This window comes from Cherax quadricarinatus, chromosome 4 (genome assembly GCF_038502225.1).
Source record: "Cherax quadricarinatus isolate ZL_2023a chromosome 4, ASM3850222v1, whole genome shotgun sequence".
Lineage (NCBI taxonomy): Eukaryota > Metazoa > Arthropoda > Malacostraca > Decapoda > Parastacidae > Cherax > Cherax quadricarinatus.
Window position 1 is genome coordinate 19,275,202 of NC_091295.1, and position 72,089 is coordinate 19,347,290.

At 41.0% G+C, this 72,089-nt stretch overlaps 1 protein-coding gene across 1 annotated transcript; it reads right to left on the bottom strand.

Annotated features, from left to right (window-relative positions):
- Positions 1 to 13,495: 13,495 nt before the first annotated feature.
- LOC128684167 (protein TRC8 homolog) lies at positions 13,496 to 35,463 on the bottom strand. Its single transcript, XM_053770298.2, has 3 exons — positions 35,061 to 35,463; positions 27,204 to 27,382; positions 13,496 to 21,088 (listed from the first exon to the last, which is right to left on the bottom strand). Exons 1-3 carry the CDS (start codon positions 35,177 to 35,179, stop codon positions 19,179 to 19,181), a joined length of 2,208 nt encoding a protein of 735 aa, XP_053626273.1. The 5' UTR covers positions 35,180 to 35,463; the 3' UTR covers positions 13,496 to 19,178.
- Positions 35,464 to 72,089: the final 36,626 nt, after the last annotated feature.

The following is a 72,089-nucleotide window of genomic DNA, read 5'->3' on the forward strand; positions in this document are numbered from 1 at the left end:
TATTTTCCATTAGGAAGTTGATAGGGTCTGCATGTTGCCACTGAGGTCTGTACATTGCACATGCTAGTACAGAGGTACTAGTGTTTATACAGAGCTTGAAGAACATCATTTCAAGATGTGTAGGGGTGGCAACATCGATGTGCTGGGCATGAACACTTTTAGAGAAGCACACAGCAACACCACCTCCTTGCCCTTGCCTGTCTCTTCTCATCCATGAGGTGTAGCCAGCAATTCTTGCAAAATTTTCTGGAGTCCTGTCATCCAAAAATGTTTCAACAACAGCTATCATGTCGGGACGTCGAGTGTTCACAAAACTATGTGTGAGCTCTCCAACATTAGTAATGAAACCTCTAATGTTGGCTGACAGGATGCTGATAGACTGGCTCCTCATGATGAAGTGGTCAGCTTGAGGTGGTGGGTGTGTAGGGAATGTAAGGTGCCTGCCCTTGAGAGAGGTAGGGTACTGAGGCAGCTGCAGGGATGTAGGTCTGTGGTCTTGTATAAGGCACAATCCCACCTGCTGGGCTGGGATAGGAGTAGCTAAGTGGGTGACGTGTGAGAGTGTTCACCAATTCAGAGATCCTGCTGGTTTGTTCTGAGAACAGGTCTCTAAACAGGTGGCCCTGTCTGTCAAGTTCCTTTTTCTTCTGACACTGGTCCTCCTTATGTCCTTTCTTGTAGCAGTAATTACACCTGGTATCTCGCAGGCAGTTGTTGGCAGTGTGCCCCTTCCGGTGACAGCGAGAGCACAGCCTAGGTGCCTGGGAGGGTGGACTAGGATTTGTTGCACCTCCTGTGTTTTGCAGATTTGTCCTCAGATTCTGCCGCTGGAACTGTGTTAGTGGAGGGCGAGATGGCTGTAGATGTCTTCCTCCTCCACGTCCTCCTCCACGTCCTCTGCCCCGTCCTCTACCAGTTCTGACAGATGTGTCCCTGCTGTTCGTACTTCGGCGCAGTAGGTGATCAGGTGCAGTGATAGTTCCCTGATCATTAACTGCACCGTTCTCTGGTGGAGAAACTCCTGGCTCAGAACTTGCTGACGAAGCACTGCTACCAGATTCTAGAATAGTGTCGGCAGGTGTGCTGACAGGTGTAGGATCAGAGATGGTATGTGCACTGTCAAGTAAACTGGCAGTGGCTGAAGCAGAGATGTCAGGTGTCGGAGAATTAACAGATCCAAGGCTTCCCTCATTGCTGGGAAGAGGATTTGTTCCCTCTGTGGTGGTCAGAGGAATTGTGTTAGAATTCCCAAAGGTAGTGTTTTGAACTCGGTCAGTCTATGGGACCTTAGCGATGACAGAATTCCACCAGTTGTTTACCCCTGAGTTAAGCTCAGTGTGGGACTTCCAGTCTTTATCAATAGTGTCACTATCAGCTGAGCAGCTTACGTCACTTGATGCAGGCTTGCACTGGCCTTCTACAATAGCTTGTAGGTTATCTAATGATTTGAGGAGCTCATGAAGTGCTTCCCTGTGATGGATTATCTTAGCTGCAACTTTACAACACAGCCCAAGAGGGCAGTCTTGATCTTTGGACAGGAGTCCCTGAGGTAGGACTTCTGAACCTTCCTCCTGTAGCTCCAGGCTTGTATCCACATATACCACAGGATTATGGATATCCTTAAATTTTCAACCTGGCTGCAACAAAATTCTTCTTCTGGAATGCAATCTGTGTGGCAGTAGTTGGAACAAGTAGGCTCCTTACATCTAAGAAGAATTTTGTCCCTTGTGGTATACCCACAAACACTGCAGTAACTACTGGGACAATAGCCAGATAGCGTAGATATTCTTGCTATTTTGCGGTGTGAAGTCATCCCAGAGGAGGCTTGTAGGTTTGAAGTTCACAGGAGAGAGGGTGGGTGGAGTATTGTGGGTGGGGGTGTTTATAGCCGGGTGGGTAGTGAGGGCGGGCGGCAGTGGCTGACTAGCTGGAAGTGTTGCCTTCTCACTATCACTTAATAAACACTGTTTATGCTATCCACTTTTCCACTAAAGGAAGATGTTACACAAATCACTATGTTGCATTGTACCAGCCACGTTGTTATAAAGCACCAGATGCTAGTACATAGCACAAAACACATATAATATTAGATAATATTAGATGCTCACTCTGAAGGCAATAGTGAAGTCACTCCTAAGGCCTGCCGCTGTCCCCTCACTCACACCATGTCTTCACCATACCGCACTTAAATATCACTGATATTGCTTATATTCACTTCAGTGGAGGAGTTGGCTTACTTGTACTAATGTGTTGTAAGTAGTACTACGTCACTGAACAGTTTTTATCCTCACCAACCCTCGTATTTAAGTAATATTAAGAAAGTTTGTGGAGCACACTGTGACACGTCTTCACCCACTCTCTCTCTCTCTCTCTCTCCTTCATGTAATGTTTATATGACTGAATTAATTTATTGTGCAGCCTACTTAATTATTATTAATGCTGATCAATAATGTTTTTAAATGATTCATTACTGATGCACTTTGTTTAGCTAAAAAAATGTTGGAAATTCATCCCAAGACCTATTGTGTTCATCTTTTTGACTACCATCCACAGGCTCAGTGAATGGTGCATAATAAAGCTAACAATGTCATCAACTTTTCACAAGAAATAATATAATTATGATCAAGAAACTCCCTAGGCCCAATGCTAAAGACCCCCACTCAAAACGAAGCATGTAATGAATACAAGGAAAGGATGTATCTTTGAAAAACCAAACTTTTACCTGCTTTATACAATTAATTTTTTATGGAGGGAAATGATGGGTAAACCCTGTTAACCCTTTCAGGGTTGGTGCCGTACTAGTACAGCTTGCACGCCAGGGTTGGTGCCGTACTAGTACGCATAAATTCTAGTGTCTTCAAATCTAGCGAGAGAAAGTTGGTAGGCCTACATATGAAAGAATGGGTCTGTGTGGTCAGTGTGCACAGTATAAAAAGAATCCTGCAGCACACAGTGCATAATGAGAAAAAAAAAACTACAACCGTGTTTTTTCTTTAAAACAGTGACTTTTTCAGTGTATTTTCGCTTGCTATTTATGGTTGTATTCTAGTTTTCCTGGTCTCATTTTACAGAATGGAAGACATATTACAGAAATTGAGATGATTTTGATTGGTTTCACAATGAAAAGTATCTTGAAATTGAGCTCAAATTAGCAGAAATGTTCGATTTTTGCCAAAGCTCAAAAGTAAATAAATCATGCCCTGCGTCCAATACACGTCAACTGGTGAGTCTAATATTCTTTTGCAAGTGTGCTGATATTATTTATACCATTTCTACACTAATGCAGTAGTCTGCATAACAGTGAATCTTCTATTTTTTTGTGAGAATAAAAATTCAAAGTGGAAAGCAAAAGAAATGTAAGAGAGGCCTGGGGACGTTACTAATGAACAGAAAAATGTTATTTTAGTGCCAGGAATGTCTATCTTATTTATTCTGGACCCTATTTGGAAACTGGCATCTTTTGAAATTTGTGTGAGATTGGCAAAATTGCAAATTTCTGACCACTTTATTGGACAGTTGAAATTGGTAAATGGGTGGTTTCTTGTACTCATTCAATAGAAAAAATGGAGTCCTAGCGAAATAGTTGTGATTTTTGTCGACTGGTACATTGGAATTGGCTAAAATTAGGGCTCAAAGTGGGCGAAATTGCCGATGCGTAAACATCGTTGGGACTGCTAACTTCGCGAGAGCATAATTCCGTAAGTTTTCCATCAAATTTCATACTTTTGGTGTCATTATGATCAGGAAAAAATTATGTATCATAAGAAAAGATTTTTTTTTTTTTTTTTTTTTTTTTTTTTTTTTTTTTTTTTTTTTTTTTTTTTTTTTTTTTTTTTTTTTTTTTCAAAAAATTTCCAACCCTGAGAACAAGTTTAGCCCTTTCAGGGTCCGTCCCGTAGATCTACGGCTTTACGTTCAGGGTCCAAACCGTAGATCTACGCCATGAGCTCAGCTCACTCTGATAAACTGTGAGTGGTACATTTGGGCCTAGATATGAGAGAATACATCTATGTGGTATGTGTGCACCACATAAAACAGATCCTGCAGCACACTGTGTATAATGAGAGAAAAAAAATTAAATCATGATTTTTCGATTAAAACAGCAACTTTGCAGTGTTTTTTCGTATGTTTTTTATAGTTGTATTTGCGATTTCTTGGTCTCATTTGATAGAATGGAAGACATATTACAGAAATAGAGATGATTTTGATTGGTTTTAGCACTGGAAATGGCTTGAAACTGAGCTCAAAGTAGCAGAAATGTTAAATTTTTGCCGATATTCAAGAGTAAACAAACGACCTCACACGTCTAATACACATCAGCTGGTGGGTCTAATATACATTCACAAATATGGTGATGATATTTATACAATTATTACAGTATTGCATAACAGTAAATCTTCTATTTTTTGGTGTGAATAAAAATTCATTATGTGAATAAAAAATCAAAATGGAATTTATTTGTAAAGCCTCAAAACATAACTAATGAACAGAGGAAATGTTAGTTTAGTGCCAGGAATGCCTACATTGTTCATTCTGGACCCTATTTTGAAATTGGAATATTTTGAACTTTGTGTTAAATTGGCCAAATTAACAATTTCCGATCACTTTATTTTGTAGTTGAAACAGTTGACTTGGCGATTTCTTGTGCTCAATCGATAGAATAGAAGTAATACTAGTGAAATAGCTAAGAATTTGGTTGACTGGAATAATGTAATTGGCCTAAAATGGGAGTCAAAGTCGGCAAAATCGCCGATTCGTAAATATCGCTGACACATCAAAATTCGCGAGAGCATAATTTCGTCAATTTTCCACCAAATTTCGTACTTTTTGTTTTATTACCTTCACAAAAAGATTCTCTACGATTTCATAAGAAAAAATAACAAATTTTTTTTTTGAAAATTCTTGGACACTGGTGCGTGACTCCAGATTTGGGCCTTGGACCCTGAAAGGGTTAGGAGAGGGCCTGCCGACCCTGAAAGGGTTAAAGAGGTTGTTTGAAGTATATATTGTTCATAAAATGGCCTCTGCCAATGCCTGATGCTTGTGATCAGGAGCACATTTTTATTAATGCTTTAGGAGGATTACACAAGTCACAAGTACAGTACTTCATGTAAATTTACCATAAAAGTGCACATAAGGCATCCATCATCACAAAAGTCCTAAATGAATTTCAAAAGTACTGTATATGAAAGAAAAAATGTTTGTACAACATAAGGCAAAGTTCAGGCTTTCTTTACAATGCAAACATGCACTTAGGAACTTCTTTTTTTTCAGTAAATAAAAAATTTGTGCCATGGTTTTTGCTTGGAATGATTCAACACTAGCTATAAAGTGTTATTATCAAAAAGGAGGGATAGAATACAGCCAAAAACTGATACAGGAAGCAAGTCACCTGCATCAGGGTAATGCTGCCTTTTAACACATCTGTGTGAAAACAGATTTTGGGAGCATCTGATGTAGCAGTTAGGAGTAGAACCTCTGTGAGTAGTGGTCAAAATTCAGTTAAGATTTCTTTGCTTCTAGTAGTCCTATTATATGCTTAGTGTGGTCTAATGAAGATGTAAGTCCACCCATCCCATCAGAAGATATCAGAAGCACTGATGGAGCAAGTGTAGAAGTCAACAAGTACCTCTGCCAAGTGCCAGATCAACCAGGCTGTGATGGACATGTGGGTCAACAGACTGCCAGTAGCAACAGCCTGGTTGACAAGACGAGCCTTTTCCAAGGCTGGGCTGCAAGAGTTAAAAAAAAAAAAAACTTGAAACCCATCAAAAGTATGGCAAACAGTTTTGGTTACCAAAGATGATGACAGGTACTTAGATTTGGACATCATGTCAAGAGCATAATAAGGCCATAATTCCGAAGTAAAAAAAGGAGTTATCTAAAGGGCACCGCAAGCTTTTCTTCATAAACAATGGTACACCAGTGGAATGATGTACCACTATTTCTTCAAGAATAGAGTTGTGCACCTTTCCACTTGTGTACCACTCTGTTTACAAAGAGAAAGGTATACCAATGGAATGGTCTACAAAAAATAGTGAGTGCCACAACTACTGGAAGCTTTAAAATACATAGCAATAAGAGGAGGAGGAAGGACTGCCAAAGAACGAGACCAAAGCATTCCAGTATATTACTCTGGAATTCTTCCCTTTAACCCGTTAACTGTCCAAATGTAGATCTACATTCTTACCACTAGCACTCCAAAAGTAGATCTATGTTTTTATATTTCCTGCCTCCAAATTTGGCATGATTGGTCTAAGATGCCTGGTCAGCATAGAATGGGTCTTAACCCTAGGCGTGCGCATTATTAAAAAAATCTGGGACCACTTAGTACCTTGTGGGAGTACCAGTTCAACGGAGTGCCAGCTAGAGCAAACAGCGCGGCAAACACCAAGGATTCACTTATGTCATGTCGTATTAACACTTCCCTTTCAAGAGGAAAGTGTCATCCTGCCAGAATGCCCTATATGCCCTAAGTAAAAAGAAAATTCTGGAACTATAATTTCAGCAAGCTGGCTGGCCACCTGGCTGACTGGCCAGCTGACTGGCTGTCTCTATTTCCATCTGTCTGTCTGTATCTCTGTCTCTGTGTCTCTATCTGACTCTGTCTCACAGGAACACATATGTAAATACAATTATACATAGTGTAAATTACCTAGAATAACCCAAAAAATCCAGACAAAGTGCTATACTGTGCTTGTAGATAGTGATAGTGTGTACTACCAGTTGGTTCATGAGCAACTCTCTGAGAAAACACAGAAACACACAGGCAGACAGACACAGACAGAGAGCTAGATAGAGAACTATACAGACAGAGCTAGACAGAGCTGGACAGATAGACAGAGAGCTAGACAAACAGACATGTTTATGTGTAACAGAGAAAACAAAGCAAAGGCTCATCAAATGTCACCACTGCCATTAGTAAAGTGAAAAGATAAGATAAGACAACTTCATCAAATGTCACCACTGTCATTAGTGGGGTGATAAGACAGCACTCATCAAATGTCACCATTATCAGCAGTGGAGTGATAAGACAAGAGACACACACATGATGCTTCAAGGGAACTTATTATTTTTTTTTTTTCAACAAGTCGGCCATCTCCCACCGAGGCAGGGTGACCCAAAAAGAAAGAAAATCCCTAAAAAGAAAATACTTTCACCATCATTCAACACTTTCACCTCACTCACAAAATAACTGTTTTTGCAGAGGTGCCCAGAATACAACAGTTTAGAAGTAGTACAGTGGACCCCCAGCATTCGATGGCATCGGTATACGTTAAATCCGGTATTCGATGCATTTTAACGCAAAAATTTTGCCTCGCCATTCATTAAAAAACCCGCCACATACGATCTGTCCGGGACGCGTCCACGTAAGGGCTGAACTGCCCCATGTGTGCCAGTGTTTACAAGCCAGCCAGTGTGCTCGCATCTAAGCATACATTCGGTACATTCCATATTATCACAGTGTTTTTGATGCTTGTTTCTGCAAAATAAGTCACCATGGGCCCCAAGAAAGCTTCTAGTGCTAACCCTGTGGTAAAAAGGGTGAGAATTAGTATGGAAATTAAAAAAAAATTTTGAAGGGTTTGGGGCTAACCCTGAGAAGCCTATGCCAGTTGTGGACTCCATTGTGCCTACTTCAAAAATTAAGGAAATGTGTGCAAAGTGGGTTGAACTGCAAACCTTTATGGATGAAAATCACCCTAACACAGCTATTGCAAGCCATGCTGGTGACTATTACAGTGACAATGTTGTGGCCCATTTTAGACAAATCTTAAAGGAATGGGAGGTACAGAGCTCTATGGACAGATTTGTTGTGTGACAGAGGTCCAGTGACTCTCAAGCTGGTCCTAGTGGCATTAAAAGAAGGGAAGTAACCCCAGAAAAGGACTTGCTACCTCAAGTCCTAATGGAAGAGGATTCCCCTTCTAAACACTAATAACTTCGACACTCTCCCCTCCTCCCATCCCATCAATCATCACCAGATCTTCATTGAAGGTAAGTGTCATGTATTCTATTGTTAGTAGAGTACTACTACTGTGCATGTCTTCTTCAGTTTGTGTGCATTAAACTTAATATTTCATGTGGTAAAACTTTTTTTTTCGTAGTACTTTTGGGTGTCTTACACAGATTAATTTGATTTCCATTATTTCTTATGGGGAAAATTAATTCGCCTTCCGATAATTTTGGCATACGATGAGCTCTCAGGAACGGATTAATTTTGTATACCGGGGGTCCACTGTATATACTTATAAAAGTACACAATATATCCCTCCAAACTGCCAATATCTCAAACCCCTCCTTTAGAGTGCAGGCATTGTACTTCCCATTTCCAGAACTCAAGTCCGGTTATACTATAAAATAACCGGTTTCCCTGAATCCCTTCACTAAATATTACCCTGCTCACACTCCAACAGCTCGTCAGGTCCCAAATACCATTTGTCTCCATTCACTCCTAACACACTCATGCATGCTTGCTGGAAGTCCAAACCCCTTGCCCACAACACCTCCTTTACCCCCTCCCTCCAACCTTTTTGAGGACGACCCCTACCCCGCCTTCCTTCCCCTACAGATTTATACGCTCTCCATGTCATTCTACTTTGATCCATGCTCTCTAAATGACCAAACCACCTCAACAAACCCTCTTCAGCCCTCTGACTAATACTTTTATTAACTCCACACCTCCTAATTTCCACACTCCGAATTTTCTGCATAATATTTACACCACACACTGCCCTTAGACAGGACATCTCCACTGCCTCCAACCGCCTCCTCGCTGCAACATTTACAACCCAAGCTTCACACCCATATAAGAGTGTTGGTACTACTATACTTTCATACATTCCCTTCTTTGCCTCCATAGATAACATTTTTTGCCTCCACATATACCTCAATGCACCACTCACCTTTCTTCCTTCATCAATTCTATGATTAACCTCATCCTTCATAAATCCATCCGCTGACACGTCAACTCACAAATATCTGAAAACATTCACTTCTTCCATACTCCTCCTCCCCAATTTGATATCCAATTCTTCTTTATCTAAATCATTTGATACTCTCATCACCTTACTCTTTTCTATGTTCACTTTCAACTTTGTACCTTTACACACACTCCCAAATTCATCCACTAACCTTTGCAATCTCCCATAAGCATAGTATCATCAGCAAAAAGTAACTGTGTCACTTCCCATATTGTATTTAATTCCCCATAATTTAATCCCACCCCTCTCCCAAACACCCTAGCATTTACTTCTTTTACAACCCCATCTATAAATATATTAAACAACCATGGTGACATTATACATCCCTGTCTAAGACCTACTTTTACCGGGAAATAGTCTCCCTCTCTTCTACACACCCTAACCTGAGCCTCACTATCCTCATAAAAACTCTTTACAGCATTTAGTAACTTACCACCTATTCCATATACTTGCAACTTCTGCCACATTGCTTCCCTATCCACTCTATCATATGCCTTTTCTAAATCCATAAATGCAATAAAAACTTCCCTACCTTTATTTAAATACTGCTCACATATATGCTTCAATGTAAACACTTGATCTACACATTCCCTACCCACTCTAAAACCTCCTTGCTCATCCACAATTCTACATTCTGTCTTACCTCCAATTTTTTTCAATAATAACCTTACCATACACTTTTCCTGGTATACTCAGTAAACTTATTCCTCTATAATTTTTACAATCTCTTTTGTCCCCCTTCCCTTTATATAAAGGGACTATCCACGCTCTCTGCCAATCCCTAGGTACCTTCCCCTCTTTCATACATTTATTAAACAAAAATACCAACCATTCCAACACTACGTCCCCCCCCCCCTCCTTTTAACCCTTTGAGGGTTTTCGTCGTACTAGTACGTCTTACGCGTAGGGGTTTTTGACGTACTAGTACTCATAAATTCTAGCGACCTCAAATCTAGTGGGAGAAAGCTGGTAGGCCTTCATATGAAAGAATGGGTCTATGTGGTCAGTGTGCACAGTCTAAAAAAAATCCTGCAGCACACGGTGCATAATGAGAAAAAAAAAACTTTTTCCATTTTTTTTTAATAAATCAGCGACTTTGCAGTGTATTTTCGTATAGTATTTATTGTTGTATTCTAGTTTTCTTGGTCTCATTTTATAGAATGGAAGACATATTACTGAAATTGAGATGATTTTGACTGGTTTTACAAAGAAAGGTGCCTTGAAATTGAGCTCAAAGTAGCAGAAATGTTCGATTTTTACCAAACTTCAAAAGTAAACAAATCGTGCCAAGCGTGCAATACACGTCAACTGGTGAGTCTAATATTCTTTCACAAGTGCACCAATAATATTTATACCATTTTTTACAGTAATGCAGTAGTCTGCATAACAGTAAATCTTATATTTTTTGTGAGAATAAAAATTCAAAGTGGAAAGCAAAAGAATATAAGAGGGGCCTTGAGACGTGACTAATGACTAGAGGAAATGTCATTTTAGTGCCAGGAATGTCTTTCTTGTTTATTCTGGACCCTATTCCGAAATTGGCATCTTTTGAAATTTGTGTGAAATTGGCAAAATTGCTAAATTCTGACCACTGTACTGGATAGTTGAATTTATAAATGGGTGGTTTCTTGCACCCATTCGATAGAAAAAATGGAGTTCTAGCGAAATATTCATGTTTTTTGTCGACTAGTACAGTGAAATTGGCCGAAAATGGGGCTCAAAGTGGGCAAAATCGCCGATCCGTAAACATCACCGAGACCGCTAACTTTGCGAGAGCATAATTCCGTAAGTTTTCTATCAAATTTCAAACTTTTGGTGTCGTTATGATCGGGAAAAGATTCTCTATCTTTTCATAAGAGAAAATAATTTTTTTTTTTTTTTAAATTTGGCCGACCCTGAGAACGAGTTTCGGAGAGGGCCTGTCGACCCTCAAAGGGTTAACATTTCTGTCATGATCCCGTCAGTTTCAGCTGCTTTACCCCCTTTCATTCTAAGTAATGCCTCATGCACCTCCTCCACACTCACATCTTACTCTTCACTCCTAAAATATGGTATACCTCCCTGGCCAGTGCATGAAATTGCCGCCTCCCTTTCTTCATCGACATTTAAAAGTTCCTCAAAATATTCTTGCCATCTACCCAAAACCTCCATCTCCCCATCTACTAACTCCCCTACTCTGTTTTTAACTGACAAATCCATTTGTTCCCTAGGCTTTCTTAACTTGTTTAACTCACTCCAAATTTTTTTCTTATTTTCATTAAAATTTCTTGACAGTACCTCTCCAATCTATCATCCACTCTCTTTTTGCACTCACACTACTCTCTTCACCTTTCTTTTACTCTCCATATACTCTGCTCTTCTTATAACACTTCTGCTTTGTAAATACCTCTCATAAGCTACCTTTTTCTCTTTTATCACACCCTTTACTTCATCATTCCACCAATCACTCCTCTTTCCTCCTGCAGCCACCCTCCTATATCCACAAACTTCTGCCCCACATTCTAATACTGCATTTTTAAAACTATTCCAACCCTCTTCAACCCCCCCACTACTCATACCTGAACCAGCCCACCTTTCTGCCAATAGTTGCTTATATTTCACCCGAAGTTCCTCCTCCCTTAGTTTATACACTTTCACCTCCTTCTTACTTGTTGTTGCCATTTTCCTCTTATCCCATCTACCTCTTACTCTAACTGTAGCTACAACTAGATAATGATCTGATATATCAGTTGCCCCTCTATAAACGTGTACATCCTGGAGCCTACCCATTAACCTTTTATCCACCAATACATAATCTAACAAACTACTTTCATTACATGCTACATCAATCCTTGTATATTTATTTATCCAATTTTTTTCATAAAATCTGTACTACTTATTACCAAACCTGTTTCTACACATAGCTCAATTAAAGGCTCCCCATTTTCATTTACCCCTGGCACCCCAAATTTACCTACTACTCCCTCCACAACATTTTTACCCACTTTAGCATTAAAATCCCCAACTACAAGTACTCTCACACTTGGTTCAAAACTCCCCACACATTCACTCAACATTTCCCAAAATCTCTCTCTCTCCTCTATACTTCTCTCTTTCCCAGGTGCATGTATGCTTACTATAACCCACTTCTCACATCCAACCTTTATTTTACTCCACATAATCCTTGAATTAATACATTTATAGTCCCTCTTTTCCTGCCATAGCTTATCCCTCAGCATTATTGCTACTCCTTCTTTAGCTCTAACTCTATTAGAAACCCCTGTCCTAATCCCATTTATTCCTCTCCACTGAAACTCACCCACCCCCTTCAGCTTTGTTTCACTTAAAGCCAGGACATTCAGCTTCTTCTCATTCATAACATCCACAATCATCTCTTTCTTATCATTCGCACAACATCCACGCACATTCAGACTTCCCACTTTCACAATTTTCTTCTTATTCTTTTTAGTAATTATTACAGGAAAAGAGGTTACTAGCCCATTGTTCCCGGCATTTTAGTTGACTTTTACAACACGCATGGCTTACAGAAGAAAGATTCTTATTCCACTTCCTCATGGATATAAAAGGAAAAGTAATGAGAACAAGAACTAAGATAAAATCAAAGAAAACTCAGATGAATGTGTATAAATAAAAGTGTAGTGTGACCTAAGCGTAAGTAGAAGTAGCAAGACGTACCTGTAATCTTGCATATTTACGAGACAGACAAAAGACACCAGCAATCCTACCATCATGTAAAACAATTACAGGCTTTCGTTTTACACTCGCTTGGCAGAACAGTAGTACCTCCCTGGGTGGTTGCTGTCTAACTTATTATTATTATATACTCTTATGTATCCAAAACATTGCTGGGACCTATAAATACACCTACCATCCGACTTACGACCGAGTTCGGTTCTGAGAAACCGGTCGTAAGTCGAAATGGTCGTAAGTCGAACTTTACCACTGAATATCAATAAAACATTTTTGTAAAGACTTTATTTTATTGTTTTATTTTGGTATTTCATGTTTTACTTTACTTTTTATGTTGTTAGTATTGTATTTTATACTGTAAGGTTTAGGATAAACACTGTGTACAACACAAATAGTTGTTTATTTCCCAGAAATTTGGCATAAAAAACACGGTCGTAAGTCGAGCAGGTCGTAAGTCGGATGGTAGGTGTACTATGTGTATATCTCTAGACAATAGTATGTGACTAAGGTAGGTGAAAATGTTCACCTGTCACTGTTTGTGATTATTTGAGTACTATTTCAGTACCTAATACACGTATTAGTGTCAGAACAAAGATTGGCTATCAAATCACAAGAAATACTATAAATAGTAATTATCAGAGCATAAAAATTATATAAAAACGAGAAAAAAAGTACATCGGCAACACTTCTGCAAGCGGCAGGACTCCATGTTGCCGTCAGATGAGCATCAAGGGCCAACTTTGTAGGCTCATATCTGGTAAGTACTACCCTAATTTTTTTTTATCTTATGTCACAGAGAAAAATGTGCTCTTTATTTCTATAAAAAAAACGAATTTTTTTTTTTTTTTTCAAAATATTCTGAGCACTGGGCGAGAGAATGTAGATCTACGTTTGGACAGTTAACGGGTTAATATGCAAGTATGTAACAAGCATTGCAATGTTGAATAATAAGGGAATGTTACATCAATAGTGATGAAAGTGGAAGCAGAATCCAGTGGTCAGTCCTGCATGAGCACAAGTTTCACAGCCACCATGGTCACAAAACCTCCTATCTTATGGGATATACATAGATGTTTATTTAGGCATAAATTACTGATATGAATTAATAACATTGCTGGATCTTTTACATAATCAGTATAAGAATAAAATATTAAGAAATGATGATGAAAATAGAATTAGCAGAAACATGGCTGGTTTTTCCTGTATAAGCAGTTAAGCACATAAGTGCCATGTCCACCATGTTGAGAACACACTAGCTTATGGAACATACCTGTGATTTGTGATATACCTGTGACCGGTTTCAAGAATTTTCCTACTCTAGCAGCCTGGCTATTAATCAGAGTAGTTCATGGGTCTGCTAGCCTATGTCCATTACAGCCTGGTTGATTTGGCACTTGGCAGAGATACTGATCAAGTTTCCCCTTGAAGAGACATCTACACTTATCTCAGCAGTATTTCTGAAAGAATTTTGAATAATCTGGGCTCACGGATGTTAATACAGTGTTCCCTTACTGTGTCCATGGCACCCCTGCCCTTCACTAGATTTACTCCACATTTCCTCCCAGTAAACCATCAATATAATGGACTTCAAAAATAATGAGCAAATTCCACTGGTTAAATTGTGCTTTTAACTTTATTTTCAATGTTTATTGCCGTATAACTGTGGAGTCAAAAAACGTTATCTATGGAGGCAAAGAAGGGAATGTATGAAAGTATAGTAGTACCAACACTCTTATATGGGTGTGAAGCTTGGGTGGTAAATGCAGCAGCGAGGAGACGGTTGGAGGCAGTGGAGATGTCCTGTTTAAGGGCAATGTGTGGTGTAAATATTATGCAGAAAATTCGGAGTGTGGAAATTAGGAGAAGGTGTGGAGTTAATAAAAGTATTAGTCAGAGGGCAGAAGAGGGGTTGTTGAGGTGGTTTGGTCATTTAGAGAGAATGGATCAAAGTAGAATGACATGGAAAGCATATAAATCTATAGGGGAAGGAAGGCGGGGTAGGGGTCGTCCTCGAAAGGGTTGGAGAGAGGGGGTAAAGGAGGTTTTGTGGGCAAGGGGCTTGGACTTCCAGCAAGCATGCGTGAGCGTGTTAGATAGGAGTGAATGGAGACGAATGGTACTTGGGACCTGACGATCTGTTGGAGTGTGAGCAGGGTAATATTTAGTGAAGGGATTCAGGGAAACCGGTTATTTTCATATAATCGGACTTGAGTCCTGGAAATGGGAAGTACAATGCCTGCACTTTAAAGGAGGGGTTTGGGATATTGGCAGTTTGGAGGGATATGTTGTGTATCTTTATATGTGTATGCTTCTAGACTGTTGTATTCTGAGCACCTCTGCAAAAACAGTGATAATGTGCGAGTGTGGTGAAAGTGTTGAATGATGATGAAAGTATTTTCTTTTTGGGGATTTTCTTTCTTTTTTTTGGGTCACCCTGCCTCGGTGGGAGATGGCCGACTTGTTGAAGAAAAAAAAAAAAAAAAAAAAACTGTAAAGTGCATGTACAGTACTATATCAGGTGTACAATAGTCTCTGATGCACCTACATTTGCTATTTTTTAACATTATTCTGGTGAAACAGACACTTGAAAAATTCCCCAATTAATTCATAACATTGAGGGTTTACTGAATCTCTCGTTCCAGTACATTATTATGGCAGTGTGTAGGTTTAGGAGCTGGCTCTTATTTATCTTCTATTTTTATACTGTCTTGTATCTTTTCTCTTCTGCTTCAGAGAGTACATATTCAGAACTTTTAGGTAGATGTTTATGCTAAAATCATTGATACAGTACAAATGTTTAACATTAATGCATCTTAAAAGTAATAAGTGCATTACAGTATATACCCCCTGGAATGTAGGCAAGAAAGATGTATCATAATTAACACCTGGAAAATTTCTGGAGAAAGTGGCCCCAAATCTGCATACCAAATCACTCCCTACAAGAGCAAGAGGCTCAGCATCCCTCAAGGGAGGTTCCTTGATGTTTATGAAGGGCTCTTGATCCAAGGAATTGGACTTGATTGCTTCCTATTTCTTGGATGCTATGTGACCCCTACAAGTTTAGCATTTCCCCCTAAACACAGGTTGCACAGAAATTTAAGATGCTGGTGAAAAGAAAAAATTATGGTTGGTTATAAAAACTAAGCAATATAACACTTGCCACTAAAGTTAATACTTGGCTGCATTCTCCTGGAACTTCAATCAGTCCATAAGCCATTGAGGAACATTGTAAGATAAATTTTGAAAGACAGATGAGAATGAAGCCCAGATGACATGTGATGGCCCCTTAGTTAACACTTCATAAGTATAGGTCTGGGCTATAACCTGGCTAGTCACTAAAATAGGGCACTTCATAATCACTCAAGCACTTTTTGACACTTTTGGCAGTGTGGCATGGAGCACTGTATTGCATAAACAGTGTTGCATTGGGTTTTCCAGAGGAATCAGGTAAATAATTCATTGAAAGTTCCAAATAATTGTTATGATTCATTATGACAGTTTTGGGAAGTATTACTAATTCCCCAACACCATAATAAGTGAAACATCCCTACACCATGAGGAATGCAAGGTGTTTCACAGTGTACTGTGGGGGTCAGAACGAAGTGCACAATACACCCTCCTTCCACCACTAAGTCACTGTAAAGGTTGATTCATCTATTCTCTTTCTCTCTCTCCCCCCCTCCCTCCTTCTGCTGCCCTGTGAGAAGAGGTTTACTGCAGGCACGAAAGTTTCTAAATCCTAAGTCATCATGGAGTGACTGTTGGAGACAGCTGAGGGATACATGCTCCAATAACCAAGGATTTTTTCTCCTTCGCTTCCTGTGTTTTACTGGAAGGATTTGCCTTTATTTGATGAACAAACACTTTCAGTGTCCCTTGGGAAGAGGAACTGGAACATGGGTCTTTCCCTGGCTGCAAAAACATTGAACGAGATGCTTTACTGACTGTAATTCCAGTCATGTCTAAACAAAAATAGTGTTTAACATGGCTGCTCTTATGCAAGGTAATCACAGATGATGCATCTTCCTTATTTACACTTCTCTTGGACATTAATACTGGTCACAAGAGAGGGGGTAGTGAACCCACACACATGAAACTATGGCCCTCTGATGTGCACACCAAAAAATACTTCTTCCCTTCACAATAGCCACAAGGTTACTGGGCAAATCTCATGACATATGCTATATTGTCAAGTATTTATACAATGCGGCCAGACAGACATCATAATATTTTTCATCACACAAGACCAACATAAGTATGTGAAATAAATTACACAAAAAGTCGTGACACTGGCATCATAACTTTCCATGCAGATTGTAATAATAAAGAGGCCCAGCAGAGTGCAAAATGCCTCCAATGAAAAGCAGGGGTGACTGAGTACACTCGAGATAACTCATTAAGAGACTTTTCAACATCCTCCTTCATACATAAGGGAAATTACCAAGAGACCCCTGGCTGTCTTCAACAGGAACCTTGATAAGTTTAACAAGTCAGTTCCTGATCAGCCGGGCTGTGATGCTTACATTTGACTGTGTGTAACTAACACCAACAGCATGAATGATCAGGCCATCAACTGGGAGCCCTGATATGAGACCAAGCCCATGAGGGCAATGACCCACTGTTATATACCTGTCTACAAGTAAACACGCATATAAAATTAGCAAGTGATGGTGGTTGTGACAGATAATATGCTAGGGGAACAGAAACTGATAATTACTGAAACAAATACTTCAGTTCTGATCAGGCAAATTCCTGTATATCAAATCCATTAAACTATTAAGAAATTATTCAAGAAATAAATGGATGGGCAGCTTGCATTTATTTAGACTAAAAGAAAGGTTTCAATGCAGTTCCTCATGACAGAATACTCTGGAAACTACAGAATTTAGGAGTACAAGAAAAATTATTACAGCTGATGGGAAATTTTCTGTTTGAAATGAAAATGTAAAGTTATAGGAGGTGATATGTCCTCATGACATGATACCACGAGCAGGGTGCTACTATGATCACACCTTGCCCTGATTATGTTTCTAATTTAAATACATAAATTGGCAGAATGAATATAAAATTATACATATTTATGGATGATTTAAAAATAAAGCAACATAACTTATTGTAAATCCCTGCATATAGACTTGGATAAGTTGAGCAAATAGAGTGACAGCTGAATAATGTAATTTATTGTTGATAAATGCCATGTAATAGAAATAGGAGAAAGCAGGTCTCGTGAACAATATAGTCTGATAAAATATTAAAAGCAAAAAAAAATTAGTCATCACTGGCAAAAGATTGTCACCGAAGGGTCATAGTAATGAATAAAATTATGAGACTCATTTGCTACAATAAGAAACTTTTAAAATAAGACTTCAGATTAATAAATGGGAAAATGCTAAAAAAAGTTGTTCACAATATAGATTATATTAAAATTGGAATATGAGGGATATGAGTTTTGAAATAATACTAAAAAGTTCTTCCTGAACAGTGACAGAACAATTATTAAGAATTTTAAAAGTTATGATTGATAAAATATTAAAGATGGGACATCATGAGCATATCTTTGCTTCAGTAGCTACAAATGGGCATGATAAGTGCTACTGCCACCAAAATGAGAAAAATGCTGCCTAATGGGAGATAACTGCCCATCTAGGTTAAATTTAAGTCCTTAGTATAAATATTTTGCATTACTGTGAGGATATATACACCAAGAGGTGTATATTTCTGTGTACACACCAGGAGTCTACTTTAATCTGTACATTAAGAATTAAAAGGGCATTTATGATTGTGTGAAGATATAATGAGGTCTTAATGATCCATGTGCAGTCAATAGGCTTTCAATCTAACAAATTTACATTGCTGCATCTTACACATAATCAGTTGTAGGCATACATGGTGACAAAAGTGGCATAAGACGGTTACAGAGGTGCTCGTATAAGGAAGGAGCTAAGAATAGATGCCAAGTTAGCTACACTGGACATGCATAGAACACACTCCTCACCCACCCACTCTCCCAGCATTTTCCTACAATCTAGTGTCCCTGTAAGATATTATAACTGACTTGTCTCTATGGGTGTATTCTTATGATAAATGACTGCATGACTGAAGCAAGGTAGCTGTGGTCATTGCAGATGTGACCAACATATGTTAAGACATACAGAGTGATGCATAATTACCGACTCAACACTCCGTGTCAAGAAAGCAACTTGTTACAGAACTGGATGGGTGCAAAGGGGTTTATTGCATATATATTCTGTAAATACATACACCTGGTAGCCTCACAATACCATCTATCCTTTTCTTTAATCACCCACTGGTATATCTCTAAATAAAATTGCACAATAACTTTATTAACCGACTGCTGCACAGTTTCACAATTGTTGACCAACTGCATAAATTGATCAGTGATAGAATCTCTATATGATCTAGATTAATACGTATTTTTTTTTTAATTCATAGGATGTTTTGCATTATCCTGGAGTTGAATTGATTACACAGTACCTTTTGGTATTAGTGTGTAGCCCTATCTTCAAGGTGTTCAACCTGAGGTGCCACTATTACAGCCTCTCCTACTTCATTATCAATCACTACCTCTCTATTTCTAACATTCATATTTTCACCAAGAATGACATCAATGTCTTGGTTCCCCCACATCTGCATTTCAGCATTACCTATCACATGTACTTCATTTTGATGGTTACCATGCCTATCTATATCTTGCTCTGGACCCACATCCCATACCACTTCCCCTCCATTTTCACCAACTCTCTGTTTTTCATTAGTGGTATCAGTTTTATACAGTGTTTCATGACATAGTGGGCATGAATCCTGAACATACAACCACTTCCGCAAACATACACTGTGAAAATAATGGTTACATTTGGTGATTTTAGCACTTCGCAGGTTTTGGAAACAAATTGCACAAACATCGTCATGTTCATTAAGTTGCTTTTGTGTAGCCTCTGGCAAGGAGTTAATTTTATTAACAGCTGTACGTCGTTTCATAAACACAGTCCATCCATTTCTTGCTTCACACCATATATTAAAGTAAGCATGAATGCACATCATGAATGCTCGAATGGATCCTCCAGACTCAAAGAAATAAATCCAAGCTCCATTAAAGAATAAGAGAATTCCAAATACAAATTCCACACTATTCCCAAATGCTTTAATATAATAAACATAATCATCTAACCTTTCCCAAAAGGTACTGCAATAAGCATCAATAAGAAACAATCCATAAATTAGAAGTGATACCAGAGTTTTGACTATGACTTGTATAGAAAAGGCAGAAACAGCAAGTAGCCAAGTAGATAGAGGATAAAATGACCACAGTATAAACAGCAGCAGTACTGGAAGGAAGACGAGGAGCAAGCAAACTATCAAAGCCCTAATATGTCTGTAGAGAGCTGGATTACGTGATGCACTCAGGGACATGAGCACAGGATTCACCATATTGTGTATGAAATGCAGCATTGCTGTAAAGAGAAGACAGAAATTTCTACACAATCGAACAAATCTTTTCTCCCCATCCATAACTGTCAAGCCACTTTGCTCAGCCAGGATGAAAAACAAGATAGCACAAACTGTTCCCATGCTTCTTTCATCATCTTCTACTGTCAGAAGGATCATCTGGAACACTACACCAACATAATGACTTACATAGGATACAACACTTGTCATGCCAAGTAGTGCCACAGCAGTTTCACACCCTTGTGTCATTACACCTTTGAAAATGACATAAACAGCTTCTGAATCTAAGCTCCAAAGGGACTGATACTCTCCTCTAGCATACATAAATTCTCCTAATAAAATTACTACATGCTGAGCAACTCGAATTATCCAGAATGTCCTTAACACATTTGGGACATTAAGTCGTACCCATTCAGATTCTAAGAGAGAATGAAGTCCAAAATCCCTCATTATCCTACGAGAATACTGGTAACCTTCAATAATCACTTGTGTACATTTGAGTACATTGCTGGCAACTGTGTACTTGACTACTGCTAAGGGAAGCAAGGCTGCAAACAATGGTACAGCGGAAAGTATCCCACTGGGCAGAGCAAAAAATAATGATATATTTGGTAAGAGAAAAGAAAGAATCATAAATCTATGCAACAATGGATACTGGGGTCCTGAATATAAAAGAGTAAAGAGATATCCTAAGGAACCTTGAAATATATAATTAAGTGTTAATATGGAGAGGGTCCCACCACTATCCCAAAGTTCTGTAGCATTGAGAGACAGTATGCTATAGATCAAGGAAGGATGCTCAGACAGTGGAGGGGATGTTAAGTATCGCACCGTTGCCATGTTCACTTGATATCCAGCAACCACCACAGCCATGCTTGCAACAACTATATAAACTTGAATTAAGCGTTGAGAACTCAGCAGAAATGCCACCGTTGCTATTATATACACTGAAAAATAAAATGAAGAAAATGAGAAAACTAGACCTTACACAACACATTTAACAAGTGTGGGAAAAAAAGATATAATGTGCAGTGAACCCTCTAGTATTAGGACATTTAACTAATCACAATACCTCAAGTATCTGCACATTTTTGTTTATTATCAAATTCAGGGAAAGCACTAAAACCACAGAGTACATTATGCAGTGCTCCATGGCAGAGGCAAAAGAGATGGTAGAGGGGAAGAGGTAGTGATGTTGAAGGAAAGATCAGCAGAAAGAATGGGGAAGGAACAGGGAATCACAGATGATGTGGTAAATTAATTTCAGTAAAGAATTCATAGTGAGTCTGCATTAACCCTTTCAGGGTTTCTGACGTACTAGTACGGCTAACGCACCAGGGTTTTTGACGTACTCGTACGCCTAAATTCTAGCGCCCTCAAATCTAGTGAGAGAAAGCTGGTAGGCCTACATATGAAAGAATGGGTCTATGTGGTCAGTGTGCGCAGTATAAAAAAAAATCCTGCAGCACACAGTGTGTAATGAGAAAAAAAAAAATTCAAGTGTTTTTTATTTAAAACAGCGACTTTGCACTGTATTTTCGTATGGTATTTATGATGGTATTCTAGTTTTCCTGGTCTCAATTTATAGAATGGAAGACATATTACAGAAATTGAGACAATTCTGATTGGTTTTACAATGAAAAGTACCTTGAAATTGAGCTCAAGTAGCAGAAATCTTCGATTTTTGCCAAAGCTCAAAAGTAAACAAATCATGCTACGCGTCCAATACACATCAACTGGTGAGTTTAATATTCTTTCAGAAGTGTGCTGATATTATTTATACCATTTCTACACTAATGCAGTAGTATGCATAACAGTAAATCTTCTAATTTTTGTGAGAATAAAAATTCAAAGTGGAAAGCAAAAGAATGTAAGAGGGGCATGGGAGATGTGACTAATGAACAGAGGAAATGTTATTTTAGTGCCAGGAATGTCTTTCTTGTTTATTCTGGACCCTATTTGGAAATTGGCATCTTTTGAAATTTGTGTGAAATTGGCAAAATTGCTAAATTCTGACCACTTTATTGGATAGTTGAAATCAGTAAATGGGTGGTTTCTTGTACTCATTCGATAGACAAAATGAAGTTTCTAGCGAAATAGTTACGATTTTTGTCGACTAGTACACGGGAATTGGCCAAAAATAGGGCTCAAAGTGGGCAAAATCGCCGATGCGTAAACATCGTTGAGACCGCTTACTTCACGAGAGCATAATTCCGTAAGTTTTCCATCATATTTTATACTTTTGGTGTCATTATGATCGGAAAAAGATTATCTATCTTTTCATAAGAAAAAATAATTTTTTTTTTTTTTTTGAAAATTTGTCGACCCTGAGAACAAGTCTGGGAGAGGGCCTGTCGACCCTGAAAGGGTTAAAGGTGGGACCATCAGAAAGGAAGGCAGATACAGTAAGCAGATCAGAGAATTAAAGAAAACATCCAAAATGAATTGGCATGTGCTCTGATGAATGAGGTAATCGATAAAGAGATGTTGGATTGTAAGGTCAACCTGGCAATCCTTGCAGACTGACACAAATTTTTGTTGAGTGGGGCAAATTGTATAACTTTCAGGCAAACATGAGCGATTATCACTAAAAAAAGTGCTAAATCTGTATGGGTCATAGAGCAAGTGTGTGAGAGAGTTCTGAAAAAGGTAAGGACTATCCTCCCTCTTCTTGACCCTCTAATTTCTTCTTTCTCATCCTCCCTCCTTAACTTTCTCCCCTTTTCTCTTTCTATTCTTCCCTCATCCCTTCACTTTCCTTCACCCCTTCTCTCTCATTTTCCTCTGTCCTTCACATAAACATAGTTTTCAATGGTCAGATAAGCACACGTGTAATTAGACCACAAATTACAGAGACCTAGACAACATTTTGGTCCATCCTGGACCAAAATGTCATTCATGTCAAGATGAACCAAAAAAAAAGTTGTCTAACCTATATTTCCAATTTGTTAGTTAGTTGTGAATTGTTCCAGGCAGTTTCATAACTTATTTTTTACAGGTGCAGTGTTAACTTTGGAAAAAGTGAAATTGCCCATGTATTTGAAATAATGTATAGTTATGAAGTAAGTGTTATTTATGTCATTAGCAATGTTACGGTTTCCACCTTCAATCACCAACAGCCTGTCTGGTCAGAGACCAGGCCACACGTAGCAAATGGAGGACTGAGTCTCCACCAGTCCTTGCACTGAATGACCCACACAGATTTTGAGTTATATATAAATAATAATAATTAGAATCCATTGGCCAAGCCCCTCCACCACTACACCCTCCTTCTACCATGTACAGAAACATGTAAATTTGCTCATTCCTCATATTCATTTTATAGCACAGTTATGTTGCTCTTGATTGAGGGATGTAAACTATCTGCAAAACTAAACTATTGTATCAATATACAGTGGAACCTCAAAAATCGAACTTAATCCATTCCAGGAGCTAGTTCTAAATTCGAAAAGTCTGAAATTTGAAGCAATATTTCCCATAAGAAATAATGGAAATACAATTAATCCGTTCCAGAAACCCAAAAATATTCACACAAAAAATACATTTTATAGAGATTAATTACAGTTTTACATACAATAAATACTATAGTTTTTAATTATGTATAGTAATACATATAAAATAACATTTTTACTTACCTTTATTGAAGATTGGTGATGGCATCTGGAAGATAGGGAGGAGGAGAGAGGGAGTTGGGGCTAGTGTTTGGAAGGAGAATCCTCCTCCATGAGGACTTCAGGTAAAGCCCTCTCTGGGGTTACTTCCCTTCTCTGTCTTTTAATGCCACTAGGACCAGCTTGAGAGTCACTGGACCCCTGTCTCACAAATAACTGTCCACAGTCCTCTGTTTCTGGTGCCTCTTTAACATTTCCCTAAAATGGGACATTGTTCTGTCTCTGAACTTGTTGCAAATATGGCTAGTTTCAGCTTGCTCAGGGTGGTACTTCTGCATAAACATTTGGACATCATTCCACTTGGCACAAATCTCCTTAATCTTTGAAGAAGGCACCTCATCCACTCCCTCTTCCTCCTCCTCTGAAGCAAGTTCCTCAGCTGTGGTCTGATACTGCTCCAGATGAAACTCTTGCAGCTCTTCAATGGTTAGCTCTTCCCTGTGGTCCTCCACCAACTCTTCCACATCCTCACCACTCACCTCCAACCCCAGGGTGTTCCCCAATGCCACAATAGAGTCCACAACAGGCAGAGGGTGAGCTGGGTCAGGGTCAGGGTCAGCCTCAAACCCTTCAAAATCCCTCTTTTGGACACAATCTGGCCACAATTGTCTCCAAGCAGAGTTCAAAGTCCTGGAAGTCACTCCCTCCCAAGCCTTACCTATAAGGCTTATGGAGTTGTAGATGTTGAAGTGATTCCTCCAGAACTCTCTTGGGGTCAACTTAGTGTCTGTGGTCACTTCAAAGCACTTTTCAAACACTGCTTTTGTGTAGAGATTTTGAAGTTAGAAATTACCTGCTGGTCCATGGGCTGGAGGAGAGGAGTGGTGTTAGGAGGCAAGAACTTCACTTTTATAAAACTGAAGTCCTTAGACAAGAGGTCTAATAAGTTTGGAGGATGAGCAGGAGCATTGTCCATTAACAGGAGGCACTTGAGTGGCAATTTCTTTTCCTGGAGGTATTTTTTCACACTGGGGCCAAATACTTCATAGACCCACTCTTTGAAAATTTGTCTTGTGACCCATGCCTTATGATTAGCTTTCCACAAGACACATAACTTGTTCTTAAAGACATTGTTTTTCTTAAACACTCTGGGATTTTCTGAATGATACACAAGTAATGGCTTCACTTAAAATCACCACTAGAATTAGCACAGAACAAAAAAGTAAGCCTGTCTTTCATAGGTTTGTGTCCTGGCAGTGCCTTTTCCTCCTGTGTGATGAAGGTCCTTTTTGGCATTTTCTTCCAAAACAAGCCTGTTTTGTCACAATTAAACGCTTGTTCAGGTTTGAAATCTCCACTGTCTATGTACCCCTTAAACTCCTGTACAAACTTCTCAGCCGCCTGTTTGTCTGAACTGGCTGCCTCACCATGTCTTTTTTTGGTTAGCATATTAACACCTTTCGCAACATCAGCTTCCTTGATTTGTTCTTTCTTTGACAGGATAGAACCAATGGTCGACTTGTTTTTCCCATACATCCTGGCAAGCTCAACAAGTCTCACACCACTCTCATACTTCTGTATTATTTCCTTCTTCACATCTATGGTGTTTCTCACTTTCTTTATCACAGGGGTACCACTAGCAAGTTTATTTGGGCCCATGGCAGCTTATTTCACAGTCCCACAAGCACTAAACACAACGAAATAATCGTAAAATGTGCGAATGAGAGTGCAGGTTAGTGTTCACTCAAGCATAAACAAAGCTAGACTGCTCACGGCGCCTGCGCGGGGACGCAGACAGAACGGGCCCCGCGGACATGTCCCGTACCCAGCAGTCCGAAAATAGGGGCGCGTTCGATAATAGGGACACAGTTTGTCCGAAAAAAATGGTCCTATTTTCGAAACGTTCGATATGTGATACGTTCGATTTTTGAGGTTCCACTGTATGACCAAAAACAGATACATATGTGCCAATACTAAGGGGTTCCACTGTAATACAATACTGAAGTTGTATATTAATGCTCAATTATAAACAATTTAATACTATATAAAAAGCAATAATATATTCTGCTATAATTCATCGTTTCATTAACATTTGTAAAAAAAATTGCTTTACAATGTGTAATGGGCCTCATAAAATATGAGCAGCTAGCGCTTTTAAATTATAACATTCATAAAATGGCAATATAGAGGGATCTCTAACTTGTGAACAAGTTGCATTCCCAGTGTTTCAACTTACAAACAAGTCATTGGCAACCCTGAACCTATTATCCTATAGAAAACAATAATACAAAGGAAAATTATGTATCATATGTTTGTAACTGCAGATCCACAATGATAAAACAATCATGTTTTAATGTTCTGTCTTGAACCTCGTTTGTAAGTGAGGATTAACATAACTTGAGTGTTCGTAAGTCAGGGGAACCCCTGCACCAGAGATCTAGATGAATGCAGTATTTCAATCACTTATTACCATAATTCATATACAGTACAGCTAGAATAGAACTAGTAGTGGTGCAAGTGTTGTGTAAATAAAAGAGTGAAAGTGAGAGCTACCAACTATGTTATTTCATAGTAAAGTGTAAGCTACAAACTAATTCAAATTCAAATTCAAAGTTTATTCTCTATAAGGATTACAATGCTGAGTTTACAGAATTTGGTTATTGTATTGTTTACATGTAGTAAAATAATAATTACAGAGTGTACCACTAGAATACCTAGCATGGCTAGGCATTTCGGGCAGACTTAAATTAAATCTTAAGTTTAAAATATTACAAAATTATGAGGTAAGTTGGTATTATGGCTAAGTGACTAAATACTAGTTTGTGAGTTTAGCAATGTGAATGCTTTTGTTTTGGCACTATACACAGTTTCAGTATTGGAGTATCACAGGCCAACTTATGACTAGTTAAGATTCATTATTTTGAGATTGAGATTGATATGACTTAAGAAATCGTAATGACACGATTGCAAATAAACCATACCCCCGGCCGGGATTGAACCCGCGGTCATAGAGTCTCAAAACTCCAGTCCGTCTAGTGGCTAACGCGACGGACTGGAGTTTTGAGACTCTATGACCGCGGGTTCAATCCCGGCCGGGGGTATGGTTTTGAGATTGATATTTCTGTTTATGGTCAAATGGGTGAGTGAGTGTAAGTGTTAACCACCAGGTGGTATTCGTGTAATTAGTTGACAGGGTGTATCAGGGAGATAAGATGTTTTCTGATGGTAGTTTTGAAGGTGATGAATGTGTCTGCAGTTTTAGAATTTTCAGGTAGGGTGTTCCAGATTTTAGGCCCTTTGACATACATTGTATAACATATGTACCTTACAAGATGTAAAATAATTTGTGAAAGTTTGAATGGAGAATATCAGCAACACTGGTGATATAGAAATATTATAACATAAGAATTATATAAACTTTATAACACACTCAAAGGATCAATATACTTACCAAATATAAACATAAATACTTTTGCTACTGTAGGTGCAATACTTGCAAATATGCTGTAATCCTCCAATCCCAAACTTGTATCATTTTCTGTGGCCCACATTTTCATATCGTCATGGTGAAGCTGTCCAAAACCTTCATCATTGAGGAATGGATTTCCATCACTAAGGAGACTTGCATATCTAAAAATACAAGAACTTTGGATACTAAGACAACCATTATATACAATGAAAAAATAGCACATTATCTGTAATGTCATAACAGAGATCACAAAAACAGGTAACAAGCATAAACTATACACAACCCACAGCCACTCTTCTTTATGACAATAATAGACAATTTTGGAAACAACATACTTTGTCCACTGCTTCTGAAAGTAATTTATCCATCAATTATACCAATAAAGGACAATTATGGAAACATTGGACTTTGCCTGATTGTTTTTATTTTGTTCATTAATTTGAAATCTATTAAATCAGGATCCATTTAACTAAGGTTTACTGAACTTTATTTTGAACAGAGTGTAGCAGATAGTTTTATCCTTGAAGTGTACTCTTCAACATACAGTGGAACCTCGGTTTTCATGATTAATCCGTTCTAAAAAGTGATGAAAACTGAATCGTGCGAAAACTGAAGCAATATTTCCCATAAAAAATAATGTAAATCCAATTAATCCATTCTGGACACCCAAAAATATTAACAAAAAATACATTTCATATAAAATAACTATAGTTTTACATACAGAAAACAATGAGAAATAAATATAAATAACTAATGAAATGAATAAATGAACCTTTAACATCACTTATACCTTTACTGAAGACTCGTTTTTCCGAACTTGCAGCCTCGCCATGCCTTACCACACTGTGTATGCCAGCTCACTTCTTGAATTTGTCAAACCAGCCTCTGCTGGCATAAATTCACTAACAGCAGCACTCGCTCCAGGCATTTTCTTTGTGAGATCCGCATGCAATTGCCTTGCCTTTTCGCAAATTATCGCCTCCAAAACACTATCTCCCACTAACTGTTTTTCATTGATCCACACCAACAACAACTTCTCAACATCTTTGATTGTTTGCGATCTCTGTTTCATTAGCACATTTACCCCCTTCACAACATCAGCTTCCTTGATTTCTTTCTTCTTCGCCAGGATGGAACTGATCGTTGATGTGGACTTCCTGTACATCCTGGTGAGATCAGCCACGCATACGCCACTTTCATGCTACTTTGCTACGTGTTCTTTCTTGAATTCTATCGTGTTTCTCACCTTCTTTATCAAAAGGCTGGCACTCAGAACTTTCTTTGGCCCTATGGTGGCTTACTTAGCAGTCGCACTCAATAAACAAACACAAAAAAACAGTGGATTATTACGAAATGTTTTGGATGAACACGCGGGGTGATGCTCACTCAATGAGAAACAAAGGCAGACTGAGTGGGGTGCTTTGTGTGGGCGCTTGAGTGGCCGAGTCACGCGGACACGTTTGGTACGGACCATTTTCAACTCTACGAAAACCGAGCAGATGTACGAAAACTGGGACAAAATTTCGATGAAAAAGTCGTCAAAAACCGAATCCTACGAAAACTGGGGCATACGAAAACTGAGGTGCCACTGTATATGATTGTTTCTAGCAAAATAAAAATTAAATCTATTCAGCCTTACCCATATACTGTACATACAGTAATTTGCCTCAGTTTTTTAAAGACAATGAAAGTTATCAAGTACAGGAGGCCCCACTTGTACAGCAGGTTAGGTTCCAGGCTGCTGCTGTAAAGCAAACATTGTTGTAAAGTGAATAATTGCCTTTTTTCACTTTCAAATGCGTATAAAAGCCTGATAACATGTTTACCCTATCATATATTAGGTGAGAAATATAGATAGGCCTATAAAATGCATATACAGTACACACATTACTTACTTTAAAATATTTTCATCCTTAGCTTATAGTGAGTGGTGAATATATTTATTGTAGGAAGTCTAAATAAATGAAGAATGGGTATACAGTAAGTCCTTGACTTACAAACATGTTGAGAATCTTCTGTATTGTGTGTAATATCATTATTTTATCATTATTGTGAAAAATATCATTATTTTATCATTATTGTGTAAAATATCATTATTATATCATTATTATACATAATACAGAGGGTCCTCAATGCATTCATACGTTGAAGACTTCCTGTATTATGAATATTATACACGATTCAGGAGATCCCTAATGTGTTTGTAAGTTGAGGACTTACTGTAACTGAAAACCACTGTATTAGTGAAACTGTAAAGTGAAGTGCTGTAAAGTGGGGCCTGCCTGTATGTAATGTCTTTACACACAGAACATCAAAGTCCAGCACCTTTGATATACCTTTGAAGAGTTTTGAGAGTTTCACTACTCTCAGAGCCCGGCCATGGGCCAGGCTCGTCTGGTGTTTGCCTGGTCAACCAGGCTGCTGCTGCTGGAGGCACACTGCCCTACATATCCATCACAGCCTGGTTGATCTGGCATACTCTTCCTTTCCATTTTAGATTTTTATTCACAAAAAAAAAATAGATTTACTTTTATGCAGAATACTGCATTATTGTAAAAATGGTATAAATAACATCAGCGCATTTGTGAAAGCACATCAGACCTACCAGTTGATGTGAGCTTTCAGTAGGGTGTGGTTAGCTTTGAGTAGAATGTGGTTGGCTTTGAACTTTTGTGTGTGAGTGTAAAGTGGGGTTGGGACTTGATCTGGATTTGTTGGAGGTTTACGTGGAGTAATCCTTAAGACAGATACTTGGTGAAGATACTTGTCCAGTTTCCTCTTGAAGGCTTCTACACTTGTTCCAGTCGTGTTTCTGATATCTTCTGGTAAGATGTTGAATAGTCTGGGACCGTGGATGTTGATACAGTGTTCCCTTATTGTCCTCACTGCACCCCTGCTCCTCACTGGGTTTATTTTACACTTCCTCCCATATCTCCCACTCCAGTATGTTGTTATGGCAGTGTGCAGATTGGAGACCAGGCCCTCAAGTACTGAGAAATAAATGTTTCCAACTGTCATTGCCCACCATAGTGTCAAAGACCTCCCCGGTTTTGGAATCTGTGTCCATAGATACCACATCAACAACAGCACCATGTGGAGGTGGATGCTTTTTGCTTTGCTCCTAGAGGGAAGCCAACAGAACCCTTCAGTGCATCATCTCATGATTAAGACCTTCCTCAAGTGATTCTCCAGACTAATATAAAGCGTTACACGATTTGGTCATACAGTATAGTACAGTGGACCCCCGAGCTACAGCGGCATCAACTAACGGGAAATTCGTCTAACAGCACTCATTGGCGTAAAAAAATGGCTCAACCAACGGCGAAAAACTTATCTAACGGCTTTCGTCCCAAATGTGTCCATGCGGCTGGAGTGCGGCCTGAGCGGACCCAGCCACTCCAAGACTCAGTGTGCCATTGTTTACAAGCCGTTGCGGTCGATTCCACGTGTACCTGTGATATATTTTGTATTATTCCAGTGTTTTTAGTGCTTGTAACTGGAGGAAAGGGGACTCCCAAGACATAAGCCTATGAAAGACAGGCTGACATTAATGCTGTGTAGTAATGCTAGTGGTGATCAGAAAGTGAAGCCTTTATTAGTGTATCACTCTGAAACTCCCAGAGTGTTCAAGAAAAACAATATCGTCAAGGGTAATTTGTGTGTGCTGTGGAGATCAAACAGTAAGGCATGGGTCACTAGGGAAATTTTCATGGACTGGTTTTATGGTGTGTCTGGCTCCACTATGAAAAATTACCTCCTGTGTCACTCAAATGCCTCCTGGTAATAAACAATACTCCTGCTCATCCTCACGACTTGCAAGAGCAAATTGCAGGGGAGTTTAGCTTCATTAAAGTGAAGTTTTTGCCTCCTAATACAACTCTTCTCCTCCAGCCCATAGACCAGCAGGTTATTTCAAACTTCAAAAAACTCTACACAAGAGCAGTGTTTCAAAAGTGCTATGAAGTGACCTCAGACACTGAACTGACCCTAAGAGAGTTTTGGAAAGATCACTTCAATATCCTCAGTTGCATAAACCTTATAGGTAAGGCTTGGGAGGGAGTGACTTGCAGGACTTTGAACTCTGCTTGGAGGAAACTGTGGCCAGAATGTGTACAAGAGAGGGATTTTGAAGGGTTTGGGGCTAATCCTCAGGAGCCTATGCCAGTTGTGGAAGCTATTGTGTCATTGGGGAAGTCCATGGGGTTGGAGATTTGTGGCGAGGATGTGGAAGAGTTGGTGCAGAACAACGATGAAAAACTAACCACTGCCGACCTGCAAGAGCGTGAGGTGCAACAACAACAGATCACAGCTCAGGAATGTGCTTCAGAGCAGGAGGAACAGATACGAAGGAAGTTGCCTTCATCAAGGATTAAGGAAATGTGTACAATGTTAACAAAGGTGCAAGCATTTATGGATGAATTTTATCCTGTCACAGCTGTTGCAAGCTGTATTGGCAACACGTACAATGACACTCTTGTGTCCCATTTTAGGGAAATCCTAAGGGCATGTGAGAAACAGAGCTCTCTGGACTGATATTTTGTGCGACAAGGGTCCAGTGACTCTCAAGCTGGTCCTAGTGGCATTAAAAAACCAAGAAGGGAGGTAACCCCAGAAAAGAACTTGTTACCTGAAGTCTTTATGGAAGGGGATTTTCCTTCCAAACAATAGAACACCTGAATCTCCCCTACTGCTGGCACATCACTCATCAACAACTCCACAAGAAAGGTAAGTGGTATTTAATTATTGTTTATTTTGCATGTACCATTCATTTCTGTGTAGGGAAATGTATATTTCACGTAAAAAAAAATTATTTCGTTTAACCCGTAAACGGTCCAAACATATATATACGTTCACTACCGTACTGCCCCAACTTTTTTGAGAAAAAAACATTGTTGTTTTTTTAATAGGAAAAAAGAGCATATGGAACCCAGGCATCCCCAATTATTTTAATATGGTGCACAGTGAGTGCTCATGTCATGTGGGTTTCGAAAACGTGGATAGGGTAAAAATACTCATGTAGGCTGGTAGTATGTATAATATAACGGAATGTGTGTGAAGGCGCCAACCGCCGTCCTGCCTCTCTGCTCTCTATCGTAAGACTAACTGACCCACAGTGCCTATGTGAGGGGGTGTTTGAAATCCTGCTATGGTCAGCAGCAATATGAATACAGTCAGTGATTCACGCAGAGACGGTTGGTAGTGAGTCATCTACTGGTACACTGGTTACTGGTAACTGGTTACTAGGAACTGGTACTACTACTGAGAGCAGGTGAGAAGATGGGTATTACGACCTTATTGTCCCATCGTATTCCACTTGAACCTGGTACTAGACCCATCTATATACCTGCGTACAGAATGCCTCATTCACAAGTTGCTGTCGCAGAAGAATTGATCAATCAAATGCTTGATGATGGAGTTATTGCACCTAGTAATTCACCTTGGAATGCACCCTTGATCCTAGTACCTAAGAAGGATGGTACTTGGCGCCCAGTGATTGACTTTAGGAAGTTAAATGCGAAAACTATTCCAGATCGCTTCCCACTTCCTGTACTGGGTGATCTTTTACGTAACATCGGAGATAACAAAGTCTTTTCAACCCTGGATTTGTTACAAGGGTTTTGGCACTGATACCTCTATTCCAGGACAAACAACCTACTGGAAGGTTAGCCAGATGGACCTTGACTATCCAAGAGTTCAATCCCACCGCTGTCACCATTTGTCATGTGGGTTTCGAAAACGTGGATAGGGTAAAAATACTCACGTAGGCTGGTAGTACGTATAATATAACGGAATGTGTGTGAAGGCGCCAACTGCCGTCCTGCCTCTCTGCTCTCTATCGTAAGACTAACTGACCCACAGTGCCTATGTGAGGGGGTGTTTGAAATCCTGCTATGGTCAGCAGCAATATGAATACAGTCAGTGATTCACGCAGAGACGGTTGGTAGTAAGTCATCTACTGATACACTGGTTACTGGTAACTGGTTACTAGGAACTGGTACTACTACTGAGACTCAAACCCATTCTCACATGTTTAGGCGACTCAGGCTTATCGTGGCAATGTTAAATGTAGGACACATAAAACATATATATACGTTTGGGGCACTAACGGTATAAACGTATATATACGTTTGGACCATTTACGGGTTAATACTTTTGGGTGTCTGGACTGGATTAATTCTATTTCCATTATGTCTTATGGGGAAAATTAATTCGACTAATGGCTAATTCGACTAAAGGCTAGCTCTCTGGAATGGAGTAAAACCATTGGTCGAGGGTCCACTGTACATGCAGTATCTGTATTTGAAATCTGTAAATACCCAGTACAGTAAATAAGTACAAATACACTATTAGAGTGATTTATTCAAATTAGCAATTAAAAAAAAAAAAAAATTTACCCATCAGAGACAAATTATATCAACCCACCATATTAGCACTGTGTTGGATTTGGCACACAGCAAATAAATAATGGTAATGTGCTTAAATTATTATTAGACTCACAACTAGACCCAATAGAGAATGTGCTTAAAACTCCATTTAACATGGATTCAAGAGAATCTGATGATCTTTCACAGTACAGCTGGATCTCGGTGTGGCTTATGAGTGTAATTAACCGCATAAGGAGTCCTACTTAATAATTTAAGTCTACATCTTAAGTAACATTTAAGCATTAGGCTTAGTTTGCCCAAAATGCATTGCATAATTAGTGGCTTTCTTTTGTGCCTACCACTGTTCTGTTACATGTAAGCTACATTATTTGTACTGCATAAAGAAATAAAAATTGTATTGTTTTGTAGTGTACTGGTTCTTATTCTTTTAACCTGGTCATTTGTTCAATGTTTAGTATGATGGCATGAAAACACTCAGACCCTATTTTGAACACCTTATGCAAATTATGAACCCTTAAAAATTTAAATTCTTTTACTGGTCAGCTATATATGTGACTCCATAGCCAATATTTATGCCCTCCAATTGTATAACGCAATGTAAGTCAAAAGTTAATAATTTTACTAAATTTCTGATAACATGGTGGTTATGTTCCTGAAAACAGAGAAGTATACAAAATCAAGAATTTAAAAATGTCATCATTGCATAACTACTATAAAAAGCACTCATGGCTCAAGTGGCAGTGCCTTCTGCTTATACCTTTAGGATCTCATCACAAGTGGAAATATTGGGTATGTTTCCTTAAACCTGTTGTCATCTCCAGCTGCTACACCTCACTGTCAGTATGTCGCTGGCCTCACGCCTCTGCTTTAAGCTGGGAGATTGACTACCTTCTATTTACTGTCTCTGGTATTATAACTGCCTGTACTAGACTGAAGTAGCCTGCTGTTCAGATGAAACATTTCAACAATACCCAAGTGTTGCACGTGTCTTATTCATCAATCAATATATAGATACTTCAGTATTAACTAACTGCTGTGGGTTGCATCTTGGGAAGATGATCAAAGGACACTAATGGCAATAAACCAGACACAGTATCCTTTTTAAATTATCTTGGGTTACTAACCCTCTAGATTAATAATCTGGATAAAATCTACAGCACTACATTTTTTTTCTAAATACAATATACTAACAAATACTAGAACTCTGTACACGAATTATAGACCTTTCAAGGGAGGGGCCTTGATGCAGGTGAAGACCAACTGATTATATGAATTAAATTATTATTATTATTATTATCAACATTAAGCTCTATACCCACAAGGGTCATACTGCTATATATGAAGGAGTTATGCTCTTCCTTTCATCAAACCTGATTGTTTCCCAAGCCTCAATAGTTGTATAACTCATATGGGTTTATGGCTTCCCCATAAATAATATAATAATAAAACTCACCGGACTCCTATAGATCCTGAGAAGCCAAAACAGCACTTGAGAACCTCGTCCATAATAAAGAGTGGCGGTATTCTTAATGCTGTATCTATAAAGCTCAAAGCCTGTGCATATACAGACATCTTGCTGCTTACAACTTAAGAAAAAATGTATGTATATATATCAGTGAGCAGTGAAACAGCAAATATTTTGTAATATTTAAGGCGTCCACTTTGTTTGTTTACAATTCTCAGCCTTGCACCATCTTTCATAAATACAGGTCATCAACTAAATCACGAAAGTATGAAAATTCCCTTAACTTAGTCGTTAAAAATCTTTCAAACTGCACTAAATCACTTATAGACATAATTGTTTTATGAGAAAGCAAAAAAATTTTACTAGTGAATTTCATTTATTAATTAACTTCACTACTTTTCATGAGCTGATTCAAGAGTGTCTTCGTCATGGCAGTCATAATATATAAGGGATACATATATACATTTTATTAAGGTATTCATGAACAAGTTGTATTTTATATAAATACACACACACACACAATATATATATATATATATATATATATATATATATATATATATATATATATATATATATATATATATATATATATATATATATATATATATATATATATATATATATATATATATATATATATATATATATATATATATATATATATATATATATATATATATATATATATATATATATATATATATATATATATATATATATATATATATATATATATATATATATATATATATATATATATATATATATATATATATATATATATATATATATATATATATATAGGTAGTAGGTTGGTAGACAGCAACCACCCAGGGAGGTACTACCGTCCTGCCAAGTGAGTGTAAAACGAAAGCCTGTAATTGTTTTACATGATGGTAGGATTGCTGATGTCTTTTGTCTGTCTCATAAATATGCAAGATTACAGGCATGTCTTGCTACTTCTACTTACACTTAGGTCACACTACACATACATATACACATTTATTCATACACACTCATCTGAGTTTTCTTTGATTTTATCTTAATAGTTCTTGGTCTTATTAATTTTCCTTTTATATCCATGGGGAAGTGGAATAAGAATCTTTCCTCCGTAAGCCATGCGTGTTGTAAAAGTCAACTAAAATGCCGGGAACAATGGGCTAGTAACCCCTTTTCCTGTAAAGATTACTAAAAAGAATAAGAAGAAGAAAATTGTCAAAGTGGGAAGTCTGAATGTGCGTGGATGTTGTGCAGATGATAAGAAAGAGATGATTGTGGATGTTATGAATGAGAAGAAGCTGGATGTCCTGGCTTTAAGTGAAACAAAGCTGAAGGGGGTGGGAGAGTTTCAATGGAGAGGAATAAATGGGATTAGGTCAGGGGTTTCAAATAGAGTTAGAGCTAAAGAAGGAGTAGCAATAATGTTGAAGGATAAGCTATGGCAGGAAAAGAGGGACTATAAATGTATTAATTCAAGGATTATGTGGAGTAAAATAAAGATTGGATGTGAAAAGTGGGTTATAATAAGCGTGTATGCACCTGGAGAAGAGAGAAGTGTAGAGGAGAGAGAGAGATTTTGGGAAATGTTGAGTGAATGCGTGGGGAGTTTTGAATCAAGTGTGAGAGTAATGGTGGTTGGGGATTTCAATGCTAAAGTGGGTAAAAATGTTATGGAGGGAGTAGTAGGTAAATTTGGGGTGCCAGGGGTAAATGTAAATGGGGAGCCTTTAATTGAGCTATGTGTAGAAAGAAATTTGGTAATAAGTAATACATATTTTATGAAAAAGAGGATAAATAAATATACAAGGTATGATGTAGCACGTAATGAAAGTAGTTTATTAGATTATGTATTGGTGGATAAAAGGTTGATGGGTAGGCTCCAGGATGTACATGTTTATAGAGGGGCAACTGATATATCGGATCATTATTTAGTTGTAGCTACAGTTAGAGTAAGAGGTAGATGGGAAAAGAGGAAGGTGGCAACAACAAGTAAGAGGGAGGTGAAAGTGTATAAACTAAGGGAGGAGGAAGTTCGGGCGAGATATAAGCGACTATTGGCAGAAAGGTGGGATAGTGCAAAGATGAGTAATGGGGGGGTTGAAGAGGGTTGGAATAGTTTTAAAAATGCAGTATTAGAATGTGGGGCAGAAGTTTGTGGTTATAGGAGGGTGGGTGCAGGAGGAAAGAGGAGTGATTGGTGGAATGATGAAGTAAAGGGTGTGATAAAAGAGAAAAAGGTAGCTTATGAGAGGTTTTTACAAAGCAGAAGTGTTATAAGAAGAGCAGAATATATGGAGAGTAAAAGAAAGGTAAAGAGAGTGGTGAGAGAGTGCAAAAGGAGAGCAGATGATAGAGTGGGAGAGGCACTGTCAAGAAATTTTAATGAAAATAAGAAAAAATTTTGGAGTGAGTTAAACAAGTTAAGAAAGCCAAGGGAAAATATGGATTTGTCAGTTAAAAACAGAGTAGGGGAGTTAGTAGATGGGGAGATGGAGGTATTAGGTAGATGGCGAGAATATTTTGAGGAACTTTTAAATGTTAAGGAAGAAACAGAGGCAGTAATTTCATGCACTGGTCAGGGAGGTATACCATCTTTTAGGAGTGAAGAAGAGCAGAATGTAAGTGTGGGGGAGGTACGTGAGGCATTACGTAAAATGAAAGGGGGTAAAGCAGCTGGTACTGATGGGATCATGACAGAAATGTTAAAAGCAGGGGGGGATATAGTGTTGGAGTGGTTGGTACTTTTGTTCAATAAATGTATGAAAGAGGGGAAGGTACCTAGGGATTGGCGGAGAGCATGTATAGTCCCTTTATATAAAGGGAAAGGGGACAAAAGAGACTGTAAAAATTATAGAGGAATAAGCTTACTGAGTATACCAGGAAAAGTGTACGGTAGGGTTATAATTGAAAGAATTAGAGGTAAGACAGAATGTAGGATTGCGGATGAGCAAGGAGGTTTCAGAGTGGGTAGGGGATGTGTAGATCAAGTGTTTACATTGAAGCATATATGTGAACAGTATTTAGATAAAGGTAGGGAAGTTTTTATTGCATTTATGGATTTAGAAAAGGCATATGATAGAGTGGATAGAGGAGCAATGTGGCAGATGTTGCAAGTATATGGAATAGGTGGTAAGTTATTAAATGCTGTAAAGAGTTTTTATGAAGATAGTGAGGCTCAGGTTAGGGTGTGTAGAAGAGAGGGAGACTATTTCCCGGTAAAAGTAGGTCTTAGACAGGGATGTGTAATGTCACCATGGTTGTTTAATATATTTATAGATGGGGTTGTTAAGGAAGTAAATGCTAGGGTGTTTGGGAGAGGGGTGGGATTAAATTATGGGGAATCAAATTCAAAATGGGAATTGACACAGTTACTTTTTGCTGATGATACTGTGCTTATGGGAGATTCTAAAGAAAAATTGCAAAGGTTAGTGGATGAGTTTGGGAATGTGTGTAAAGGTAGAAAGTTGAAAGTGAACATAGAAAAGAGTAAGGTGATGAGGGTGTCAAATGATTTAGATAAAGAAAAATTGGATATCAAATTGGGGAGGAGGAGTATGGAAGAAGTGAATGTTTTCAGATACTTGGGAGTTGACGTGTCGGCGGATGGATTTATGAAGGATGAGGTTAATCATAGAATTGATGAGGGAAAAAAGGTGAGTGGTGCGTTGAGGTATATGTGGAGTCAAAAAACGTTATCTATGGAGGCAAAGAAGGGAATGTATGAAAGTATAGTAGTACCAACACTCTTATATGGGTGTGAAGCTTGGGTGGTAAATGCAGCAGCGAGGAGACGGTTGGAGGCAGTGGAGATGTCCTGTTTAAGGGCAATGTGTGGTGTAAATATTATGCAGAAAATTCGGAGTGTGGAAATTAGGAGAAGGTGTGGAGTTAATAAAAGTATTAGTCAGAGGGCAGAAGAGGGGTTGTTGAGGTGGTTTGGTCATTTAGAGAGAATGGATCAAAGTAGAATGACATGGAAAGCATATAAATCTATAGGGGAAGGAAGGCGGGGTAGGGGTCGTCCTCGAAAGGGTTGGAGAGAGGGGGTAAAGGAGGTTTTGTGGGTAAGGGGCTTGGACTTCCAGCAAGCGTGCGTGAGCGTGTTAGATAGGAGTGAATGGAGACGAATGGTACTTGGGACCTGACGATCTGTTGGAGTGTGAGCAGGGTAATATTTAGTGAAGGGATTCAGGGAAACCGGTTATTTTCATATAGTCGGACTTGAGTCCTGGAAATGGGAAGTACAATGCCTGCACTTTAAAGGAGGGGTTTGGGATATTGGCAGTTTGGAGGGATATGTTGTGTATCTTTATATGTGTATGCTTCTAGACTGTTGTATTCTGAGCACCTCTGCAAAAACAGTGATAATGTGCGAGTGTGGTGAAAGTGTTGAATGATGATGAAAGTATTTTCTTTTTGGGGATTTTCTTTCTTTTTTGGGTCACCCTGCCTCGGTGGGAGACGGCCGACTTGTTCAAAAAAAAAAAAAAAAAAAAAAAAAAATATATATATATATATATATATATAATTATATATATATATATTATATATATATATTATATATATATATGTATATATATGTCGTGCCGAATATGTAAAACTGGTCAATTAGCAAGAACTCGACTCAAGAAATCGTAATGACACGATTGCAAATAAACCATACCCCCGGCCGGGATTGAACCCGCGGTCATATGACCGCGGGTTCAATCCCAGCAGGGGGTATGGTTTGGTTTGGTAGCAAGAACTCATTTAAAATTAAGTCCTTTCTGAAATTTTCTTTTATACGTTTAAAGATATATTTTTTTCATTAATGTTAATGTAAAAAAAATTAATTTTGCACCAAAAGAATCTTAGAAAACTTACCTAACCTTATTATAACAAGAACAATTTATTTTAGCCTAACCCAACTAAATATATTTTAGATTTGTTTACAGTAATTTAAAACTAAACAAACACAGTGAAATATATTTTTTTCGTTAGGTTCAGAATGATTTTGGCGAAATTATTGCATACACAAATTTTCACTTGTCCTATATGGCAAGATGAACATTGCTATTTAAGCCGAGATAGCAAATTCTGCCTATTCGGCACGACATTTATATATATATATATATATATTTATATTTATATATTTATATTTATATATATATATGTATATATATATATATATATATATATATATATATATATATATATATATATATATATGTATATATGTATATATGTATTTTTATTTATTTATTTATTTATTACAATTTGTGCACACATACAGAGGTACAAAAAAAATACAGATAAGAGCAGCATGCCAAAGCCACTTATACTATGCATAGCATTACGGGCTGGCTTAAAATTAACTTAAGATTAACTAAGCAATGATGAAATCAGTGATAAAACATTAATGTAAACAGATTACTATAAAGTACAAGTGAGTATTACAAAGACAGGTCATATGGTTGCATGTATTATTGTACATTCAGTCGTATGGAGAATTCTGTTAGATAGTTTATTTAAAAAAATAGTAAAGTTAGATTGGGTTTTAGGTTTAACATTTATGTGATATAATTGTGAGAAACATTTAAGATATACAATTTATAAGGTTGAGTTATTCAGTATTTATTTGGTTTTGGGTGAGTAAGTGATCTTTGAGAAGAGACTTGAATTTATAAACAGGTAGTGTTTCTTTTATATTTACAGGTAATGAATTCCAGATTTTAGGGCCTTTTATGTGCATTGAGTTTTTGCATAGTGTGAGATGGACACGAGGAACATCAAAGAGTGATCTGTGCCTTGTGTTATGGTCATGTGTTCTGTTGAGGTTGGCAAGGAGATGTTTGAGGGGAGGGTTAATATCAGAGTTAAGTGTTCTATGTATGTAATAGGTGCAGTAATAAGTATGGATGTTTTGTATGGTGAGTAGGTTTAGTGTATTGAATATTGGTGGAGTGTGCTGCCTGTAGTGAGAATTTGTTATCATTCTAACTGCAGCCTTTTGTTGGGTAATTAGTGGTCTGAGATGGTTAATTGTTGTTGAGCCCCATGCACAAATTCCATAGGTGAGATAGGGGTAAATAAGTGAGTGATATAGGGCCAGGAGGGCTGACTGTGGAGCATAGTACCGTATCTTCGATAGTATGCCTACAGTCTTGGAAATTTTTTTAGAAATTTGTTGTATATGTGTATGAAATTTGAGTCTATTATCAAGGTGGATTCCTAAGAATTTTCCCTCTGTTAGCTTTGTGATAGGTGATCCGTTTATCATTATGTTAAGAGGGACATCTGTAGCTCTGTTACCAAACTGAATGAAGTAGGTTTTGTCAATGTTTAGTGTAAGTTTGTTAGTCCTCATCCAGGTAGATATTTTCTGTAATTCGGTATTTACAGTATTGGCTAGCGTGACTGGGCTCGGGTGGGAGAAGACGTATGTAGTGTCATCTGCAAATAGTGTGGGTTTGAGTAATTGCGAAGCATTTGGTAGGTCATTTATGTATAGGAGAAAGAGAAGAGGGCCAAGGACACTTCCCTGTTGGACACCAACTGTAATTGGTTGTGCAGAAGAGTTTGCCCCATTTGCGTACACATATTGGCTTCTGTTGCTGAGGTATGACTTGAGGCAGTTGAGGGAGTGCCCTCTTATACCATAGTGTGACAATTTTACGTGGAGCAAGTCATGGTCAACTGTATCAAAAGCTTTACGTAAGTCAATGAAGATCCCCAGTGGGACTTCTTTTTTCTCTATTGCAGTGTATATATGTTCTAGCATGTGTACAATAGCATCATTAGTATTTTTATTAGGCCTGAATCCAAATTGGCAGGGGTTGAGTATGTTTTGGGAGATAAGGTAGGAGTAGATTCGTTTATGAATTAATTTTTCGAAGATTTTTGAGAGAGGGTGTAAGTTGGATATTGGCCTATAGTTATTCAACTCTGTTTGGTCTCCTCCTTTGTGGATCGGGGTGACCCTTGCTATTTTGAGTACTGTAGGGAAGGTGGAGGATTCAATGGATTTGTTAAAGAGTGTTGCAATGATTGGTGATAGCACTTGTGACATTTTTTTGTATATAAAGGGTGGTAAGGTATTTAAATCTCCTGCCTTGTTTTTTAGTGCGTTGATAATAAGGGAGACTTCGTATGGGTTAGTCGGAGCTAGGAACAGTGTGTTCGGGTAGTTGCCGGTGAGGTAGTCATTTGGTGGGGTATCTGAGCTTGGGATTTTATTGGCAAGGTTTTGTCCTATAGTGGAGAAGAAATCATTGAGTCTGTTTGCTGTTTCTGTTGGTGGGAGTTGAGGTTCATCTGATTTTGCTAATTTTATTTCGCTATTTCGTGATATCTTTTTTGTTCCCAGAATTTCTGATAGGGTTTTCCAGGTCTTTTTTATATCACCTCGTAAGTTGGATAATCTGTTCTCATAATACAATTTTTTTGCCCTTCTTATCAGGCTGGTTAGGATTCACGAGTAACGTTTGTTTGGTCTCTGGTTATGTGACCCATTCTGTACTGTTTTTCATATTGGTGTTTTTTATTTATGGATTTGAGAATGCTGGGTGTTAGCCAGGGACTGTTCAGTCTCTTAGCTGTCATCTGTTTAGTTTTTTTAGGGCAGTGCTTATTATAGAGGTATTGGGTCTTTTTTAGAAAATTATTAATACATTCGTCAATATCTGTATAGATTTCTAGCTCAGTGTGCCGGTCAATGTTTGCTACTGCTGTTGTGAAGTTATATATATATATATATATATATATATATATATATATATATATATATATATATATATATATATATAACAACACTGCAACTAGCCAAGGACTCGAACCCACGTTGCTTTGGCCTGCCTCATGGTGAGCGAAAACTCATGACGCCTTAATCCACTGGACCATACAATCCTTAAGAATAGTGCATCCAGCGGAACTGAATGTTGTACTCGCTATCTTCATGAGGCAGGCCAAACAGCAAAGGTTCGAGTCCTTGGCTAGTGTAATGTTATTATTGATCAATACCACTCGTTCGTGGGCACAATATTTATTTATTTATTTATTATTAATTTGGACATGATACATAAAAGTACAAAGAAATACAGTGGTTAAGTGTAACATTCCAAAAGCCCCTTGTATGCAAAGCATTATGGGAAGGCTTAAAATTAACTTAAGATTAACTAAGCAATGATATATTCAGTGGTAAAAATTATAGTAAACAAATAACAATTAACAACAGATGAGTATTTCAAAGACAGGTCATATGTTCATTTGCTGAGTTTCTGTGCATTCAATAGAATGGAGTATTCTGTTAGTTTACCTGGAGTTTACCTGGAGAGAGTTCCGGGGGTCAACGCCCCCGCGGCCCGGTCTGAGACCAGGCCTCCTGGTGGATCAGAGCCTGATCAACCAGGCTGTTGCTGCTGGCTGCACGCAAACCAACGTACGAGCCACAGCCCGGCTGATCCGGAACTGACTTTAGGTGCTTGTCCAGTGCCAGCTTGAAGACTGCCAGGGGTCTGTTGGTAATCCCCCTTATGTGTGCTGGGAGGCAGTTGAACAGTTAATGTAATTAAAAAAACAAAGTTTGATTGGGTCACATATTGTGTACACATATTGGCTTCTGTTGCTAAGGTATGACTTTAGGTAGTTGAGGGAGTGCCCTCCTACACCATAGTGCGACAGTTTTATGTGCAGCAAATCATGGTCAACTGTATCAAAAGCTTTACATAAATCAATGAAGATCCCCAATGGGACTTTTTTTTTCTCGAGTGCAGTGTATATTTGTTCTAGCATGTGTATAATAGCATCATTCGTATTTTTATTAGGCCTGAACCCCAAACTGACAAGGGTTGAGTATGTTGTGGGAGATGAGGTAGGAATAGATTCGCTTATGAATTAATTTTTCGAAGGTTTTAGAGAGAGGGTGTAAGTTGGATATTGGCCTATAAAATACTGCTCGTTGTACTAGTACACCAAACAGGGACTAGAATGAAATTAGCCTAGAGTCATCCACACCATCGTGTGTCCTTGCGTAGCGAGTACAACATCCAGTTCCGATGGATGCGCTACTCTTAAGGAATGTATGGTCCAGTGGATTAAGGCGTCATGAGTTTTCGCCCACCATGAGGCAGGCCAAAGCAGCATGGGTTCGAGTCCTTGGCTAGTCGCAGTGTTGTTATTAATCAATACCACTCGTTCGTGGGCACATATATATATATATATATATATATATATATATATATACTAATAGGTATATTTTATTACATTATATGGTACACAGGGCTTAAAAGATACATTGCTGGTACATGAGGTTTGAGGGATATATTTCAAGTACATATTGTATGTGTCTGTTGTAGATTGCAATGCGAAAATCTCATCCAGCTCCTCAGAGTTGGGGCGTGTACCCAGGATACAGCAGGCATTACCACTCTGAACCGCAGCGCTGAGTCGCTGGAATAGAAAAACTAGCAGCTCCGGGATCTCTCTCTCTCTCCGCGAGGCCTGGTCATGGACACAGACATGGGAGCGTTGACCCCCAGAACACCATCCAGGTGTGTGTATATATATATATATATATATATATATATATATATATATATATATATATATATATATGTGTGTGTGTGTGTGTGTGTGTGTGTATTTACCTGAAGTTTACCTGGAGAGAGTTCCGGAGGTCAACCCCCCGCGGCCCGGTCTGTGACCAGGCCTCCTGGTGGATCAGAGCCTGATCAACCAGGCTGTTACTGCTGGCTGCACGCAATCCAACGCACGAGCCACAGCCCGGCTGGTCAGGTACCGACTTTAGGTAATTGTCCAGTGCCAGCTTGAAGACAGCCAGGGGTCTGTTGGTAATCCCCCTTATGTGTGCTGGGAGGCAGTTGAACAGTCTCGGGCCCCTGACACTTATTGTATGGTCTCTTAACGTGCTAGTGACACCCCTGCTTTTCATTGGGGGTATATATACATAAATATATATATATATATATATATATATATATATATATATATATATATATATATATATATATATATATATATATATATATATATATATATATGCATATATATATATACACACACACACACACACACCTGGATGGTGTTCTGGGGGTCAATGCTCCCATGTCCGTGTTCATGACCAGGCCTCGCAGTGGATCAGTGCCTGATCAACCAGGTTGTTACTGCAGGCTGCACGCAATCCAACGTTCGTACACCAAATCCAGTCATTCCTGGAGTGGAACCACAGTCGATGGCCTCCACTCCAAACCAACAGATACAGATACTAATGCCGGAAAAAAAATCCCCCCCCAGTACCAACAATACCACCAGTCCGATAACATTCTTCTTTGCAAATATACAGGGTCTAAAGCCAGCAACAAACAACAAAATACCTTTCATCCGTGGACTGCTTGCAGAGGCAAAGGCAATGTTCGCGGCTTTCACTGAGACCCACATAAAGGATCACTTGGACAACGAAATATGGATCCCAGGTTACAACCTGTACAGATGTGACAGAGTGAACAGGCAAAAGGGGGGGGTTGGCCTGTACATTGCAGAGTCACTTGTTTGCACAGAACTGCTTAATGCCTCAAATGACGTAGTGGAAGTTTTAGCAGTAAAGGTCGAGAACCAAAACCTAGTCATTGTGGTAGTCTACAAGCCTCCGGATGCAACATCCCAGCAATTCCAGGAACAGCTGTTAAAAATTGACCACTGTCTGGAAAATCTTCCAGCTCCTGCACCCAACATCTTGCTCCTGGGGGATTTCAACTTAAGGCACCTAAAATGGAGGAATATAGCAAATAATATTGTTGCAGTAATAACACCAGGAGGCAGCTCTGATGAAAACTCACACTCACACGAGCTTTTAAATCTCTGCACAAAATTCAATTTAAACCAGCAAATAATAGAGCCTACTAGACTGGAGAATACACTAGACCTCATCTTCACTAACAATGATGATCTGATAAGAAATGTCACCATATCAAAAACAATATACTCAGATCACAACATAATTGAGGTTCAGACATGTATGCGTGGAGCCCAAGACCGACAAAATGAGACTAGTCACGAGGGAGCATTCACCAAATTCAACTTCAATAACAAAAACATAAAGTGGGACCAAGTAAACCAAGTCCTAACCGATATAAGCTGGGAAGATATACTAAGCAACACAGACCCAAACTTATGCCTAGAACAGATTAACTCGGTGGCACTCGATGTTTGCACAAGGCTTATTCCTCTAAGAAAAAGGAGGAGTAGATGTAAAATAGAAAGAGACAGGCGCTCCCTTTACAGGCGACGGAAAAGAATAACAGAGCGGCTAAAAGAGGTCAATATATCTGAAATGCGCAGGGAGACACTGGTCAGAGAAATAGCAAGCATCGAACTTAAGCTAAAAGAATCCTTTAGGAGTCAGGAATCGCGGGAAGAACTAAAAGCCATAAATGAAATCGAAAGAAACCCAAAGTATTTCTTCTCCTATGCCAAATCAAAATCGAGAACAACGTCCAGTATTGGGCCCCTACTTAAACAAGATGGGTCCTACACAGATGACAGCAAGGAAATGAGTGAGCTACTCAAGTCCCAATATGACTCAGTTTTTAGCAAGCCGCTAACCAGACTGAGAGTCGAAGATCAAAATGAATTTTTTATGAGAGAGCCACAAAATTTGATTAACACAAGCCTATCCGATGTTATCCTGACGCCAAATGACTTCGAACAGGCGATAAATGACATGCCCATGCACTCTGCCCCAGGGCCAGACTCATGGAACTCTGTGTTCATCAAGAACTGCAAGAAGCCCCTATCACGAGCCTTTTCCATCCTATGGAGAGGGAGCATGGACACGGGGGTCGTCCCTCAGTTACTAAAAACAACAGACATAGCCCCACTCCACAAAGGGGGCAGTAAAGCAACAGCAAAGAACTACAGACCAATAGCACTAACATCCCATATCATAAAAATCTTTGAAAGGGTCCTAAGAAGCAAGATCACCACCCATCTAGAAACCCATCAGTTACACAACCCAGGGCAACATGGGTTTAGAACAGGTCGCTCCTGTCTGTCTCAACTACTGGATCACTACGACAAGGTCCTAAATGCACTAGAAGACAAAAAGAATGCAGATGTAATATATACAGACTTTGCAAAAGCCTTCGACAAGTGTGACCATGGCGTAATAGCGCACAAAATGCGCGCTAAAGGAATAACAGGAAAAGTCGGTCGATGGATCTATAATTTCCTCACTAACAGAACACAGAGAGTAGTCGTCAACAGAGTAAAGTCCGAGGCAGCTACGGTGAAAAGCTCTGTTCCACAAGGCACAGTACTAGCTCCCATCTTGTTCCTCATCCTCATATCCGACATAGACAAGGATGTCAGCCACAGCACCGTGTCTTCCTTTGCAGATGACACCCGAATCTGCATGACAGTGTCTTCCATTGCAGACACTGCAAGGCTCCAGGCGGACATCAACCAAATCTTTCAGTGGGCTGCAGAAAACAATATGAAGTTCAACGATGAGAAATTTCAATTACTCAGATATGGTAAACATGAGGAAATTAAATCTTCATCAGAGTACAAAACAAATTCTGGCCACAAAATAGAGCGAAACACCAACGTCAAAGACCTGGGAGTGATTATGTCGGAGGATCTCAACTTCAAGGACCATAACATTGTATCAATCGCATCTGCTAGAAAAATGACAGGATGGATAATGAGAACCTTCAAAACTAGGGAGGCCAAGCCCATGATGACACTCTTCAGGTCACTTGTTCTATCTAGGCTGGAATAATGCTGCACTCTAACAGCACCTTTCAAGGCAGGTGAAATTGCCGACCTAGAAAATGTACAGAGAACTTTCACGGCGCGCATAACGGAGATAAAACACCTCAATTACTGGGAGCGCTTGAGGTTTCTAAACCTGTATTCCCTGGAACGCAGGAGGGAGAGATACATGATTATATACACCTGGAAAATCCTAGAGGGACTAGTACCGAACTTGCACACGAAAATCACTCACTACGAAAGGAAAAGACTTGGCAGACGATGCACCATCCCCCCAATGAAAAGCAGGGGTGTCACTAGCACGTTAAGAGACCATACAATAAGTGTCAGGGGCCCGAGACTGTTCAACTGCCTCCCAGCACACATAAGGGGGATTACCAACAGACCCCTGGCAGTCTTCAAGCTGGCACTGGACAAGCACCTAAAGTCAGTTCCTGATCAGCCGGGCTGTGGCTCGTACGTTGGTTTGCGTGCAGCCAGCAGCAACAGCCTGGTTGATCAGGCGCTGATCCACCAGGAGGCCTGGTCACAGACCGGGCCGCGGGGGCGTTGACCCCCGAAACTCTCTCCAGGTAAACTCCAGGTACGAGCCACAGCTCGGGTGGTCAGGTACCGACTTTAGGTGCTTGTCCAGTGCCTGCTTGAAGACAGCCATGGGTCTATTGGTAATCCCCCTTATGTATGCTGGGAGGCAGTTGAACAGTCTCGGGCCCCTAACACTTATTGTATTGTCTCTTAACGTGCTATTGACACCCCTGCTTTTCATTGGGGAGGATGTTGCATCGTCTGCGGAGTCTTTTGCTTTCGTTGTGGGTGATTTTTGTGTGCAAGTTCGGTACTAGTCCCTCTAGGATTTTCCAGGTGTATATTATCATGTATCTCTCCCGCCTGCGTTCCAGGGAGTACAGGTTCAGGAACTTCAAGCGCTCCCAGTAATTGAGGTGGTTTATCTCCGTTATGTGCGCCGTGAAGGTTCTCTGTACACTTTCTAGGTCAGCAATTTCACCTGCATTGAAAGGTGCTGTTAGTGTGCAGCAATATTCCAGCCTAGATAGAACAAGCGACCTGAAGAGTGTCATCATGGGCTTGGCATCCGTAGTTTTGAAGGTTCTCATTATCCATCCTGTCATTTTTCTAGCAGATGCGATTGATACAATGTTATGGTCATTAAAGGTGAGATCCTCCGACATGACCACTCCCAGGTCTTTGACGTTGGTTTCTCGCTCTATTTTGTGGAAGGAATTTATTTTGTACTCTGATGAAGTTTTAATTTCCTCATGTTTACCATATCGGAGTAATTGAAATTTCTCATCGTCGAACTTCATATTGTTTTCTGCAGCCCACTGAAAGATTTGGTTGATGTCCACCTGGAGCCTTGCAGTGTCTGCAATGGAAGACACTGTCATGCAGATTCGGGTGTCATCTGCAAAGGAAGACACTAAGACACATGTGCAACATCTGGGTATCTTTATTGTAGACGTTTCGCCATCCAGTGGCTTTATCAATACAAATTCCAGGACATAACTTGAAGACAGTAGAACTATGTACAGAAGATGAGGTAATCAGTCCCTCAACCTAGGAGTAGGTGCGAATAGCACCGTAGTCGTGGAGATTCTGAAGCAGAAGCAAGGCGCCTGACGCTTATTACCTGGAGTTTACCTGGAGAGAGTTCCGGGGGTCAACGCCCCCGCGGCCCGGTCTGTGACCAGGCCTCCTGGTGGATCAGAGCCTGATCAACCAGGCTGTTGCTGCTGGCTGCACGCAAACCAACGTACGAGCCACAGCCCGGCTGATCCGGAACTGACTTTAGGTGTTTGTCCAGTGCCAGCTTGAAGACTGCCAGGGGTCTGTTGGTAATCCCCCTTATGTGTGCTGGGAGGCAGTTGAACAGTCTCGGGCCCCTGACACTTATTGTATGGTCTCTTAACGTGCTAGTGACACCCCTGCTTTTCATTGGGGGGATGGTGCATCGTCTGCCAAGTCTTTTGCTTTCGTAGTGAGTGATTTTCGTGTGCAAGTTCGGTACTAGTCCCTCTAGGATTTTCCAGGTGTATATAATCATGTATCTCTCCCGCCTGCGTTCCAGGGAATACAGGTTTAGGAACCTCAAGCGCTCCCAGTAATTGAGGTGTTTTATCTCCGTTATACATTTTCTAGGTCAGCAATTTCACCTGCCTTGAAAGGTGCTGTTAGTGTGCAGCAATATTCCAGCCTAGATAGAACAAGTGACCTGAAGAGTGTCATCATGGGCTTGGCCTCCCTAGTTTTGAAGGTTCTCATTATCCATCCTGTCATTTTTCTAGCAGATGCGATTGATACAATGTTATGATCCTTGAAGGTGAGATCCTCCGACAGTGGAAGTAGGTCCTACCCAAAGAGATGGGTTAGTTGTAGTAGTAGTTGTCGTAGTCGTGAAGGTTATGTACATGTCCTCAGAATCAAGATTCCATGATGTTGCAGTGTCTGACAAGTTGTACAAGAATGGTATACAATACCGACAAGATGAAATTAAGACACATGTGCAACATCTGGGTATCTTTATTGTAGACGTTTCGCCATCCAGTGGCTTTATCAATACAAATTCCAGGACATAACTTGAAGATAGTATAACGATGTACAGAAGATGAGGTAATCAGTCCCTCAACCTAGGAATAGGTGCGAAGAGCACCGTAGTCGTGGAGATTCTGAAGCAGAAGCAAGGCGCCTGACGGTATTGTATACCATTCTTGCACAACTTGTCAGACACTGCAACATCATGGAATCTTGATTCTGAGGACATGTACATAACCTTCACGACTACGACAACTACTACTACAACTAACCCATCTCTTTGGGTAGGACCTACTTCCACTGGGGAATCCCGCCTACCAGTGACTATGCCCTCGTCTGCTACCCGTCCCATTTCCACCTGACGTTAGTATATAAGCGTCAGGCGCCTTGCTTCTGCTTCAGAATCTCCACGACTACGGTGCTATTCGCACCTACTCCTAGGTTGAGGGACTAATTACCTCATCTTCTGTACATCGTTCTACTATCTTCAAGTTATGTCCTGAGATTTGTATTGATAAAGCCACTGGATGGCGAAACGTCTACAATAAAGATACCCAGATGTTGCACATGTATCCTAATTTCATCTTGTCGGTATTGTATACCATTCTTGTACAAAGGAAGACACGGTGCTGTGGCTGACATCCTTGTCTATGTCAGATATGAGGATGAGAAACAAGATTGGAGCGAGTACTGTGCCTTGTGGAACAGAGCTTTTCACCGTAGCTGCCTCGGACTTTACTCTGTTGACGACTACTCTCTGTGTTCTGTTAGTGAGGAAATTATAGATCCATCTACCAACTTTTCCTGTTATTCCTTCAGCACGCATTTTGTGCGCTATTACGCCATGGTCACACTTTTCGAAGGCTTTTGCAAAGTCTGTATATATTACATCTGCATTCTTTTTGTCTTCTAGTGCATCTAGGACCTTGTCGTAGGGATCCAGTAGCTGAGACAGACAGGAGCGACCTGCTCTAAACCCATGTTGCCCTGAGTTGTGTAATTGATGGGTATCTAGATGGGTGGCAATCTTGCTTCTTAGGACCTTTTCAAAGATTTTATGATATGGGATGTTAGTGCTATCGGTCTGTAGTTCTTTGCTTTTGCTTTACTGCCCCCTTTGTGGAGTGGGCCTATGTCTGTGGGACGACCCCCGTGTCCATGCTCCCTCTCCATAGGATGGTAAAAGCTCGTGATAGGGGCTTCTTGCAGTTCTTGATGAACACGGAGTTCCATGAGTCTGTCCCTGGGGCAGAGTGCATGGGCATGTCATTTATCGCCTATTCGAAGTCATTTGGCGTCAGGATAATATCAGATAGGCTTGTGTTAACCAAATTCTGTGGCTCTCTCATAAAAAATTCATTTTGACCTTCGACTCTCAGTCTGGTTAGCTGCTTGCTAAAAACTGAGTCATATTGGGACTTGAGTAGCTCACTCATTTCCTTGCTGTCATCTGTGTAGGACCCATTTTGTTTAGAAGGGGCCCAATACTGGATGTTGTTCTCGACCATGATCTGGCATAAAAAAAGAAATACTTTAGGTTTCTTTCGATTTCATTTATGGCTTTCAGTTCTTCCCGCGATTCCTGACTCCCTACGCATTTCCGATATATTGGCCTCTTTAAGCCGCTCTGTTATTCTTTTCCGTCGCCTGTAAAGGGAGCGCCTGTCTCTTTCTATTTTACATCTGTTCCCCCTTTTTCTTAAAGGAATAAGCCTTGAGCATATATCGAGTGCCACCGAGTTAATCTGTTCTAGGCATAAGTTGGGGTCTGTGTTGTTTAGTCTATCTTCCCAGCTTATATCGTTTAGGACTTGGTTTACTTGATCCCACTTTATGTTCTTGTTATTGAAGTTGAATTTGGTGAAGGCTCCCTCGTAACTAATCTCATTTTGTCGGTCTGGGGCTCCGCGCATACATGTTTGAAACTCGAGTATGTTGTGATCTTAGTATATTGTTTTTGATATGGTGACATTTCGTATCAGATCATCATTGTTAGTGAAGATGAGGTCTAGTGTATTCTCCAGTCTAGTAGGCTCTATTATTTGCTGGTTTAAGTTGAATTTTGTGCAGAGATTTAAAAGCTCGTATGTGTGTGAGTTCTCGCCAGAGCTGCCCCCTGGTGTTATCACTGCAACAATATTATTTGCTATATTCCTCCATTTTAGGTGCCTCAAGTTGAAATCCCCCAGGAGCAAGATGTTGGGGGCAGGAGCTGGCAGATTTTCCAGACAGTGGTCAATTTTTAACAGCTCTTCCTGAAATTGCTGGGACATTGCATCCGGAGGCTTGTAGACTACCACAATGACTAGGTTTTGGTTCTCGATCTTTACTGCTAAAATTTCCACTATATCATTTGAGGCATTAAGCAATTCTGGGCTAACAAGTGACTCTGCGATATACAGGCCAACCCTCCTTCCTTTTGATAAATTAGACACATGTGCAACTCTTGGGTATTTTTCTTGAGGAAACGTTTCGCCACACGGTGGCTTCATCAGCCCATACGTAGGAGAAACTTGAAGAACAGGAGGAGAATGAGGTAATCAGTCCCTCAACCTTGAGTCGATGTGTTCAGTCCATGTGTTCAGTCCATGGATGGATTGAACACATCGACTCAAGGTTGAGGGACTGATTACCTCATTCTCCTCCTGTTCTTCAAGTTTCTCCTATGTATGGACTGATGAAGCCACTGTGTGGCGAAACGTTTCCTCAATAAAGATACCCAAGAGTTGCACATGTGTCTAATTTATCAACTTGTCGGTTCTCTGAGCCATTCATCTACAAATACTCTCTGCTTCCTATTAGTGAGCCGTGACTCGATCCATGACTGCACTTTTCCCCCAATGCCATGAGCTGCCACTTTTTTTAACAGTCTCTGGTGCGGTACTCTATCAAAAGCCTTACTAAAATCTAAGTAAATAATATCGAATTCTTTATCATGATCAACGGCCTCAAAAGCTTTACTGAAGAACGTCAACAAATTAGTTAGGCAGGAACGGCCCCTAGTGAATCCATGCTGCGTATCATTAATCAAGCTGTGCTTATCCAGATGGCATCTTATATTATCAGCTATAATTGACTCTAGTAACTTGCCCACAATTGAGGTTAGGCTTATTGGGCGGTAATTTGACAGTAACGACTTGTTCCCTGCTTTAAAAATTTGAATTACATTAGCCATCTTCCACATATCAGACACTGCACCTGTTTCAAGAGAAATATTAAAAATATTAGTCAATGGTTCACAAAGTTCCATTTTACACTCCTTAAGAACCCTAGAAAAAAGTTCATCAGGGCCCGGGGATTTATTTTGCTTCAGTCTGTCTATCTGTTTGATAACCATTTCGCTAGTGACTATGATATTGCATAATTTATTGTCTTCAGGCTAGACAACATGATTCTGGATATCACTTCACCGGACTCGCCTGGAGAGACAGTCGTGAGGTGACCAATACAACACTGCACCTCCTTACCTCACCTCACCACCTTAACTCACATGCTACCTTCCTTGTATATATATATATATATATATATATATATATATATATATATATATATATATATATATATATATATATATATATATATATATATATATATATATATATATATATATATATATATCTGCACTACTCAAGGTAAATACTAGGTCCAGTCTCGCTTGTTCGTCCTCTCTTCTCTCTCTGGTCGTGTGTGTGTGTTTGCGTGTACTCACCTATTTGTAGTTGCATGGGTCGGTTCACAGCTCCTGGCCCTGCCTCTTTGCTGGTCGCTACTAGGTCCACTCTCCCTGCACCATGAGCTTTATCGTACCTCTTCTTAAAGATATGTATGGATCCTACTTCCACTACATCACTCTCCAGATTGTTGCACTTCCTGACAACTCTATGACTGAATAAATACTTCCTAACATCCCTGTGACTTATTTGAATTTTCAGTTGCTGTTGTAACCCCTTATTGCTGTCTCCCCTCTCTGAAACTTCCTGTCCCTATCCACCTTGTCAATTCCTCTCAGTATTTTATATATTGTTATCATGTCCCCCCATCCCTCCTGACGTCCAGTGTCGTCAGGTCGATTTCTCATAACCTCTCCTCGTAGGATATATCCTTAGCTCTGTGACTAGTCTTCTTGAAAGCCTTTACACTTTCTCTGATTTCTTGACGTGCTTGATCTTACTAAGGTGTGGAAACTTTATTCTTAGGTTTGCCAGGCATCCATATGCTGCAGCAGTTATTTGGTTGATGTTTGCCTCAGGAGATGTGCTCGGTATTATACTCACCCCAAGATCCTTTTCTTTGAGTGAAGTTTGCAGTCTTTGGCCCCCTAGCCTATACTCTGTCTGCGGTCTTCTTTGTCCCTCCCCGATCTTCATGACTTTACATTTGGCGGGGTTAAATTCGAGGGAGCCAGTTGCTGGACCAAGCTTCCAACCTGTCCAGGTTTCTTTGTAGCCCTGCCTGTTTCTCATCTGATTTAATTCTCCTCATTAACTTCACATCATCTGCAAACAGGGAGACTTTTGAGTCTATCCCTTCTGTCATGTCGTTTATATATACTAAAAATAGTACTGGTCCTAGGACCAGTTTCCCTGTGGAACCACGCTCGTCACAGGTGCCCACTGTGATACCTCGCCATGTACCATGACTCGTTGTTGCCTCCCTATCAGGTATTCTCTGGTCCATTGCAGTGCCCTTCCTGTTATATGTGCCTGATTCTCTAGCTTTTGCACTAATCTCTTGTGAGGAACTGTGTCGAAGGGCTTCTTGCAGTCCAAGAAAATGCAATCTACCCACCCTTTTCTCTTGTGTCTTACTTCTGTTACCTTGTCATAAAACTCCAGTAGGTTTGTGACACAGGATTTACCTCCCATGAATCCGTGCTGGTTGTCGTTGATAAGCTTGTTCCATTCTAGGTGTTCCACCATTCTCTTCCTGTGTGTGGACTCACCTAATTGTGGTTGCAGTGGTCGATACTTAGCTCCTGGCCCCGCTTCTTCACTGAACGCTACTAGGTCCTCTCTCTGCTTCCTGAGCTTTGTCATACCTCGTCTTAAAGCTATGTATGGTTCCTGCTTCCACTACATCACTTGCTAGGCTATTCCACTTCCTGACGACTCTGTGACTGAAGAAGTACTTTTTAACATCCCTGTGAGTCGTCTGAGTCTTCAGCTTCTAATTGTGACCTCCTGTTTCTGTGTCCCATCTCTGGAACATCCTGTCTCTGTCCACCTTGTCTATTCCACGCATTATTTTGTATGTTGTTATCATGTCTTCCCTGACCCTCCTGTCCTCCAGTGTCGTTAGTCCAATTTCCCTCAACCTTTCTTCGTAGGATATTCCCCTGAGCTCCGGAACTAGCCATGTTGCAAACCATTGTACTTTCTCTAATTTCTTGACGTGTTTGACCAGGCGTGGGTTCCACACTGGTGCTGCATACTCCAGTATGGACCTGACGTACACAGTGTACAGTGTGTGTGTGTATGTGTGTGTGTACTCACCTAGTTGAGGTTGCAGGGGTCGAGTCCTAGCTCTTGGTCCCACTTCTTCACTGGTCGCTACTAGGTCACTCTCCCTGAACCGTGAGCTTTATCATACCTCTGCTTAAAGCTATGTATGGATCCTGCCTCCACTACATCGCTTCCCAAACTATTCCAATTCCTGTCTACTCTGTGGCTGAAGAAATACTTCCTAACATCCCTGTGATTCATCTGTATCTTCAGTTACCAACTGTGTGTCCCCTTGTTGCTGTGTCCCATCTCTGGAACATCCTGTCCTTGTCCACCTTGTGAATTCGTCTAAGTATTTTGTATGTCGTTATCATGTCCCTCCTATCTCACCTGTCCTCCAGTGTCGTCAGGTCGATTTCCCCTAACCTATCCTCGCAGGACATACCTCTTAGCCCTGGGACTAGTCTTGTTGCAAATCTTTGCACTTTCTCTAGTTTCTTTACGTGCTTGGCTAGGTATGGGTCCCAAACTGGTGCAAACTGTGTACTCACCTAGTTGAGGTTGCAGGGGTCGAGTCCAAGCTCCTGTGTGTGTATGTGTGTGTGTGTGTGTGTGTGTGTGTGTGTGTGTGTGTGTGTGTGTGTGTGTGTGTGTGTGTGTGTGTGTGTGTGTGTGTGTGTGTGTGTGTTAGTGCTTCACATCATCTGCAAACAGGGACACTTCTGAGTCTAACCCTTCCGTCATGTCGTTCACATATACCAAAAATAGCACTGGTCCTAGGACCGACCCCTGTGGGACCCCGCTCGTCACAGGTGCCCACTGTGATACATCATTACGTACCATGACTCGTTGTTGCCTCCCTGTCAGGTATTCTCTGATCCATTGCAGTGCCCTTCCTGTTATATGCGCCTGATGCTCTAGCTTCTGCACTAATCTCTTGTGAGGAACTGTGTCAAAGGCCTTCTTGCAGTCCAAGAAGATGCAATCAACCCACCCCTCTCTCTCTTGTCTTACTTCTGTTATTTTATCATAAAACTCCAGAAGGTTTGTGACACAGGATTTGCCTTCCGTGAATCCGTGCTGGTTGGCATTTATACTCCTGTTCCGCTCCAGGTGCTCCACCACTCTCCTCCTGATAATCTTCTCCATAATTTTGCATACTATACACGTCAATGACACAGGTCTATAGTTTAGTGCCTCTTTTCTGTCTCCTTTTTTGAAAATGGGAACTACATTTGCCGTCTTCCATACCTCAGGTAGTTGCCCAGTTTCCAGGGATGTGTTGAAGATTGTGGTAAGTGGTATGCACAACATATCTGCTCCCTCTCTAAGGACCCACGGAGAGATGTTGTCCGGTCCCATTCCCTTTGAGGTATCGATGTCCCTTAGCAGTTTCTTCACCTCCTCCTCATCTGTATGTATGTCGTCCAACACTTGTTGGTGTATTCCTTGTTGGTGTCCCCATCTGGTCTGTCCCCCCAGAGTCCTTCCTGTCTCTACTGTAAACACTTCCTTAAATCTCGTGTTGAGCTCCTCACATACCTCTTGATCGTTTCTTGTGAGTTCTCCACCTTCTTTCCTCAGCCTTATCACCTGGTCCTTGACTGTTGTCTTCCTCCTAATGTGGCTATACAGCAGTTTCGGGTCAGATTTGACTTTCGATGCTATGTCGTTTTCATACTGTCGCTGGGCCTCCCTCCTTATCTGCGCATACTCGTTTCTGGCTCTTCTACTAATCTCCTTGTTTTCCTGGGTCCTATGCCTCCTGTACCTTTTCCATTCTCTGTTGCACTTAGTTTTTGCCTCCCTACACCTTCGGGTAAACCAAGGACTCGTTTTGGTCTTCCTATTATTTCTGTTTCCCTTGGGAACAAAACTTTCCTCTGCCTCCTTGCACTTTGTTGCCACATATTCCATCATCTCGTTTACTGATTTTCCTACCATTTCTCTGTCCCACTGAACCTCCTGCAGGAAGTTTCTCATACCTGTGTAGTCCCCCCTTTTATAGTTTGGCCTGTCCCCTTCAGTTCCTGTTACCTTCTCCACTTGTAACTCTACTATATAGTCAAAACTCAGAACCACATGATCGCTAGCTCCAAGGGGCCTCTCGTAAGTGATGTCCTCAATGTCTGAACTGCTCAGGGTGAACACAAGATCCAGTCTTGCTGGCTCATCCTCCCCTCTCTCTCTGGTTGTGTCCCTGACATGTTGATGCATGAGGTTTTCAAGTACCACATCCATCATCTTGGCTCTCCATGTTTCGGGACCCCCATGTGGCTCCAGGTTTTCCCAGTCGATCTCCCTGTGGTTGAAATCGCCCATTACCAGTAACTTTGCTCTGCTCGAGTGAGCTCTTCTTGCCACCTCAGCCAGTGTGTCCACCATCACACTGTTGTTTTCTTCGTACTCCTCTCTTGGCCTCCTGCAGTTCTGTGGTGGGTTATACATCACTCCAATGACTACTTTATGTTCTCCGGACTGAATTGTACCTACAATGTAGTCTCTTTCTCCAATCATGTCCATGCCTTCCATTTCCTCAAATCCCCATTGGTGTTTTATGAGCAGTGCAACCCCTCCTCCCCCTCTACTCCTTCTATCTTTCCTCAGGATCTGATATCCTGTTGGGAAGATTGTGTCTGTTATTGTCTCAGCGAGTTTTGTTTCTGTGACTGCTATGATGTCTGGGGATTTTTCACTGATTCTTTCATTCCACTCCTCATGTTTATTCGTTATAAACATGAGGAGTGGAATGAAAGAATCAGTGAAAAATCCCCAGACATCATAGCAGTCACAGAAACAAAACTCGCTGAGACAATAACAGACACAATCTTCCCAACAGGATATCAGATCCTGTGGAAAGATAGAAGGAGTAGAGGGGGAGGAGGGGTTGCACTGCTCATAAAACACCAATGGGGATTTGAGGAAATGGAAGGCATGGACATGATTGGAGAAAGAGACTACATTGTAGGTACAATTCAGTGTGTGTGTGTGTGTGTGTGTGTGTGTGTGTGTGTGTGTGTGTGTGTGTGTGTGTGTGTGTGTGGTGTGTTAGTGTGTGTTAGTGTGTGTGTGTGTGTGTACTCACCTATTTGTGGTTGCGGGGGTCGAGTCCTAGCTCCTGGCCCTGCCTCTTCACCGGTTGCTACTGGGTCCTCTCTCTCCCCGCTCCATGAGCTTTATCATACCTCGTTTTAAAACTTTGTATGGTTCCTGCCTCCACTACATCTCTTTCTAGGCTATTCCACTGCCTGACAACTCTATGACTAAAGAAATACTTCCTAATATCTCTCTGACTCATCTGTGTCTTCAACTTCCAATTGTGACCTCTTGTTTCTGTGTCCCCTCCCTGGAACATCCTGTCTTTGTCCACCTTGTCTATTCTGCACAGTATTTTATATATCGTTATCATGTCTCCCCCGACCCTCCTGTCCTCTAGCGTCGTCAGGCCGATTTCCCTTAACCTTTCTTCATAAGACATTCCCCTTAGCTCTGGAACTAACCTTGTCGCAAACCTTTGCACTTTCTCTAGTTCCTTGACGTGCTTTATCAAGTGCGGGTTCCAAACAGGTGCTGCATACTCCAGTATGGGCCTGACGTACACGGTGTACAGTGTCTTGAACGATTCCTTATTAAGGTATCGGAATGCTGTTCTTAGCTTTGCCAGGCGCCCATATGCTGCAGCAGTTACTTGGTTGATGTGTGCTTCCGGAGACATGCTCGGTGTTATACTCTCTCCAAGATCTTTCTCCTTGAGCGAGGTTTGCAGTCTTTGGCCACCTAGCCTATACTCTGTCTGCTGTCTTCTTTGCCCTTCCCCTATCTTCATGACCTTGCATTTGGCGGGATTAAATTCGAGAAGCCAGTTGCTGGACGATGTATCCAGTGTGTCCAGATCTCTTTGAAGTCCTGCCCGGTCCTCATCTGATTTAATTCTCCTCATTAACTTCACATCGTCTGCGAACAGGGACACTTCTGAGTCTAACCCTTCCATCATGTCGTTCACATATACCAAAAATAGCACTGGTCCTAGGACCGACCCCTGTGGGACCCCGCTTATCACAGGTGCCCATTGTGATACATCATTACGTACCATGACTCGTTGTTGCCTCCCTGTCAGGTATTCTCTGATCCATTGCAGTGCCCTTCCTGTTATATGAGCCTGATCCTCTAGCTTCTGCACTAATCTCTTGTGATGAACTGTGTCAAAGGCCTTCTTGCAGTCCAAGAAGATGCAATCAACCCACGCCTCTCTCTCGTGTCTTACTTCTGTTACTTTATCATAAAACTCCAGGTTTGTGACACAGGATTTTCCTTCCATGAATCCGTGCTGGTTGGAGTTTATACTCTTGTTCCGTTCCAGGTGCTCCACCACTCTCCTCCTGATAATATTCTCCATAATTTTGCATACTATACAAGTCAGTGACACAGGTCTATAGTTTAGTGCCTCTTTTCTGTCTCTTTTTTTAAAAATGGGAACTACATTTGCCGTCTTCCATACCTCAGGTAGTTGCCCAGTTTCCAGGGACGTGCTGAAGGTTGTGGTAAGTGGCACACACAACATATCCGCTCCCCCTCTAAGGACCCACGGGGAGATGTTGTCTGGCCCCATTGCCTTTGAGGTATCGATGTCCCTTAGCAGTTTCTTCACCTCCTCATCTGTATGTATGTCATCCAACACTTGTTGGTATATTCCTTGCTGGTGTCCCCATCTGGTCTGTCCCCCGAGAGGCCTTCCTGTCTCCACTGTAAATACTTCCTTAAATCTCATGTTGAGCTCCTCACATACCTCTTGTGTATGTATGTGTGAGTGTGTGTGTGTGTGTGTGTGTGTGTGTGTGTGTGTGTGTGTGTGTGTGTGTGTATGTGTGTGTGTGTGTGTGTGTGTGTGTGTGTTAGTGTGTGTGTGTGTGTTAGTGTGTGTGTGTGAGTGTGTGTGTGTGTGTGTGTGTGAGTGTGTGTGTGTGTGTGTACTCACCTAGTTGAGGTTGCAGGGGCCGAGTTCAAGCTCCTGGCCCCGCCTCTTCACTGGTCGCTACTAGATCACTCTCCCTGAACCGTGAGCTCTATCATACCTCTGCTTAAAGCTATGTATGGATTCTGCCTCCACTACATCGCTTCCCAAACTATTCCATTTCCTGTCTACTCTGTGACTGAAGAAATACTTCCTAACATCCCTGTGATTCATCTGTGTCTTCAACTTCCAACTGTGTCCCCCTGTTGCTGTGTCCCCTCTCTGGAACATCCTGTCTTTGTCCACCTTGTCAATTCCTCTCAGTATTTCGTATGTCGTTATCATGTCCCCCCCTATCTCCTGTCTTCCAGTGTCGTCAGGTTGATTTTCCTTAACCTCTCCTTGTAGGACATACCTCTTAGCACAGGAACTAGTCTTGTTGCAAACCTTTGCACTTTCTCTAGTTTCTTTACGTGCTTGGCTAGGTGTGGGTTCCAAACTGGTGCCGCATACTCCAATATGGGCCTAACGTTCACGGTGTACAGGGTCCTGAACGATTCCTTATTAAGATGTCGGAATGCTGTTCTGAGGTTTGCTAGGCGCCCATATGCTGCAGCAGTTATTTGGTTGATGTGCGCTTCAAATGTACCTGGTGTTATACTCACCCCAAGATCTTTTTCCTTGAGTGAGGTTTGTAGTCTCTGGCCCCCAAGACTGTACTCTGTCTGCGGTCTTCTTTGCCCTTCCCCAGTCTTCATGACTTTGCACTTGGTGGGGTTGAACTCCAGGAGCCAATTTCTGGACCAGGTCTGCAGCCTGTCCAGATCCCTTTGTAGTTCTGTCTGGTCTTCGATCGAACGAATTCTTCTCATCAGCTTCACGTCATCTGCAAACAGGGACACTTCGGAGTCTATTCCTTCCGTCATGTCGTTCACAAATACCAGAAACAGCACTGTCCTAGGACTGACCCCTGTGGGACCCCGCTGGCCACACGTGCCCACTCTGACACCTCGCCACGTACCATGACTCGCTGCTGTCTTCCTGACATGTATTCCCTGATCCATTGTAGTGCCTTCCCTGTTATCCCTGCTTTGTCCTCCAGTTTTTGCACTAATCTCTTGTGTGGAACTGTGTCAAATGGCTTCTTGCAGTCCAAGAAAATGGAATCCACCCACCCCTCTCTCTCTTGTCTTACTGCTGTCACCTTGTCATAGAACTCCAGTAGGTTTGTGACACAGGATTTCCCGTCCCTGAAACCATGTTGGCTGCTGTTGATGAGATCATTCCTTTCTAGGTGTTCCACCACTCTTCTCCTGATAATCTTCTCCATGACTTTGCATACTATACATGTCAGTGACACTGGTCTGTAGTTTAGTGCTTCATGTCTGTCTCCTTTTTTAAAGATTGGGACTACATTTGCTGTCTTCCATGCCTCAGGCAATCTCCCTGTTTCGATAGATGTATTGAATATTGGTGTTAGGGGTACACATAGTGCCTCTGCTCCCTCTCTCAGGAACCATGGAGAGATGTTATCCGGCCCCATTGCCTTTGAGGTATCTAGCTCACTCAGAAGCCTCTTCACTTCATCCTCTTCATTAATCCTGTTACCCTTGGGTACAAACCTCTCCTCAGCCTCCTTTCACATTGTTGCTACATATTCCATCAATTCATTAACTGGTTTCCCTGCCAGTTCTCTGTCCCACTGAACCCCAGTCAGGAAGTTCCTCATTCCCGTGTAGTCCCTTTTCTTGTAGTTTGGCTTCATTCGTCCTGGCCTTCCTGCTTCCCCCTCCACTTGTAGCTCTACTGTGTATTCGAAGCTTTAAAACCACATGATCGCTGGCCCCAAGGGGTCTTTCATATGTGATGTCCTCAATATCTGCACTACTCAAGGTGAATACTAGGTGCAGTCTTGCTGGTTCATCCTCTCCTCTCTCTCTCTTGTAGTGTCCCTTACATGTGTGTGTGTATGTGTGTGTGTGTGTGTGTGTGTGTGTGTGTGTGTGTGTGTGTGTGTGTGTGTGTGTGTGTGTGTGTGTGTGTGCGTGTGTGTGTGTACTCACCTACTCACCTATTTGTGGTTGCAGGGGTCGAGTCTTAGCTCCTGGCCCCGCCTCTTCACCGGTTGCTACTGGGCCCTCTCTTTCTCCCCGCTCCATGAGCTTTATCAAACCTCGTCTTAAAACTGTGTATGGTTCCTGCCTCCACTACGTCATTTTCTAGGCTATTCCACTGCCTGACAACTCTATGACTGAAGAAATACTTCCTAATATCTCTCTGACTCATTTGTGTCTTCAACTTCCAATTGTGGCCTCTTGTTTCTGTGTCCCCTCCCTGGAACATCCTGTCTTTGTCCACCTTGTCTATTCCACGCAGAATTTTATATGTCGTTATCATGTCTCCCCTGGCCCTCCTGTCCTCCAGTGTCGTCAGGCCGATTTCCCTTAATCTTTCTTCATAGGACATTCCCCTTAGCTCTGGAACTAATCTTGTCGCAAACCTTTGTACTTTCTCTAGTTTCTTGACGTGCTTTATCAAGTGCGGGTTCCAAACAGGTGCTGCATACTCCAGTATGGGCCTGGCATACACGGTGTACAGTGTCTTGAACGATTCCTTACTAAGGTATCGGAATGCTGTTCTCAGGTTTGCCAGGCGCCCATATGCTGCAGCAGTTATCTGATTGATGTGTGCTTCCGGAGACATGCTCAGTGTTATACTCACCCCAAGATCTTTCTCCTTGAGTGAGGTTTGCAGTCTTTGGCCACCTAGCCTATACTCTGTCTGCGGTCTTCTGTGCCCTTCCCCTATCTTCATGACTTTGCATTTGGCAGGATTAAATTCGAGAAGCCATTTGCTGGACCAGGTGTCCAGTCTGTCCAGGTCTCTTTGAAGTCCTGCCTGGTTCTCATCTGATTTAATTCTCCTCATTAACTTCACATCATCTGCAAACAGGGATACTTCTGAGTCTAACCCTTCCATCATGTCGTTCACATATACCAAAAATAGCACTGGTCCTAGGACCGACCCCTGTGGGACCCCGCTCGTCACAGGTGCCCACTGTGATACATCATTACGTGTGTGTATGTCTGTGTGTGTGTGTGTATGTGTGTATGTGTGTATGTGTGTGTGTGTGTGTGTGTGTGTGTGTGTGTGTGTACTCACCTATTTGTACTCACCTATTTGTGGTTGCAGGGGTCGAGTCCTAGCTCCTGGCCCCGCCTCTTCACCGGTTGCTACTAGGCCCTCTCTCTCCCCGCTCCATGAGCTTTATCAAACCTCGTCTTAAAACTGTGTATGGTTCCTGCCTCCACTACGTCATTTTCTAGGCTATTCCACTGCCTTACAACTCTATGACTGAAGAAATACTTCCTACTATCTCTCTGACTCATTTGTGTCTTCAACTTCCAATTGTGGCCTCTTGTTTCTGTGTCCCCTCCCTGGAACATCCTGTCCTTGTCCACCTTGTCTATTCCACGCAGTATTTTATATGTCGTTATCATGTCTCCCCTGACCCTCCTGTCCTCCAGTGTCGTCAGGCCGTGTGTGTGTGTGTGTGTGTGTGTGTGTGTGTGTGTATGTGTGTGTGTGTGTGTGTGTGTGTGTGTGTGTGTGTGTGTGTGTATGTGTGTGTGTGTGTGTGTGTGTGTGTACTCACCTAATTGTACTCACCTAATTGTGGTTGCAGGGGTCGAGACTCAGCTCCTGGCCCCGCCTCTTCACTGATCGCTACTGGATCCTCTCTCTCTCTGCTTCCTGAGCTTTGTCATACCTCTTCTTAAAACTATGTATGGTTCCTGCCTCCACTACTTCACTTGCTAGGCTATTCCACTGGCTGACAACTCTATGGCTGAAGAAATACTTCCTAACGTCCCTGTGACTCGTCTGAGTCTTCAGCTTCCAGTTGTGACCCCTTGTCCCTGTGTCCCCCCTCTGGAACATCCTATCTCTGTCCACCTTGTCTATTCCCCGCAGTATCTTGTATGTCGTTATCATGTCTCCCCTGACCCTTCTGTCCTCCAGTGTCGTCAGTCCGATTTCCCTTAACCTTTCCTCGTACGACATTCCCTTGAGCTCTGGGACTAGCCTTGTTGCAAACCTTTGTACTTTCTCTAACTTCTTGACGTGCTTGACCAGGTGTGGGTTCCAGACTGGTGCTGCATACTCCAGTATGGGCTTAACATACACAGTGTATAGTGTCTTGAACGATTCCTTATTAAGGTATCGGAACGCTATTCTCAGGTTTGCCAGGCGCCCGTATGCTGCAGCGGTTATTTGGTTGATGTGTGCCTCCGGTGATGTGCTCGGTGTTATGGTTACCCCAAGGTCTTTCTCCCTGAGTGAGGTCTGTAGTCTTTGTCCACCTAGCCTATACTCTGTCTGCGGTCTTCTTTGCCCCTCCCCAATCTTCATGACTTTGCATTTGGCTGGATTGAATTCGAGAAGCCAGTTACTGGACCACATGTTCAGCCTGTCCAGGTCTCTTTGCAGTCCTGCCTCATCCTCGTCCGATTTAATTCTTCTCATCAACTTCACGTCATCTGCGAACAGGGACACTTCAGAGTCTATTCCTTCCATCATGTCGTTCACATATATCAAAAATAGCACTGGTCCTAGAATTGACCCCTGTGGGACCCCGCTCGTAACAGGCGCCCACTGTGATACCTCTTCACGTACCATGACTCGTTGCTGCCTCCCTGTCAGGTATTCCCTTATCCATTGTAGTGCGCTTCCTTTTACGTGTGCCTGATCCTCCAGCTTCTGCACTAATCTCTTGTGGGGAACTGTGTCAAAGGCCTTCCTGCAGTCTAGGAAAACGCAATCTACCCACTCCTCTCTCTCGTGTCTTACTTCTGTTACCTTGTCATAAAACTCCAGAAGGTTTGTGATACAAGATTTGCCTTCCATGAACCCATGCTGGTTTTCATTTATAATCTTGTTCCTTTCCAGGTGTGTGTGTGTGTATGTGTGTGTGTGTGTGTGTGTGTATGTGTGTGTGTGTGTGTGTGTGTGTGTGTGTGTGTGTGTGTGTGTGTGTGTGTGTATGTGTGTGTGTGTGTTTGTGTATGTGTGTGTATGTGTGTGTGTGTGTGTATGTGTGTGTGTGTATGTGTGTGTGTGTGTGTGTGTATGTGTGTGTGTGTGTGTGTATGTGTGTGTGTGTGTGTGTACTCACCTAGTTGTACTCACCTAGTTGAGGTTGCGGGGGTCGAGTCCGAGCTCCTGGCCCCGCCTCTTCACTGATCGCTACTAGGTCACTCTCCCTGAGCCGTGAGCTTTATCATACCTCTGCTTAAAGCTATGTATGGATCCTGCCTCCACTACATCACTTCCCAAACTATTCCACTTACTGACTACTCTGTGGCTGAAGAAATACTTCCTAACATCCCTGTGATTCATCTGTGTCTTCAGCTTCCAACTGTGTCCCCTTGTTACTGTGTCCAATCTCTGGAACATCCTGTCTTTGTCCACCTTGTCAATTCCTCTCAGTATTTTGTATGTCGTTATCATGTCCCCCCTATCTCTCCTGTCCTCCAGTGTCGTCAGGTTGATTTCCCTTAACCTCTCCTCGTAGGACATACCTCTTAGCTCTGGGACTAGTCTTGTTGCAAACCTTTGCACTTTCTCTAGTTTCTTTACGTGCTTGGCTAGGTGTGGGTTCCAAACTGGTGCCGCATACTCCAATATGGGCCTAACGTACACGGTGTACAGGGTCCTGAATGATTCCTTATTAAGATGTCGGAATGCTGTTCTGAGGTTTGCTAGGCGCCCATATGCTGCAGCAGTTATTTGGTTGATGTGCGCTTCAGGAGATGTGCCTGGTGTTATACTCACCCCAAGATCTTTTTCATTGAGTGAGGTTTGTAGTCTCTGGCCCCCTAGACTGTACTCCGTCTGCGGTCTTCTTTGCCCTTCCCCAATCTTCATGACTTTGCACTTGGTGGGATTGAACTCCAGGAGCCAATTGCTGGACCAGGTCTGCAGCCTGTCCAGATCCCTTTGTAGTTCTGCCTGGTCTTCGATCGAGTGAATTCTTCTCATCAACTTCACGTCATCTGCAAACAGGGACATCTCAGAGTCTATTACTTCCGTCATGTCGTTCACAAATACCAGAAACAGCACTGGTCCTAGGACTGACCCCTGTGGGACCCCGCTGGTCACAGGTGCCCACTCTGACACCTCGCCACGTACCATGACTCGCTGCTGTCTTCCTGTCAAGTATTCCCTGATCCATTGTAGTGCCTTCCCTTTTATCCCTGCTTGGTCCTCCAGTTTTTGCACCAATCTCTTGTGTGGAACTGTGTCAAACGCCTTGCAGTCCAAGAAAATGCAATCCACCCACCCCTCTCTCTCTTGTCTTACTGCTGTCACCATGTCATAGAACTCCAGTAGGTTTGTGACACAGGATTTCCCGTCCCTGAAACCATGTTGGCTGCTGTTGATGAGATCGTTCCTTTCTAGGTGTTCCACCACTCTTCTCCTGATAATCTTCTCCATGATTTTGCATACTATACATGTCAGTGACACTGGTCTGTAGTTTAATGCTTCATGTCTGTCTCCTTTTTTAAAGATTGGGACTACATTTGCTGTCTTCCATGCCTCAGGCAATCTCCCTGTTTCGATAGATGTATTGAATATTGTTGTTAGGGGTACACATAGTGTTTCTGCTCCCTCTCTCAATACCCATGGGGAGATGTTATCTGGCCCCATTGCCTTTGAGGTATCTAGCTCACTCAGAAGCCTCTTCACTTCTTCCTCGGTTGTGTGCACTGTGTCCAGCACATGGTGGTGTGCCCCACCTCTCCGTCTTTCTGGAGCCCCTTCTGTCTCCTCTGTGAACACTTCTTTGAATCTCTTGTTGAGTTCCTCACATACTTCACGGTCATTTCTTGTTGTCTCTCCTCCTTCCTTCCTTAGCCTGATTACCTGGTCCTTGACTGTTGTTTTCCTCCTGATGTGGCTGTACAACAGTTTCGGGTCAGATTTGGCTTTCGCTGCTGTCATTTTCATATTGTCTTTGGGCCTCCCTTCTTATCTGTGCATATTCGTTTCTGGCTCTATGACTGCTCTCCTTATTCTCCTGGGTCCTTTGCCTTCTATATTTCTTCCATTCCCTAGCACACTTGGTTTTTGCCTCCCTGCACCTTTGGGTAAACCATGGGCTCATCCTGGCTTTTTCATTATTCCTGTTACCCTTGGCTACAAACCTCTCCTCAGCCTCCTTGCATTTTGTTGTTACATATTCCATCATGTGTGTGTGTGTGTGTGTGTGTGTTTGTGTGTGTGTGTCTGTATGTGTGTGTGTGTATGTGTGTGTGCGTGTGTTTACTCATCATATGATACTACTCATAACTCTACTACTACTACTACTACTACTACTACTACTACTTCTACTACTAGTAGTAGTAGTAGGACTCTCCACTCTGGCTCTGCGTCACCTGGCTCCCAGCAATAAACATCCTTCTTTCTTAATTTGTATTAAGACTGAAAAAGCCTTAGGATATCCAACCAGGAAATTATAATGATTATTATTATAATCAGAAAGGAGCGCTAAACCACAAGGGTTATACAGCGCCAACCATGAAAGAACTTGAAACAAAGGCTTCATGTTGGATAAATTCAGATTTAGAAAGGACGTAGGAAAGTATTGGTTTAGCAATAGAGTTGTAGATGAGTGGGACAATATGCCAAGTAGAGTCATCAAATGAAGTATCTTAAGTAGCTTTAAAAATAGATTAGACAAATATATGAGTGGGAAGAGTTAGTTGGATTCTAGAGAGACCTGCCTAGCATGGGCCAATAGGTCTACAGCAATACTCTAATGTTCTTACGTGTTGACAGTGGTTGCATGTGATGGTTGCATGAGTCGTGTATGTATGAGTGTCCAACAAGAGTGTACTTTTAGCAACAACAATTGAGTTGTAACCGTGCCAGGTCTTACATGTGTACACATTATTTTGACGCTAGTCACTGTTTTATCAAACCGCGAAAGAATCATTCACGAATTTATACCTCACTATTGACTCACTATGGTTAGCTATGTACAGTTCGTGTGGATATACTGTGGTAAATTTACCAGGTATTACAACACTGGTGACCTCTGGCAGTGATTTCCTGGGTGACACCCTCACAGTGACGAGACCAGGCACCCGTAGCTCAGTGGTCAATGCTTAGCTTAAAAACAGTCCTGGGTTCGATTCTCAGGCTTAGAATAGGGTAAAAAAGAATTTAGGGATTGAAATAAACTCTCAGAGTATTTACAGCAAGAGATAAACACCTCTCATTGGGAAATGGTATGGTGATACCGACAAGATGTGGCTTCTTCAGTCCTAATACCTGAAGGACTGAAGAAGTTACTCGTGGCGAAGCGTTTCCTAGAATAAATCTCTTAAACTGTACATAAGTGTCTTTTTCCACATCTTTCAGTGGATTTACACAGACACGCCTGTTTATACACCCTTCTTTACAATGTATCATGACAAACGAGGAGAGATTTGATGAAACAAGGTATACATAATACCGATAAATGTATAAAAGGGGCACTTAAACCATTACAAAAAATATTTTACGTATGAAACAGTTAAATATACCTTACTTCCCAGATGATAAAGAAAGTTGTGAGTCTCAAGGAAGGATGACAAAATTAATCTACTGTAAAATGAACCTTTCCTGTGAAGATAGACTGAGATCCCTGAATCTGCACTCTCTTGGGAAGAGGCTGTGAAACAGACAGAGTAATGCAAACTACTATTGAGAACATTTCTCTTGGAAATCAAGGTTTTTAAAGTCTGTAAAGAGTAGTAGGGAGAGCAAGTGATTACTGCTACACGAAGCTTTGCTGCTGGGTCAAGCCCTGGTTCATTTTTTTCCATTTCAGGCTGCTTTCCTCTTCTGCACTAGTCTTTCAGTATCCTCAATTCCCATTCACTGTTTGTGGGTTCTTACCTGTGAATGACTAACTGATTGACGATGAATCGTGAGGTGCGATCCTGGCTGTCACATGAGGACGGCGGTGTCTGCTCCTCAGCACACACCACCATCCTCTGTCATTTCCCTGGTTCTGGGAGATATCTGTGGCACAAATATGAGCCGATTCAATGCATTTTATTTCGTTTCTGTCCTTTTCATGATTGCTCTGAGTTAATCCATTGATGCGAAGCCGTGCTATGACATAAAACACAAGCGTTGTTAATATTATTAGTGGTAGTGACAGTGATGGTGACGAATCAGGCTTTCTTAAGTAATCTAGAAACGTTCTCAGGTATGGAAGTAAGGAAGAGTCAGTAATGGTTACCATTAGTATCAAGTCTCAGATCGTTAATTATTCTATGTGCTTTTCTTCTACAGTTTTGTATGAAGGTGGCAGGAAGCAGTAAACTGTGCAAGATCTCAGTGATTTTGAGGCACTAGTCTTTCAGAAGATAGGGGCTGCAGATTCTGAAAGCTTTTAGAAAAACAAATTCGACAGAACATCTCTTCCGGTTCTAGAGTTGTGAGACCAACTATGACAGATCATTCTGGGTAGTGAGTCTTCTTTATATATGAAACTTAAGGGAGGCGCTAGTAGTGTTTATATAGATAATTACGCCGAGAAAAGGAATGCTGCTGTCCTCTTCAAAGGTGAACTGAATAGAAGGCTCAGTAACGTTATCTTCACCGAACTCGCCAATCGCAAAAGAACCAACTGTGTTGGGCGTTATTATTGTTATTATTATGGGGAGCACTAAACCCGTAGGGATTATACAGTGCCTGTAGTGGGGGGTTAGAAGGGATTCAGGCTCAATTCAGGGAACTGGAGCGGCACATATCCAATTCCCCAGATCAAGAGTCCCTCACCAGGATCAAGGAACCTCCCTCAAGGGAACGTGTTGGGTGTAATGATGAGGATGATGGCGTCATGTCTTATCAAGGATACACCAGCAGGTATGATGTTTAGGAGTCGCTCGGCCTCAAATTTAGTTTAATATCTATATTATGAACCTCATACCCATCCTGTGGGTGGTAGTCAAAAGATTACAGAAGCACATAATGGATCCAGGGACTGGACCGCAAAGTTTTGATAGTTGAACAAGTTACAGTGGCGATGAACTATTTACATGTTTACATCTGGCTCAAAGGAACTCCATGTCCGAAGTTCGCGAGGTCCTCTCAGTGGCCTGATGGCTAAAGCTCTCGCTTCACACGACTAGGACCTGGGTTCGATTCCCAGGGAAGGTAGAAACATTGGGTGTGGTTAGACCGGTTGCCTATGTTCACCCATCATTAAAATAGGTACCTGGGTGTTATTGGAATGGTGTGGGTCGCATCCTGGGACAAAACTGACTTAATTTGTCCGAAATACTTAACATAACAAGCGGCTTTCTATATAGTAGCATGTCATTGATGTTAGCCAGGCCTGTATACCTTGTACATGTACTTGTAGTAAATAAATATATTATTATTCCATGGATGATCATACCAGCTTGCTTCTTGATAAGATGGTTAGCGAAGGAGAAGCGCTAAACCCATAGGACTAATGCAGCGCTCTGTGGAGGCAATCAGGTTTGATACGAGGAAGAAGAGGGTAGCTCCAGGACCAAGAATCTTGTCATCATCAACAGCCTCCACCAAGAGGCTAGTGTTACATGATAGGCTGCACTGTTTATGTCGTGCATTTAAGATCAGTTGAAATACTTTCAACCTATCTTGACATTTTTAAACTGAGTTTGCGTGTCAATGGTATTATACACTGACAAGTATGCAGATAAGATACAATATGTGAGTTATGGCATTTTATTGAGAAGACGTGTCGCCCACCAGGGACTTTATCAGGTCCTCATCCCAGGTAGACTCAACGCTTTCTTAAAATGGCATAAATTACGTAGTCTTATTATCATCTAGAGTTTGTATTATGCATAATACAGTAGTATATTGAAATATCAAAGACTGTGATCTTATCAATATACCTCAGATAAAATATCCGTCAAAGGCAGGACGACTTTTGTTGAACCTAATTTATTAAGATTTTTTTTAAAAAATACGATAGAATGTAGCAAAATTAATTCTGAATATTAACCCGGAGGGTTAATATTCAGAATTAACCTGGAGGGTTAATAAGTAGTTTATTTCCACTAAGATCTTTTTGATCCTCTTGCCCAGGATGCGACCCTCTACAGTCACCTAACACCCAGGTACCTACCTACATATTGTTCGGTAATCAGGAGCAACAGTGTAAGGAAATTTGCTTGACGTTTCCACTCGCCCTGAGATTGAACCCGGATTGTTGTTATTATTATAATGAAAACTAAGCGCTAGCTAAACCCACCA

Excerpts from the sequence above, each read along its gene's own strand:
- LOC128684167 (XM_053770298.2), bottom strand. The coding sequence starts at position 35,179 with ATGTCTGTATATGCACAGGCTTTGAGCTTTATAGATACAGCATTAAGA. Across the intron at positions 27,383-35,060 it reads TCAGGATCTATAGGAGTCCG|ATATGCAAGTCTCCTTAGTG; the intron begins GTGAGTTTTATT and ends TTGTATTTTTAG. Across the intron at positions 21,089-27,203 it reads AGTATTTATGTTTATATTTG|TGTATATAATAGCAACGGTG; the intron begins GTAAGTATATTG and ends TTTATTTTTCAG.